Here is a 63893-nt window from a genome sequence, read left to right as displayed (position 1 = left end):
GCACGTTCTTTTACGTGGATTGGAAAACATACCGAGGACTGGACTGGACTTTTATGTTGTGTGTAGACTTATGGTAAAAAAATCGAGATGCAAATGAGAGAACATTGCACTTTGTTGGCTTAAAAGAATTATATGAATCATCCCGAGAATAGTTGAATTCGTCGATTTTAGGATTCCACCTCATTCCAAATCTAACGACTTTTCTTCACTGTTCATGCCGCAAATATGCTGCACTTCTTCAAGTTTGTCGCTGCAATACAGATATAGAATAGAAACAAGTAAGGGGTTCTAGTCGGGAGCTCCCGACTAGGCGATACCCTGAACCATCTTCTTCCAACATCAAATATAAATATATATATATATATATATTTTATTTATTTCTATTTTAGAAGCTATATGTCAAGTTTTGTGACTCTAGCTCTTATTATTTACCAAAATTGTCCAAAAAACAGGATATCGATATAGATTTTTGCCGATTGCTTGGAAACGGAGTAAGTGATCGATCGGAAACAAACTCGATCTGCGCGGGAACTAGGAGCATCTACATCTTAAATTTCAAGTCTCTAGCTCTTATAGGTTCTGAGATCCTTGCGTTCTTACATACGGACGGACGGACGGAAGGACGGATGGACGGACAGACAGACGGACCAGGCTAGATCGACTCGGCTATTGATGATCAAGAATATATATATATATTGTATATATATATATATATATATAGTTCACGAAGTATCCGTTGCAAAGTACTCGTTACACTGTAGTGGCGCTTGTCACTTGAATTTCCAGTATGTCTAAAAGAAGGTCATGATCTCGTTAACCTTTCATTTTAGTTTTGGTAGTAGATCGACGTTTTTAGTAGTAGAATTGACCACAACGAATAAAGAATAATCTTGTATTGTTTTATGTTTTATTAAACATGACAAAAAAATAAATAAAACAAACAAAGAAAAAGCCCTGATAAAGCGAACAAAATAGGTTATGTTCGTATTGATTTCAGTCTTATATGCTTGTATTTACTCTAGCAGTAGCCCTTTAGCGTTCAAGAATATATCAAAATGCATCAGTGGCCTCATATAATCGATCCAATAAGAAATGCAAGCCTAACTGCCACGCATTTCTAACACGCATAGCTAACCACACTCTTTTCTAAAGTTACCCTCGAGTCGAGCAGACGTACCAGCTAAGGAGAATACAAGTTATTTGGTCGCTAGAAGTGTTTCTAGTCTGTGCAAGAAAAATTATTATTTTTCTATCAACAACGTTACATACATAAATAAATTCCCGAGTCGCAATAAGACTCCTGTAAAATATTTAAATACAGTGCAAGTCCTTCCACGGGTAAATATTGTTTAATAAAGATCCACATGGGCCAAATATTTTTTGCTCAAAAATTCAATCCTAACATTATTATGGAATCTCTAATTTAGCCTCAGCAATACCGGTGGAACTTTTTCCGCCGATTGATACAAAACAAAATTGTAAGTGATATACATATCTCATGTTAACATACCTTTTTTCTTTTTGGTTACTGCTCAAATGGGTTCAATTTTTTATAAATACACATAACTAATCGTTTTTAAATAACTGCTCTGCAAGCTCCGTCAGCAACAGATAACACTCGATCGTTTCAGTGAGCAAGCGTTTTCTTCTTTCTTTTCTTTTTCTCTGTCGCCCTCTTCTTCGGTAATAAGTTTGTAGCATACAAATACTTATATTGTACAGATAAAAGTCGTCGGTCATAAAATAACCGCAAGTTTCATTGTTTACATTTTGACGGTACTGATCGATTAGCCTCACCTTACCTATATGTTGTAACAAAAAAAGAATAAAACTCCTGTCGAGGTCCAAATAATGCGTACACTAAATAGCTCCATATATAAATTATGTTTAAGTCCATTATATTAGATAATATAATAAGATTAAATCAGTTATAGAAAAAAAATATGTATCTATATAAAATGCATATAACTAATGTAGTATTATAATATTATTATATAGTAACTTCAAGTTGTGTATCTTTTGAATTCCCTTATTAAGTGCACGTTAGTGCACTGCTGGTAGCAGGCATAAACAAAGAAAGTCACTGTGACACTGAGTAAAGCCATACAAATCCCGTTTATAGAGGGTCAACTATACGCAAGTGCTGCCTCTGGCAGCCGAAGTGTTAAAAAAATCAACAATTATCTTAACAAAAAATTACCGCGCGCAGTGCCAGCGAACAAGTTCTTGCAAAACTAAAGCTGCGCTCAGCTGATCGCAGTCCAGGTGCGTGTATGTGTGCGCGAGTGCAGCAAAGCTTTTGCCAGAGAGCTTTCGTCAAAGTTCATTAGCAGCTGCACTGATAGTGCTGGCAAAACAGACGCTGCAGTGATAGTGCTGACACTAAAGTCACAGTTTGTGATTAATCACTTGCTTCAAAAATAATAAATATTTTTGTAATTAAGTATAAAAAACTTTTTTTGTTTTTTATTTTTTTTGTTTTTTTCCCTGCTGGAAAAGATAACAAGTAAGAGGTTCTAGTCGGGATTTTCCGACTAGAGGATACCCTGAACCCTCTTCTTCCAACAGCAAATATATTTTAGAAGCTATATGTCCAGTTTGGTGACTCTAGCTCTTATTATATACCAAAATTGCCCAAAAAACAGGATATCGTTATCGATTTTTATCGATTGCTTGGAAACGGAGTAAGTTATCGATTATCGGAAACAAACTCGATCTGCGCAGGCCCTAGGAGCACCAACATCTAAAATTTAAAGTCTCTAGCTCTTATAGGTTCTGAGATCCTTGCGTTCATAATTACGGACGGACGGACAGACAGACGGACATGGCTACATCGATTCGGCTATTTAAGCTGATCAAGAATATATATACTTTATGGAGTCGGAGAAGCTTCCTTCTGCTTGTTAAATACATTTGGATTTTGCACAAATACAATATACCCTTATACCCATTTTTAATGGGTTAAGGGTATAAAAAGAAATAAAAAACAATGGCTACAAACAACCGACCTCAAAGCGATCAAATTCATTCGCTACTCTACCCGCTGCCGAACAACTCAGCAACTTCCCCTACTAACATGGCCACTACTGTCGATCGGCTCGATGGCAGCAGGCCACTGGAAGATTTTTACCGGTACTACGAAGACATGCTCGCCAGGAGCGCAAACCGGAACGGCGCCTCCAACTCGCGTTCAGCCGGTACCTAGCTATGCTCGAATTGGCACCTGCAACAGCATGGCGCTGGAACCAAGCCCGTAACTCCTATTACCGCTTCGACGAATAAATGATATGCTCCCCTTGAGCCTCAGGAGGACGCCTCTGTCATCGATGACTACGAGATGGACACTGCCGACGAAGCACCCCCAATTCCAGACCAACAGCAAGCAGCGAAAAAGATTTTCAAAGCCAGGCCGATAACAGTCCCTGGATTCAGCGATATTGGCCCAATGGAGGAAACCATAGATCATAGTTCAAGGTCTCTCCCTCCGGCTATCTGAGTATATATGCCAAAGATGCCGACACCCACAGAGCAATTGTCCGCAAGCTCACTGAAGTGAGAGTGCAATTTACCCACTTCTGCCTAAAGGAAGACAGACCATACCGCGTCGTGGTTAAAAATCTAGCTGCTTCTACTCCCAGAAGCCAGATTGAAGCTACCTTCACATCGCACGGCCACACTGTGACGAACTTATACAACCCGGGCGCCAGACAGCCTACAAGTGATGCCACTGCAGACTTCACTAACGACTCGCCAAGTCGTAACTTCTGGTTTGTTGATCTCAAGCAGGCACACAACAAGCCAACACAGTGGCAGACCTGCGATGCTCCAACTGCTAAGGAAACCATGCTGCCTTCTATAAAGGATGCAAAAGATATCAGGTGAGACTTAATGCCAGGCAGCCGGCCATCGATGTCTCCCCTCCTACACGATATAGCTATCCTCGACATGATCGAGGAACCAGTTCGTACCTTATTGAATTATACAACGGGGCCTGTCGTAGGCTGATGCGCTGCGGCCAGGTCATCATGTGCAGGCCCGCCAACCCCCATCGCGCACTTTTCAGCCCACCGTCAAATCAATGCAGCTCCAACAATCACTGCAAAGACCTCAAGAGCAAGACGCGTCTCTGGGAAGCATCCATCAAGGCCTCCAGCAGTCCATTTCAGCGCTTAATGCCGCAGTTGCAACCATTCTGGTAATCATTAAAGAGCTAAAGGATGCGCAAGGTACACCGCAGCATAGTTTCCCAATCAGCCGCAAATAATGGCTACCCAGTTGCGCTTCGGATCATGTAACGCTTGCGGCATCCTCCAAAATGCTAACGACCTCTAGATGTTTCTGAGAAAACATGGACATTATGCTCATCTCAAAAACACATTTACACACAAACCCAACAGGACGTGCCAAAGGCGGTGCTGCAGTGCTGGCAAATCATAACTTAGCACACTACCATCTGCACACAGTGACCTCCAGTCGAACACGGTTGCTATCGTGGTGGAGACTCCCTTGGGCGAAATCCTCGTTACGGCAGCATACCTACCACCTAACATCACCTGGAACCGAGTTGAATTTAACTCTCTGTTTGACCAGCTTGGCCCCAATTTCATTGTTGGAGGTGACTCCAATGCAAGCAGAGACTGTGGGGAAACTACACAGCTGACAGCATAGGCACTGCGCTGCATGAGGTGCTCACTCCCCGGTAGTGGCCACTTTGTGTACAACCGGCAAAGTACGCCTTCTTGTATTAACATTTTTATATACAAGGGTATCCCCAACAGCGTACTTTCGATTCGCGAAGAGTACGATTTATCTTCCGACCATCTGCCTCTTCTTACAACATTCCGATCTAACGATCTAAATAGATTGATCAACCTAAACACACAGATTCTGTCAGCCGAGGATGTCGACGCGGCAGTCCAAACCCTGATGGACCATGTACATGCCGCAGGCGCCAACGCGGCGCCAGCACATATGCATCCAGTATCTACAAACCAGCGCTCAAGGGTGTTTTCCTCCATTCTGGAAGGTCGACTTCTCGCCCTAAAAAAGAGACTGAGGAGGGAGTATGTCCGTCCCAGGACCCCACGATTGACAGAATTTATCGTCGTTTAGCTAACAGGGTCCGGAAGGAGCTGCTTATCCTGAAATGAAATGCCACAGACACCATGGTGGAGGAAGCAACAGCTGATGTGAACTCGAATTTGGCGCTCTGGAAGCTCACCATGCAGTAAAAACGGCATGCTGCACGAAAGTCTCCCTTTCTTCATACCAACGGCACCTGGGCCAGATCGCCAAAGAATAGAGCAGAAGCTATCGCCAGCAATCTGGAGGAGCGTTTCACTCCGTTCGAGACCGCATCATAATACAGGCACAAAGAGTCGCGCAAACTCTGGAAGACCCCTTACAAATGTCCCTCCCCGTGGCACCAATCACAGTGCACGAAGTGAAGCAGGAGATCAAGAGGCTTAAAAACCCAGCGAAGACTGCTTTGATAACAAGTCAATTAAGTTATTACCTTACAAAGAGGTGATTTTTCTTGTCTCCATTTTCAATGCAGCTCTTTTTCTTCTAGGCCACTTTCCAGCGGCCTGGAAAAAGGCGCAAACCGTTATGCTGTACAACCTCCCAACCAGCTGGAATTATATCGCCCCATCAGCCTCCTGCCTGCCCTTGGGAAAATTCTGGAGAGATGCATCCTTAGAAGGATCCTTGAAAGTGCGGAGCTAAGACATGCAATCCGAAGTTCCAGTTCGGATTCCGACTCAGGCACGGTACACCTGAGCAACTCCATCGGGTAGTTAACTTCATACTAGACGGTTTCCACAGAAAAGAGTATGCTGTGGCAGCATATCTCGATATCCAGCAAGCTTTCGACCGGGTGTGGCACACAGGTCTTCTCTCCAAAATCAAGGACTAAATTCGCAGTTATTTAGCATCATTGCGAGCTTCTTAACTGAGAGAACATTTCAAGTGGTGCAGGATGGCGTAGCCTCTCAAACCAAACGCATAAAAGCGGTCGTTCCGCAAGGCAGCGTTTTGGGTCCCACTTTATACAGCCTGTTTACACAGACATGCCCACTGCAAATGCTAGCACACGGAATAATCGGCAAGACCTTTAGGTGGCCAGGTTTACTGACGACACGGCAATCCTTGCAAAGAACAAATGTGTGTACGTGGAAACTGACCTCCTGCAGGAGTACCTCAAGCGATTTGAAAACTGGGCTTGTAGATGTAACATCGCAGTGAACCCTGGAAAATGCGCCACGGTTACCCATTCTCTACGCAAGGACTCTTGCTCTGGACTCTTTCTCCATGGTAAACTTCTTGAGCAAAATCGTGAACTCAAGTACCTAGGAGTCACTCTCGACAGAAGACTTACATTTAGTAAGCACGTCTCTGTCGTATCAGACAACATCAAGTCCAAGATTAGGCAAATGAGCTAGCTCCTCAACGCCAACAACAAACTCTCGCTCTGTAACAAGCTCGTCATCTACAAAGCAATCCTTGGATCTGTGTGGCGCTATGGGCTCCAAGTCTATGTTATAGCTGCAAAAACACATCTGAACAAAATTCGCATCATTCTGGCAAAAACCTTGCGCAAAATGACTGGAGCCGAATGGTATATCCGCACACGCGACATCGCAAAGGACTTCAAGGTACCAATGGTGGGCGACGTAGTCAACAGGCAAGCAGCGAGCTACTCAACAAAGCTCCACAACGGCCTGGCAAGGAATCTGCTAAGGAGGTGAAGAAGAAGGCGTCTGAAGAGGACTACCAACAGACTTGGTCGATCGTTATATATAGGTCACAAGCTGTATTATATACCACTAAATACGTTTATGTGTATATATGTATTTATGTCTAATCTGTTAAACTAATTGTTAATCCACAATTTTTGCTAAGCTAAGTAATTATGTCACGCTGATAAAAGTTGCTAACATAGAGTAACAGGATACCAGATTTTGAAATAAAGAAAATATATATATTTAGAAAAATCAAAATAAATTATTATTATTTTCTTGGGTATAAATAATAATGTCCAGAAATAAAATGTTTATAATCAATTTTGAATAAGCTACCGTTTTAATCCGGAAATCATGTCACATCAAAGTACGCCGTCGCTAAAAGAATAACGCCACAATGTGTCAAAGGGTCACCATTAATCGTGGCCATGGCCACGGTATTGTAGTGCGTATATGCCCTTACAGAATACCCCGTACTTAAATATAAAGTATGCAGCACTTTGTTGCATACAATAACAATAATATAGTAAACGAGCCCAGAGCCACATTATGTATTGGCTCGGTCTCATATTACGCAGCGCGGTTCACTAGCCTCACTAGCTGAGCGTTTATGCTTATGCTGCATATCCCACGCTCCGTCTGAGCGCATTCCGTGAGCAATATATATGCTCACTAATACAGGCATATGCGAGCTACTCACTCTCCCTCTCTTTGTAGCTGTTAACGAATAACAGCATAAGTATATATGTATATCCATAGGCTAAGCGAACATTATAACAAGTGAATAAATTCATTCTGAATCAATATACAAAACAGCACTGACGTGCTGGCTTATTCAATTTATAATTCAAGTCCTCTTATTACAGTATCCCAACATGGGGTGGCCATAACACCACTACGGACGCTTGAGAAAATCTATCTTTCCAAATCTCAATCTTCTTCTCTCGTACCCTTCCCCTGCCCACATTCGGTTTCCAAAAATTCTTCCTTTAAATCAGTACGCGAGTAACTATTTTAAATAATTAAAAGATCATGCGATGTGGGATCCTTCTTCGCCGTCAACTGTGAAAAGGGCCCTCACCCTTTCTCAGAAAAGTAAGCTATTGAAGCAACTTCTTCAAGGGTGTCCACTAAGAGTCCGGCAACTGCGGTATCCGTCCTCTTACCAGCGAATTCATTGTAGTGACTGCCTCAGTCAGTTCGAGGCAATAATTAACTCGTCTCCGAACCTTGTAGTGTCGCTCTACACTTTAAAAGTCCGCTTAGAACAAGTCCGTGGCCTTTGGGGTAAGGACGAGCAGGAGTGCGAGCACTCTTCCAAAACTCGCAGCCAAGAAGAGTCGGACGTGCAATATATACAAGCTAAGCAAGCGAAATATTACCACTGCTATTTTGAATTTGCGCGCTGTGCCTCTACTCTTAACGAGCAAATAGAGAAAGCAACCGACCTGATCGTGGCATCTGCGCCCAGCGCACAGGCAAATGGCTGCAGCCCCTTTTTTCATTCTTTAGTCAGTTTTGCAGGAATCTGGAGCTGCTATTGACGACCTACAGAGCGCCATTCAAGTTTGCTTGACAGCTCTAAAACTTTCCCGCATAAGTACTGTGAACTGAGATTGCTTACTAGTTTACCTGTGCGCTTCTCAGTCACCCAAGCTTACAGTTTCGCAGTGGCAACAATCATTGCACAACAAGGTGGACATCCCAATGCGGAACGACCTGAATTCTTTTCTATTATAACGCACCGCACTCTTTAGGCGACAGAGGGCATGAAGCCCAGCACAAGTGCACTATTCCACACCAAACCCGCTCGAAAAGAGTCTCCTACAAAAAAGAGTAACTCCTTTGAAGGCAAGGTGAGTGTTAAGGATCAATCTTAAAAACTTTGCTCAAAGGAGAACCGTTTCTGCAAATGTCTGCTGGTGATAGGTCCAACTACATAGAAGAGGGGCGAGAGGGAATCAATTAAAAGATTGCTCGAGTAAACATAATTTTTCCCGTGCAACACACGCCTACATCGTGGCAGCCCTCCTTCAGCCCCCGCTGCAAAAGTTCCTACGTGACAACGTTCATCTCCGAACGACTGTTCAATCTGATCAAGCTTCCTTTCCATCCAGTTTGCACAGAAGTGACCGGCTTAAGTCAAGCCATCTCAGCCGATTCAATGAAGTTATGTTACTTTAAGATTAGCTCCCCACGGAGGATCCATTTCCAAACGACAGCCTTTATTTATCCAATTGGGTAGGCAATCTGCCCTCGCATTCAATTCCACACAGCATGCTGACGGACCTTCCAAATATCCAATTGTATATTCCTCATTCCACACGAGCACGCAGATTGATGTGCTATTAGGGCAGACATTATCATGTCAATCTTCCTTGGCGGCACTCAATTCAACTTATGCGGCTAGCTAATTGGCATGGAGAATATCTTCGGTTTAATCCTGACTGGTCCAGTAGTTAAGGCGAATGCCGCGGGAATTTCGGGGTGTACCACAAGGCTTCGATCAGCCTCGAACCACTTTAAATGATCTAGCTATGTTTTGGGTAAGTAAAGATCAACCAGCAACCTGGCAAAAGAGTCAGACTCTATATGGGAAAAAAACTTTACTCGCACCACCAAAAGGGATGAGACAGGCAGATATATAGTTACGTTACCCTTCAAGAATCATGATCACATCAGCTTGGGGCATTCGAGATCTATCATAGTCGCTAAGTTTCTGAAAACCGTTTGATAAGAAACGTTCCGCTAAAACAACAGAACGACTCCGTGATCAAGGATTACCTGGACTGGGATCATATGAAATAATCTCTCCTAGTAACGATTTCAGTAACTTTTTTCTCCCTTATCACGCTGTATTTAACCCAGACGGGACTACCACAAATTTATTTATTTATTTATTAATGGTCGACAAGACGAGTATCTTCCTAAATATTTAATACAATATACATACATTATAAGAATTTAAAGCTAAAAGCCTAGATAGAACACACAATTTTCTAATAACATCACCGACCGATGGAGGTATTTTATTTTCCCGTCCGGTCAGCTATAGCCCTTTTCACAGAGAAGGGCCAACAGCTAAGAAGAAGGGTGTTAGTAGGGAAAATAGTGTTCTTAAGTAAAATTAAAAATAATCCTAATATACTTTATTATTTAAAATAATACAATAAATAGGAGAAAAATAGTAAGAATTTGTTAATAAAGTAAATAAATGTGTGCTAGATATATAGAGTGTTAAAAAGATAGGATGGGAGATATTAATAGGAAATCACCGACCCGGTAGAGGAAAATTTAAGCCTGTCCGGCAAGCTATGCCCCTGCTCATAACTGGGAATGGTCAGTGAGTTCCCGAAGGTATCCTGAAGGCAACAATTTTATTAGGGGTAGAGAAAGTTTTGGTGGAAAAAAACGTGGTGCAAACTATTATAACTTTTACATAACACGCGAAAAAAACATTGTGCACAGCGTAGTCTGTTGTGCATGTTGTTAAGCAAAAGGGGAGATAATTCCAGGATGGTCGTAACAGAGAAGTAAAGACGCCCTAACAGATCAGGAGAATCTATATCGCCAACAGTCAACTTATGTAGAAGGACAACGCCGAGAATTGTCCTACGGTTGGTTATCGATGGAAGATTAAAAAGAAGCAGCCTGCTGAAGTAACCCAATTTAAGCCTCGAAAGGCAAAAAGTAGAAATTGCTTCTGAACAGATTCAATACGATCCTGGCTATTGTTACCAACGCCTAGATCCTTAACTATTAGTATACGTTGCAATGGAGAATTGTCAATTGTATAACTAACAAGATAGGGTGTAATACGATTATATGTCATAGACATACACTTTGAACAATTCAAATCATCATATAGACGAATGTTTTAGGGGATTAGTGTATGAACGAATCAATTTTATATCGTCTGCATACATATGATATAACGAAGGGAGATCATTTATAAAAAGAGTAGAGTAAAGGTCCAAGATGACTACCTTGAGGCACACCAGAAGTAACGTGAACCAGTTTTGTGGTAGTCAGCCTCAGCATGACTCTTTGGGTCCTATCTTTCAAATAAGAAGTAATCCAAAGCGAAAGAGGCGGAGGGAAACCTAATCAGTCAAGTTTAAGAAGTAAAATGTCATGGTGCACAGAGTCATACGCCTTACTAAAGTCAGTGTAAATGACATCAGTTTGCATTTTGAATAGGAAAGCATCATTTACCAAGGAAGTAAATTCAAGCAGGTTGGTCGTAGTTGACAGATTCTTTACGAATCCATGTTGAACAGGAGAGTCACATAATTTGCAGAAATGCTGCAAGACTATCTGAACGCCTCACGAACTTGGACTGTTACAACGAACAGGATATAAAAGTAGCACACAAACCTAGTCAAATATTCCTATAATCGACAAAAGCAACGTCATTTACCTAATACCATGTGGCGGGGAAAACAACAACAAGTTTAATAGTGTTCGCATGGGTACAACAAAATCGAAGCTCAAAACAAGGATCAGCTAACATAAATAGGACTTTAAATTAGGACATCGAAATAATAAACAGAAAACAGCTCTAATAACCCACTGTATGGTAAGCAACCACACACCAAATTTTGATTAAACAACAATCTTACAACAAGAGCAACAATACAATAAATGACACACATTGGAAATGCTACACATAATCAACACACCAACAAACGACTAAACTACAAGACAGACACAGAAAACTGCGCTCACTTGTAAACACACCTCTTCAACAGCCAAACAGACTCAGTTTCAATCTCCCGTCAAAAAGCGCAGATGTGTAAAATAATGTATGTAAAATGTTCAAATTAATTTATTAACTTAATGTATTCTAATTGTTAGTTGTTTTTTGTATCTTGGTGTTAGTGCCCTGAAGACGGTTTGCCGATGTGCAACCGAAATATATTGCAAGCAAAAAAAAAGAAATAAAATTATTTTCACAGTTTGTTTTACAATCCCGGACCTCGATCCAGCCAACAAATATTTTTAATATGGAAAAGTCGCCAAAATCATCAGTTAAATAGCTTTAGCAATGGGTAAACTCCCTACTCCCTGAGTAGACAAATAGGAATACAGTCAGGCCCAGAAGAATAAGAAGTTTTTAAAGATTTTATAGCTAAAAAAAAGATAGGAATGGGAAAAAATAGGAACAAATTAACGCTTCAAGTTTATAAATTTGTAAAACTATCTCGGATTTTGGCAAATTGCCCTTTGCAACAAGCTAGATAATTCTCATAGCATTTAGAATTCAGAAGAAAGAAGTTCGACTTGGCTATGGAATAGTTAGCTAATTCAGTATTCCAACCAGGATTATTAAACTTTTTCAATGTAGATTATATATTTTTTTACCTTGAAGAAGCAGTCGAAGGAATTGAATCGGGAATACACATATCTAACAAGGAGTTGACGGTGTTATAAAAAAAATTAATATCAGTATTCATATTAACCGAAAAATAACCAATCGATTGCATAATAACCAATCAGCTGCTTAAATGCGTTGCGAAAGCAACGGCGGGGCTTATAGGTGGCTGATAAATACGAAATGAAAGGATTGCAATTGAGCATTGCAACCTCTAAAGTAGGATGCTACACATCCTCAGAGATAAAGGAGGGGACCTAGACACATCAGCATTTAAGGTAATTGTTAACAAATGATTATAAATTGAATTGATTTGAAACAAAGAAAGGCCAAGCATGCAATCTATAAAGCCATGCTGTGCTGAGAGGACTAGATAGTTTTCAGCAGTAAATAATGACCAAAAGATGTTCGGTAAATTAAAATCACTTAACACTATACCTAATCCATTATCACGCACGTGTGAAGAAACTTATTTAATGCAAGTAAGTATTTCATATAAACTTGAATATCAGAAGAAGAAACATAGGAGCATGTAATATATAAAGACAGCAGAAGATTTGCTAGCAATATAGGCTGCCAATGACTCAGAAGTGGTGTCAGACGAAAGTCGAGATAAGAAAACTTGCCTACAAGGGGCAACAATAGTTAAAGTAAGAGCTGATGAGGCTGCAGTTAATACAGGAATTGGTGAGGCTAACGTGGCACCATGATTGCTTTTAACAATCTGGGCTAGATTTCGCGCAGGTCTACCTTTGCGACCAGAAGTTGACGGGGCTGCAGCAGTTGCGCTGACTTGGGCAGGTTAAAATACAGGGCCTACTGGGATTACTCCAGGCGATACAACAGGATATAAAGCAGAGCTAATATTTGGACAATCGCTCGGAGAAAGCGATAATGACAACATTGGAGATAAATTTAAGTTGCTAGGCACAGACGTCGGTGTTTGGACAGACGCAACTGCAAAAATTTAGGTTCTAACCGGTGATGATTGATGATGAACCGGGTAGAGATTCGAATATATTTTTACTAAGCAAATCATAACTCAAGTAAAAGTTACTCGAGAGCTGGTTAGTTACATTATTAAGTTCACAGAATTATACATTCTGGAGAGATCAGATAGCTAGTCGATGCATTCTGGGCACGACCAACGCAAGCCGCCTCAGCTCTTGGCAATGGCAGCGATCTTGTCGCAATAATACCCAATGAGACCTACACATTTAGCATGCATCATATGCTCACACAGCCAGCAATTATCAGATTGCTGCAGTGCAAAATCATGACCCTGCTTAAACGTGCAAGGTTTCTTACAGCACATATTTACTACCGGCATTAAAAGATCAGCACAAAAAAATTGTTTGGAGCGAAAGGCAACAGAAAAAATTTGTAAGAGCGCGCACAAGCACAAACAAGTGTATGCACAATGGAGCACCAAAGCAAAAGAATCAAGACAAACAATAACAACAACACGGAGCTGACGACGCGTTCAATAAATGAAATAATTAACTGACTTTTAGCCTCTGTCCACTGGTTTAAGAAATGTCACATTTTCGAATTTCACATTATGCTATTCCACCGGTTGCCGGTAGCATGTGAGTGGCAAATAAACAGCTAAACAGCTTACATAAGCTTTAAGTTTTTCTTCCAAAAATCAAAAATTGCGCTCTCAAAGTAAGGGTTCCATTTTAGGAACTATTTTCGAGATTTCGCCATGTTTAAATTCCAAAAACTGTCTGATTATTTTAATATTAAATTTCTTATTTAATGTTGCCGCTTGCCTTCGTTGCTATATCAGCTGTTTATGGTTATGATACTTTCACACTTTTCACAACATGGATAAGAATCTCGATTAATCATCGCAAAAGACACGAAATGTTCGGGGCGAATTTACACATTTTTAAAAAAAAGTGCCTTTTTTAAAAGATGTGTGAAATGTGTTTTCTTATGGGGAAAAATTGCAAAAATGTCACATCTTTAGAATTATGTAAGAAATGAAGTGGACAGAGGCTATTACGCTGCACAACTGATAACACTTTGCACAAGTAATTAAAGCTTTTCAAATAAGCACAAAAATTACAAAATGTTAAATTAAGAAGCAGGATTAAAGCGCAAAAATATATAAAAATCTGGAAGCACAAGTAAAAACACGTCAATCACTCTCAACTGAGAACCTTCTCAACGCCGATATTACCAAAATGTACCTACAGTTAGGACTAGCTATGTGATTATGCGATCAACACCGTCACCTTTGGGGTCAATTGCGCTCCACTCCTGGCGATTCGGGTCCTGCAGAAGCTGTCCACTGACGCTCGCTCACAATATCCCTTGGCGAGCGACGTCATTTCCAATTTCATGTACGTCGACAAAGTGCCAACCGGGGCACACACTAAAAATGGTGCCTTCCGAGCCATCGACGAGCTCTAGGCACTGCCGGGTTTCCATTGCGCAAATTGACCTCCAACAACAAGGCTGTGCTCATTAATTTGCCGAGAGAGCAACTACTCCGAGCAGATTTCTTGGAGATTGAAGAAGACAGCCTTGCGTAGACTCTCGGTATACGCTGAAAATCAGACATCGATGAGTTCCTGTTCGCCCCTCCGACATCAAAGTGAAGCAATCCCATTCAAAACGTGAGGTGCTTTCAAAAATCGCTAAACTGTTTGATCGAGCAGGATGATCTTCATGCAAGAGAACTAGCCTCAAGATCTGAGTAGGGACGAAACCAACCTCTCCAAGGAAGGCAAGAACGCACTGAATACCCCAAGCACAATCAGGGTTTGGTCGACAAGCTAGTTATACCAAGCAACCCATCATTTACCTCAATCAGTTCATTGATCACAAGGGAGTCATGAGAGCATGAGCGCGTGTGAGAACTTCTGAGTCTTTGTGAATTTCAGCCTGAAATTAAATAGGGCGGAGCGTCCATCCTGAACCACTGGCAACGTCTCAAGGCCCTCACCAGCACTATTTTTATTGAAAACAGAAATACCTCAATGAGTTGCACAATTGACAACATCCAACGAGCTTTCTCGCCAGGTCTGTCCACACACGAGGAGTGGATGCGCATTTTTAAATAACAACAGGATAGCGACACGGTGGGTTGCCACTGAGCCTCGGAACGATCTCGGGCGGCTCATGGAGGAACCCGTCGACATGTCATACCCTGCTAAGAGGTTTAACCCGTTCCCTTATTCGATAACTGCTTTTCTACAATCGACATAGCTTTTTGGTACTAACAATACTGATGCTGCATCGGGTGACATATTCCTTTGGATGATACCATGATTCTGAAGATCATCCAGCATTGTGTGTAACTTATCCCTCTGGGCAAATGAGACTTGAGCAAATGGGATTTTTGGGTTGACACCTTGATATGCATAATTTCCGTATCGCATCTGCCAATTTTTAAAAGATCTTCGGCAAAACAATCTGAATGCGAATTGAACAGATCGCTCACCTGAATTGCGCTGGGTGATATTAATATCAGGGCTAATATAAAATTCCTTTTCCTCCAACACTGCAACCCGTGACTTATCTACCTATCTATTTAGCTTGTCTTGGCACCAAATATCTTTGCCAAGCAAAAAATCGTACGGCATCGACATCTGCTGATTCGGCCCATTGACTATATACGAATTTATCTATGGCTCATCCACATTGGCTGACTATCTAATGCTAGCATTGCATAAAAGAACTGGATCGTTGACTCATAGTACTTGCTCTTCCGATGAATCGTTTGCCTGTGCATACCTGCCATATTAATCACACTAGGAAAACCTTTTAACAATGCGACTTTAAATTGGCGCCGTGTATAACACACTGTCTGTCTCACCAATATTTCACTATGCCTCTCATTTTTTGTTGAACAGAAAATTTAATAGTGTCGCCACTCCAATTGTACATTCGTTGTAATTGCTCTAATTTGTCGACAAACTGTTCTTGTGTTATATGGCCCTTTATTAGATCAAATTCTGGTAACATGGCAATAACATTTTTCATGTTTACACTCGCAATAATATCCAATAAACTTACTTAATTTTACAATCATTTTAATAAATTTGTTTAGGTCTACACAATGGTTTTCGCTGTCTATCTGAATAACCGATTTGCTTCACCCCGTCTGTATCCGTTTTTGTCTTCCCACTCTTGAGTTCGCGATCGTATTGCCTTGATCTTTTGATCGACCCGTTGTGTCGTTTTCCTTTTTGTGTCTTTTTCGTCTCTATTTGCATCTCACTTCTGATATTGTCACAAAATATATAGTTGTTTCATGAATTAAATGGGTGAATAATAAATATTTATTATTATAATTTATATTTGATATTTGAAATTTGACTTTCAACTTTATACTTTTTTCAACGAGTTCTTTGGCCCTCGATTTTTTCCATGTCCGTTCTACTCAACATCACAAATCAGATTTATTGCTATACTACTCTCCAATTGTCTTTTGACACATCGTACAACGGGAATAAATGTGATCAACCTTTTATTATACAATTTTACTCTTGTATATTTTTGAAAATATAAGACTATTAATAAAAACCAAATATTATAACAATACCAAACCCATTATTTATTTGTCATAATGCACAAAAAGCCAGTAAAAAGATTACACAGATTCATGAAATATATATTAAGCTGCCACCGATAGCTCTAAGCGTGGGCAGTTAGGAATGCCACACTCAAGATCTGGACAATTATCTTGATGCCAACAACTTTCAGTGCTACAAAACATACATCCGTTGGGGGTGAGCGGTACGTTCGTTGAAAGTTCAAGCTTATCCCAGACCTTTTTTAAGTCCGTAACTAAAGCATTCATCATTTCAAATGTATGAAAAGGTGTTGGAGCTAAACGAAGTTTTTCCTGGCCGCGTGCAACTGTTGGATAATTTATTGATTGTATATAGTGTCCAAACTTCTCCATAAGCATGTTTGAGATTTGGGTGCATATAAGAGGATCTCCAATTTTTATCGGAATAATGTGGCTTGGTGTATCTTCCACTGGAAAACCTGAAATGTATTATTTTATTTAAATTATAATATATCTAATAATTTATATTCATAGCTTTTATTTATATCTAAGTTGGTTAGATAACGCTCGTGTGCTAGAAGGGCACCGCTCTTTTTTATTTCGCAAACCCTACAAGTAACTTCTTTGGCTTGCTCTTACTGGTCCCAATTCTCTCTCAATAATATCTATAGCTCAATTAAATATGTATATGTGTGTGTATGTGTCCGCACATGCAACAATGCGCATAAAATAAATTGTTCTCAAATTTCGGTTTCATTTCTCCCCTTTTAAAGGGACGAGTAATATGAAGAAATCAAAGAGTTTGCAACGATGTTATTGTTGGTAGGGGTACCAAGCGTAAAACTTTTTGGGTCTGCCAACCACGCACACTCACATAAGTTTCTATACGGATACAAACATGTATGAGCTTGTGTGCCCTTTGGTTGCCTGCCTATCCAATGCAAGTTTGCCAAGATTTGAAGTTTTTGGGATTTCTGAATTTCCAGATACAATTGTTTGATGCCCTTTTAATTTTGTGAAGCTCGGACAAAGAGCATTAAATTTTCGATAGTTTGTGTACGTTGTGCAGTTGGAATTCGTATTGAGCTTAATTTTCTGTTTTGAAAAATTCAAACTGTAGTGCTATGAATGAAAATATTATATTGACTGAGGGGTAGAGCGGACTTTGTAGTCGACAATACGATTTAAGCGTTCCACTTTGTATTATTTTAGCCTTTTTCAGAAGTGGGAATGCACTTTGAGTCTTATAATTCACACTTTTAAATTTACAGCGTTAGTTTTAAAACAATAATTTGAAATTGCGAAAAATATCTGTTTTGTGCAGTATTTTTTGAGATTTTATTTTTAAATTTCGGGTAAGCTCGCAAAAAAAATTAATATATTTTTTATCAATCTTCTATTCTATTCCATTGCACTTCAAGCATGAACTGATCAAAAAAATATCTAATAAAAGTTTTCCCGTTTCATTTAATGGAAGAATTTAAGGAAAGCAGTGAAAGAAATTATTATTTGTATAATTTTTTGATATCAGATTTAAAAACACTTTTTGGTCAGAATCAAAAATGATCAAAAAGGTAAGAGGAACTTCCTTCTGCTTGCTACATGTATTTGCACAAAACATCATTATTCCAAGGAAAAATATGAAACCCGAAAGAGCAATGATACTTCGGCAAGCCGAAGACTTAATAGACATAGTAGTTGTAGACGTTTCCCTTGTATCCTTGTATTGTATTCTTAAATACCGTTATCTTTTGACATTTTATATATCGACAAAAAAAAACAAGTAAGAGGTTCTAGTCGGGAGCTCCCGACTAGGGGATACCCTAAACCCTCTTATTCCAACACCAAATAAATTAATACAAAAAAGTTCTCTTGGCAGGGCTCGAATTTGCAACTACTTACTACTTACACACTACTTACTGTCGACTCTACTCAACAGCCACACCAGCAAAAAAAAAATAATAATACTTTCCCCGGTAGGGCTCGAACTCGCGACAGACCGCACCACTTGCTATGCCTCTACTCAGCAGCCACACCAACAATTAAGTACTTATGATAAAAAAAGGAACTAAAATAACATTACAAAAAAAAGATGCAATTACCATGCTATTAGAATGCGAAGCAGACGCGCATGAATGTGTGTGTGTACATGTATACAGAAATTCTTAAAGCTGCTGCCCCATTCAATTGCGCAGTTGCATATAACTTTGGTTTTTCTTAACCGATCATTATGAAATTTTCTACAGTATATCTTATTGTACCATAGAATATTTGTGTATTCTGAAAAAATCAATTGCATTTAAATTGTGGTTTAAATTGGTTGGCAATAAAAGTTGGATTATTAACTTGATTTATAGCTCTGTGGTGGTAGCGGGGAGGTGGCGATAGGTATGAAATGAAAGATACTTGAAATATCTATAATATTCTAGAAGCAACATATCATGTTTGGTGGCTCTAGCTCTTATTATTTACCCAATTTGCTAAAAAAAAAACAGGATGCCAATTTGAATTTTTATTGATTGCTTGGAAACGGAGTAAGTTATCGATTATCGGAAACAAACTCGATCTGCGCGGGAGCTAGGAGCATCTACATCTAAAATTTCAAGTCTCTAGCTCTTATAGGTTCTGAGATCCTTTGACTCTCATACATACGGACGGACGGACAGACAGACGGACATGGCTAGATCGACTCGGCTATTGATGCTGATCAAGAATATATATACTTTATGGGGTCGGAGATGCTTTCTTCTGCCTGTTACATACATTTGGATTTTGCACAAATACAATATACCCTTATACCCATTTTTAATGGGTTCAAGGTATAAAAACTAATTTAAAAAAAACGATTAGCTCGCTCGGCAAATGGCAATTGTCTTTGGCTTTTATATTTGCCCAGTACGATCGATAAAAACAAACACGGCTAAATCAACTAACTCGTCAGTAATATAAAAAATGCAAATGCTTTATGGAGAAACCATTAAAATGAGAAAATGCGATAAAATATTTTTGAATGAGGCATGTTCGAGCCCTGTCTCACACATCATACGAATTTCATTTCCATAATATCAATACCTTACCTCTTCAACCCCAATACGAGACTATCAACAAGTGTCAATAGGCAAGGACTGTTCCTTGTGAAGCGCATAAAGGTTATGGCCGTAGAAGGGGAGAAGGCAGACTCTATGTAGTTGCCAGCAAAGCCACTATTGCAATTTATGGCAAGCGTAGCAAAGGCAGCGCAAAGTTTTCTTCTTTTTTTTTTATTCACCTTGGCACTAACTTGGCTAACGCCACTCTTTGGCCTGGCGATGATGCATTGAAGCGGGATTTAAAGTTTAAAAGGTTTCGCGGCTTGCCCCAGGCCCAGGTCTGACAGGCATTTGGCGTTTTGGCGCATAATAAATTCGAACTGTAGACACATGGTTTAATTTATCATCAAATGGCTGCAATCAGTTCGCAGCCTAGTGAAAGCCGTGGAATTTATTGGCCTGAGTTATGGCTCAAACTGTGTGGAACGGTGTGGATTTGTGGCTTGTAGTTTATTTGTTATTACGGCGCAGATTGACTTTTTAATTATTGTGCGATTGATGGAAATATTGACTAAAATGGATGTGTTGCAGCTTGAGAAGCTTGGCTTTGCACTTTAAAAATTCCATTATGTGTCTGTCTATTTGCTTTTAATTGGTTATTCATTGGCAATTACTCCTAGATTGCCAACACAAAATATATTCATTTTGTATTTACATATGCGTCGCCCGCTGCCCTCTGCTCAATGCCTGCCGCTTCTTTGGCAAATGGTATTTATAAGAATTGTAATTGAATTGGCGTGCGCGTAGCAGTTTCCATTTCTTAAGGCTGCCTTACAATTATTAATCAAATATGTTACCTACATATCTTCTTAAAAATCCGGTTACATAATAATGACAACGTTACAGTTAACATACAGTAACATTACAGTTATCAATTCTTAGAATATTTGCTAGATTCTCATACCCATGGTTATGTATTATGGGCCTGTGCAAATGTATGTAACAGGCAGAGGGAAGCATCTCCTACTGAATTATTAAATTATACTCATGGTCATGTTCATGGTCTTCTTTCTACCCGGCTGTCAGTATTGAACGCGTCGGCCTCAGCGAGCCAAGGCTCAAAAATTAAAATATCTTTGTAGATATATAAAGTCGATATGCGGTTTACTGATTTCCAATTGATTGTACTGCAAGAGCTATATAATACTGTAGTCGTTCATAATTATGCTTATAATTTCTCACTTTGATTAAAATATCTTAACATAAATGAATTTAAAAAAAAACCCCCCGCTAGGCTTCACAATTCACACATCTGCATAACGATATCAAATGGAACTGTTATATAATATGGCTCCTATAACAACATATTTAAAATCATTTATTAAGGAGATTCCTCATTCTATGGTTAGTGTAGGTGAAATAAAAATTAACTTAATAAACCCAAGATTGATTGCTTAAAGACAACCATGAAGACAGCCCAAATGAAAGGGAATTGGTTTTCCAGTTTTTCAACGTATAGTGATGCACGTGCTCGGAGATCTTGCAATACATTTATGGTTGTTTATATGGATGACGTATTGATAGTAGCTTCAACGAAAAATGAGGCCTTGGAAAGGTTAAAGATTACTCTTAACATTCTAACGAAAGCTGGATTATCATTCAAATGTAAAAAAGTCAACTGTTCAATATTTAGGATATGAAGTGTGTGCGGGTGTCCAAGTTCACTTTAAATTGACTATCATACCATCTCTTCAGTCGGTCACTGCTTTGAGACAATTTATTGGACTAGCGTAAAAGGAAACCGTTATACCTTTTAACATAAGAAATCAATGAATTCAGTTGGAAGCCAGAACATGACAAATACGAAATAAAGTTATTTTTAATCTGACACAGAAGCCAGTCTTAGTAATTTTTTATCTCAGTATCCAATCGAGTTGCATACCGATGCAAGTTCCCGTGGATATGGTGCCATCTTAATGCATAAAGTTAACAAGTGCCATTTTGTTGAATATTGCTTGATGTTGTTGAATATCACGATAAAATTCATATGAATTGAAGACTTGCTATTGTCATGGCAATACATTTTCCCCACTATTTTTTGAGCAGACATTTTGTTGTGTTTACTGATTTCAACTCACACTAAAAGTGTGCCAGGACACAAAGGTGGTTATTTACAGTCGTTTACATTTGATGTTCAATATAGATACAAGAACTCTTCCTTCGGCATGTTCAACTATTGTAACTTGTAAAATCACTACAAAGCAAATTGGTTTGTCAAAAATGGCTAGCAATTGGCTTATAGCTGAACAACGAAAAGATTCTGATGTTGTTAATATTGTGAATACATAAATAGCAAATTATCTTGCCGATGACATCGCAAAATCTGTGAGTTACAAGCAGGAATACAGTCGTTAAATACGGCATAATGGTAGAACTCGATCGTTATCAATTGTTCCTCGAGCTTTCAGATAGTCTATAATAAACCAAATTCATGAGTCAGTTATGCACTTAGGATGGTAGAAGATGTAAGATGAGGCCTATAATTATTACTGGCCTGATGTCATGATGTCATGTCTAAGAATATTCGAAAATTTATTGAAATCTGCATTGCTTGCAATATGCATTAGGTGAGATTTAGTTAACCTAAAATTGTACGATAAATCGAGTGACAAAGGCAAGCCAATCATAATTGTTCATTGGCAAGGTTTTTCGAAGGTTGGGATCACTTCCACCTTATGATACGGCACGCGAGATTGATTTGACAGATGTAAGAGCTACAAAATATTTCAGCCACGGCAACATAGAATAAGATAAAAACAAAGCTAAAGTTATTGGATACAAGTTAGGAGATTTTGAGCTATTAAAAAATAAAGAGAGGCATCAAACGAACTTAAGCTCAAAGTTTAGAGAGCCCTTTAAAATAGCTGAACTGTTATACGGCGATAGATTTATGCTCAGGTCATTACGAATAAGAGAAAATACAAGTATGCACACGATGATATAGGAAAACTGGCAGATAGGCATGTACCAGCTGAGTTGGAAAGTTGTGATAGTGATTTAAATGAAACGATTGAATTAGAAACTGTTTAAAAAACCAGTAAAGAGAACAACAGTGAGGGTGAAGCTGTTGAAAGACACAGCACAGCTGCCTGAAAGGCATTTCGCATCACCTTTTATGCTGCGTCTGTTTTGTGTCCATTTTTGTCACTTTGCTAAGATCCATTACGCTGTACCCAAGTGTGGTTCGGTGGTATATGAAGGGAAATAGTAGAATGTTGAAGATAGAAGCTTCTTAAGTCGCCTAGCACATGCATCCAAACTAGCTGCGCTCTATACATCTACGCAATGGAAGATAATACTCAGACTTCGTCATTTATATACATATTATAACATATATGTTGATTGTATTTTATTCAAGTTTTCTTTTATTCTCTCATTTAATTTAAATTGGTAAAATTTTTTGTGAAGATATGTATGGATGCAACCGGCATTGTGTGCGACCCAATAAAGTATAAATATTTTTCATTATTAAGAGCCGAGTCGATCTACCCATGCCCGTCTGTTATGTGAAATCACGTCGATCTGATATACTAGGGAGTCAAACTTATGAAACACGCAGATCAAGCTTATTTAATCGACCCAAAAAATAAATATTAAAGAAACGAGAAGTTAAGGATATCTTCGGCACACCGAAGATTAAATACATTCATAGAAATTTACCTTTTTCAGGTATGTGAGAATAGTATGACAGGTAAATGATATAGTGTATCAATGTTGCTAAGAGTTTACATAGACATATGTAGGGAGCATAGAGAAAATTTTAAATATAGTTTTGACATATGTACTGCATGCAACAGAGAGACTGACTTATGCAAAATTTCAAGACAATAGTTTATAATATATACATTAAAATATATAAAACTTATAATACCCTCTGCAAGGGTATAATAATTACACACTGCCGCTGCATACGCTCAGCATCTAGTGGCGTACGTCCTTCTGGACTCAATAAATCCCCCTCTCGGGCACTCCAGAGAGCTCTTACTTGCTAATAATTACCATTGATTAAAATCCTATAAGTTCAGTAATTTTAAAAACATGGAGAATCTAGATAATACGCTGAGAAAACTGGTATAACTCAGATTTTAAACGGCTATTCTGGTTGGATACATTTTTAAAGTACCAAAATTGGCAATATAATAAAACTCTTGACGGGGATTTAAAAAAAAAAAACCAACTTTCTGTTTCGAATTAAAGCCCAGTTTTTAGTCTTCTTAATAAAATTATAATTATACCATAAATTATATAAATATATAAATTAACTATACCTTCTCTCAATAGTAAATTTTTCAAATAAGAAACATTCCTTTGATGTAAACTTCGTAACTGTCGCCCTTCTTCTGAGGCTAGTATGTTTATTGCTTCTAGTGCACCACATACTACAGTTGGTGGCAATGATGTGGTAAATATAAAACCAGCCGCATAAGATCGCACCATATCAATAAGGGCAGAAGACCCAGCTATGTAGCCACCTATGTTGCCAAACGCCTTTCCTAAAGTTCCAGATATTATATCCATTTTAGATAACACACCGTCACGTTCTCCGACTCCAGCCCCATGATCACCATACAGTCCAACCGCATGAACTTCATCAATAAATGTAATAGCCCCGTATTCATGTGCAATATCGAGCAGTTCTTCTAGTGGGCATATAGCACCGGTCATTGAATGCACAGTCTCAAATGCGACAATTTTCGGTGTCACCTTGTCAACTTGCTGAAGAAGAACACGCAAATGATTGACGTCATTATGGCGAAAGATGTGTTTTCGAACGCCACTGTTTCGTATGCCTTGAATCATAGAAGCGTGGTTACCAGAGTCCGAAAATATATGACAGTTAGGCAACAGTTTAGCAAGTGTAAATAACGTTGAATCATTGGCTACAAAGCAAGAGGTAAACAAGAGTGCGGCCTCCTTTTGATGGAGATCTGCTAGCTTTCTTTCAAGACGCTCGTGATGCAACGAATTACCAGCTATGTTACGCGTTCCCCCGGCACCAGATCCATGAATATCCAACGCTTCCTTTACAGCATTTTTCACATTTGGATGAGCAGACATCCCTAAGTAATCATTTGCGCACCAAACGGTAATTGGACGCTCCGATTGAGAGGAATATTCGAGTGCATGTGGAAATAATCCATCACCAGCTAAGCGATTCACTCGTTTAAAAACACGATATGAGTGATCTTTTTTTTTTTTTAAAATCTGCTCGTTGAAGAATTTTTCGTAAGGAAAAGTTGAGTTTTCCTTAGCAGTGTCAATTGCATTGTCATTGTCACTCCTTACATCATAGTCTGCAAGACTAGTATCAACCGAATAGCTTTTTGTAGAGTATGACCTTGTGGACTTCACTGAAAAAGGTAATGACGACAATGGGGAAAGTTTTTTTTCATTAGTCGTATGAATGGTTTTGCTTATAACTGGGCAGAAAATTCCATAAGACTGGTACAGTATATCAGCGTAATTGCGTAGATAATTTGCACCGAAACGGTTTAGGAACGGACACTGCATGATTTAACAAATATTAAATTTAATAGTATTCAATGGACTTTGACGCGTTTCAATTATGCAAGATAAAGTTTTGAGAAAACTAGGGATGTCCTAATATTCGATGTATCGATTATGTAGGTACACCAAAATAGATATTTGTTTAGGTCCAAATAAGTTGAATTATTTGATAAATCCACGTAGTTTTGTACAAGGCACTGTTTCTGGCGGCGGATATAATTCTACTATTAAGAAATAAGGGACATTGAAGTACATATATTGCAGACATATGAATATTTTCAATTCAATTTTCAAGATAAGCGTTTAGTAGTACATTTATAATGTTGTGTTGTATCGAATATACATGTGTCTAGATAGCGTCGGCCAGAAAGCGTCTTTTGGCACCTGTTGCCAGAATAGGAATAACGCATTTATCAATGCATATAGATGTGTCTTTGAGCACATCAGAATATTATATATTGTTACAAGCGGTATAATGGGGCTAAAGACAAACATTTTAATAAATCAAAAAATTTAAACCAAAAAAAATTATCACCATTTAAATTGTAATGTCAAATTGTACAAAATGTAAATATCTAAGGTAAGCTTTTATTATGGACAAACCAAGGGTTAGAAACTTAGGTTTATACCATTATTTTAAAACACTAAATCAGGGCTTTCATGCCAGAAAACACAATGTTGATAACTTGATGTCGGTTTTCAGAATGAATTAATCATAGCTTACAATTCCAACTTATTAAGTTATTAAGGGCTAACATGCTCGATGCATGAGCAAATATGTTTACATTAAAGGCTATAAGGTATTTGTGCATATGTATGAAACAGACAGAATGAAGCTTCTCCAACCCAATAAAGTGTAGATATTCTTGATCAGCATCAATAGCCGATATAACCATGTCCGTCTGTCTATCCATGGTACGTATTAGTTTCCGACAATCGATAACTTTCCCCGTTTCCAAGAAATCTCTAAAATTCGATATTGACATCTTGTTTTTTGGGCAAATTTGATAAACATTATGAGCTTCAGTCACCAAATTTGACATGAAGCTTCTAGAATAGTATATATATCAAGTATCTTTCATAATGTACATAGCTAATGCCGATTCTTCGCTACGACCAACATAGCTATATATAAACTAAGCAAACCAATTTGTATTCCCCACCAATTAAGTCCACAGTTTGTATGTAGTTGACTTTTTGAGAATATACAAATCATTAAGATCAACACAGAAGTTAATAAAGTTATTATTATATGCCCATTCATATACATATTCATACCTTAATTCAGCCATTGGAGCGAAAAATATGAAATTTTCTTTCACAGGAGAATAGGACATCGTTCCGGTACTACTATTTAACACTCGAGTGAGAAGTGTGCGTCTAGAAATTCTTGCATTGTACCCAGAAAAAAAATTCACCAAATATTGGGATCGTTTATGAGCCATACTGCAGTCACGGTGAATAACCATTGTTGTATATTTTGATGAAATAAAAATCAATTATAAGCCTAACATCGAACCAACAAGTCGAAAAAAGCGTTTCTGCACCATAGTAAATTGTAATTATAGTAAATCATCAGGTTGATATTCGTATTATATTTTGCAGATATTAGCGAGTACGTCGAAAATGATGTCATTATTTTCGACCCTGAAATTTTTGTCAGCAGCGTCGGAAATGTGGAGCCTCCTCCTGCAAACCGCTGACCACCAATCCAAGCCGGTCAGCATTGCCCGTGAACGTCTTGAAATTGCACGTGAAATGGAAAAATGCCAACAGGAGTACTAGCAAGCGCGAAGGAACACGCTGCAGGAAATAACGATAAGGGCTGCAAATTTTCAGGTACAGTGATTGCATTTCTTCGAAATGCAAATAATTAATATTATAAATGTTTATATTTAAATAAAAAAAGCCATTGTGGCTTTAAATATGAAATAGTCCTAAAAATGGCAATTTTTCATTTGACAATTTCACATCTTCAATAAATTTCATTCGTTCCCCGAAAATGTACTCAGTGTGCATTGGTTTATTGTAGTAAAAACACAGTATTTATGTCTTTCTTTTAAAATTGGTAACGAGAGTAACTAGTTACTTTTACATACTTTGCTTGTAACGGTATAGCAAGGTTTTCTCTTCCCTTGACATTGCCATCTCTTTGAGAAGGATTATATGTACCTTGAATTATTCGTTTTAAGAATTAAAAATGATAAAAGCTATACTAGTATTTAACAATCATGGGAAGCCTCGGTTATCAAAATTTTATCAATATTTTGTACGTAAAACTGGTGGAAATATTGCTTTAAATTAAAGAATGCATATTTATGAATTGAAGAAGACAAAAGCCTACATATGAGTCTGTAAAATTATTTCTGTCGGACAACTCCAAGCACAAAAAATATGATGCTGGTTTTTTCAGTTTGTTTTCATTACAAAAACAAAATTTTCAAATAATTTATATATAAATGAGATGTATTCTTTGACCCAGAATCAAATGTACTGAAGCTTAGTAAATTTCCGAATGAGACTCATATGTACAATAACTATGACAAAACTATATGCAATATATATATACATATATATACAATCAATTTACTAATTTAAATTTTTTAATAGGATGAAAACCTTCAACAACAAATCATTAAAGAGACGTTCCAATTAGTATCAAAGCGGGACGATAACGTTTGCAATTTCCTGGAAGGCGGCAGGTAATCTTATGCATATATGAATCCGAGGTTAACACCCACAAACTTAATATGCAGAGGTCATAGGTTGATTTTTTCTGTAAATTTGTGTTTGAAATGAAATGAACAAACTATAACCGGCGTGTGTTTGGTAGATAATATGTAATTGATATGTTTTTAATAGTAACAAGACAGAGGGATTTTGGATCAAAAATAACATTTATAAAGTTTAAGCCTTGTCCGTTGGTTTATGCACAGACCTGTGTAACATACGAAAGGGCCAAAACTTTCATAAACCTTTGAATTGTATGTGAATTTTAAAAAGATAGACTTAGTAAAGTATATATTGCCACATATTCATGCATATAAATATTACATTTTCGTGCCTTAGCTTGATAGGCGGCTCAGATTACAAGCTAATATACCGCCATTATGCAACACTGTACTTTGTATTTTGTGTTGACTCCTCGGAGAGTGAGCTTGGTATACTTGATTTGATACAAGTATTCGTCGAAACCTTGGATAAGTGTTTCGAAAACGTGTGTGAGCTGGATTTAATATTTCATGCTGATGCCGTTCATCATATTCTGTCAGAGCTGGTTATGGGCGGAATGGTACTACAAACTAATATGAACGATATAATAACCAGGATTGAAGACCAAAATAGGTTGATTAAACAAGAATCAGGAATATCTGCAGCACCAGCTCGTGCTGTAAGCGTTGTAAAAAGCATGAACATTCCACAACAAATTAAGGACATGAAACTGCCAGATTTACCACAGGCTATAAAGGACCTAAAATTTTGATATGATAAATGTAAGTTACTTAGATTTTCTGTGATTTAAGTAAAAATTCTCGTTTTAACAGAAACACATGGTCCGATCTCCGCTGCAACTGTTATTATTAAATAGGTAATTTTAAGTACTAAAGATAGTATCTGAATTTAATATTGTACATGTAAAATTGAGTAAAACACTCTTTATTTTATATTTAAGTATTGTTATTCATTTTCAATTAATGTTAATGAATGGCCTTGAAGAATGTTAATATATCCAGGTTTGGATATATTAGGCCCGTATTAAGTTGGGGTGCGAGTGTGAATTAATGCTACCAGCTACCAGACCAGTCCAATCGACTTTTTGACGTCGATTCTATAGTTTAAAAAATGGAACGCAATTTTCCTTTTCTTAGTCTTCGGTAAAGTTTGCAAATGAAAATGCAAATACTAATTCAGACATAACCGCTCTGTTTGAAGGCTTTGTTTTTAAGGCTTAGCTTTGAGGTGCACTTGGAAATGGGTCATTAGCAAGTATGCAAGCAAAGACAATATTAACACTAAGATGATACAAAATATAAAATAAGATGATACAAATCCAAAGTCATCAGGCTTTTCGCCCACCAATGCTAGACGATGGCGACACAGACGTTACGTTTTTAAAGTACTTTAAACGAAAAAGTTTTGAGTCGAACGAAGCTTAGTAATTTTTTTTGATCCGTGGTATTCAAGTTCTATATGAATGATATTTACCTTACATACTATAGCTTGATTGTAAAGACAATTTTGCAAATATTTAATTTTTATCACGTAATAATAATGAACAATAATTATCTTCATACCATAGTCCACGTAAATTGCCTACTTTTATTTTTGCACAGCTTACGCTGGAGAGAAGTTATTGTCGCAGTCAATGGCGAACAAGAACCTATGTATTGAAGTGAAAATTTTGCATGCATGAGTACCAAAAAAGAAAAAAAAATATATATATATATTATTCACTGAAGTGGCTTTTGCAGCCGTAAAATTAATTTTGTTAGTTTTCTGTATTCTGCATTCACAAATGTAAGTTGTGTATTGAGGTTGGCTGCAGGAGTCTCGTTTGGAGCAAATTTACACATTTTTGAAAAATGTGTAAAATGTGTTTTGTCATGGGAAAACTTACAGGTCGCATTTTACACATTTTGCAACAATGTGACATATTCAAAAATGTATAATAAATGTGGGCAGTGGACGAGGCTATTACATTCACCGAGACACGCGTATAATTAAACACATTTTTAAATTTTTAACTTATATGTTATACATATATAAACTTGTGCCGAACAATAAAAATCTTAAGTGGTCTAACGAAAATTGAAAAATACTAAGATAAAAACAACAAGAAAGACGTTTTAGTCGGGAGCTCCCGTCTAGGGAATACCCTGAACCCTCTTATTCCAACACCAAATGCAGTTCATGCAACGCGCTCGTTTGAAGTAATAAAGATAAATTAAAAAAAAAAGGTGCCTTGGCAGGGTTCGAAGTCGCAACTGACCGCATTACTTGCTGACGACTCTAGTCAACAGCTACATCAGCCAAAAAATAGCTTCCCCGGTAGGGCTGCAACTTGCGACAGACCGCACCACTTGCTATGCCTCTACTCAACAGCCACACCACTTTTTGACTATTATTGAAAAAAACGAATTAAAATAGCAGCACAGAAAACAATACAATCGCAATTGCTATGCTGGTAATAGAATTTGAAGCAGTCGCGCTAGCTTCCCCATCCAATTGCGCAGTAAAACACACAACTTTTTGGTTATTCTTAACCGATCTTAAATTGAAATTGAAATTTTATACAATATATCTTATTGCACCATAGAATATTGGAAAACGGAGTAAATTATCGATTATCGGAAACAAACCCGATCTGCGCAGGCACTAGGAGGACCTGCATCTAAAATTTCTCTAGCTCTTATAGGTTTTAAGATCTGACGGACGGACAGACAGACGGACATGGCTAGATCGACTCGGCTATTGACGCTGATCTAGAATATATATATTCATTAAGGGGTCGGAGATGCTTCCTTCTGCCTGTTACATATATTTGCATTTTGCACAAATACAATATACCATTTTTTCTCATTTTTAATGGGTTCAGAGAATTAAAATGAACGGGGTTTCATTTTCTCCGGCGCAGAACCAGGGGGACTGACTCAAGAAGCAGGATTGGTCGACACGACAGCGACGTTAAACCACCACAGACTAATGGCAGAGGCCGGAGAGTCGAAATAGAAAGCCTTACATTATTATTCGTTTTCTTTTTCTGCAGAATATGATGCAATTAGATTAGGTTTCCTTTTTTACAATTAGAAAAAAAAGTCAATTACTTAAAGCAGGCATGAAGTGACCGAAAAGTTGTTGCCACTACCAAGAATATATAAAATTTAAACTTTAAATACATGCACGAATGATACACGCTTACATATGAACATATTTCCATAAAAGATAATCCATATCCCCCTTATCGCCCACCAGAGAGCATGTTACAAAAATATAAAAATATGTATTTTTATGTCGATGCAAATATTTATATAATTTCTTTAAATTAAATTAATATTATTTTTGTTCCCCCATTAAGACCATTTGTACTTTTTAATAAAAAAAAAAAATTTTAATTAAAAAAAAAAAAACAATTGAAAAATGTATCTTTAAAAAGCACAAATTTGCACTTTTATTTCTGAATATAATTTGTACTACTTAAAAATAATAATAATTAAATTTAAAGAACTTAGATATTTTCTACGGAGCCAACTTCAGTACAAAACATGCATTCATATAAGGTAATTCCAAGGTTTATTAAACGATGAAAAAAATATAATTTTTATGGAAGCAAGTCTTCCTTTATTTTATGTTAATTTGCAACTACATAAACTTAAATCAATTCTAGCCCTAATAACCTGTGGCTTAGCGGCAGCGGTGTCGCTGCTGATGTGTTTGGCCCGTTGGGCAAATCTTCTTGGAATTTTCGGCGGTTGCCAATCGGCGCGTAGAGGAAATGGCACAGACACCAAGTCAGCATTTTGCTGCACTTCTTATGAGGTGTTGCAATGCTTCTTATTGGGACTGTATGAATTTATTTCTCTTCCCTTTTGATTTCACCTTGTCCTCAAGCGATCATCAGAAGAAGGGTATGTTGTTGAACCTGAGGTTGTTGGCATCTGAATTTTGTGTTTGGATATGCGTTGGTTCATTTTTGGGTCTCTCTTGTTCTTTGTTCAGTTGCAGTATTATATTTTACTTTTTCTCTTCAATACGTGTAATACACAGGTAAGAAGAATGGCAACTGTGAACAGAATTATGAAACCGACTCTATTTACTATAGAGTGCGTTTGAAGTTTTTGCATGTTTTTTATGTTGTTGATGTGCAATTCTTCCAATGCTTTTAGAGAAAGAATCTTATTTCTTTCGTTTTCGTGGGATTTCCTGGGCCCATGACTGTGACTTCTGAGTTGCGGAACTCTTGTTTGTTGATGAATAAGGTTTCGTTCCAGAAGTTAATCTCACGCGTTTCCCCTCTTCTTGCCATCTAATAGTGCCGTTGAAGTCGTTAACTAGTATAACTCCATCGTCGATTTCTTCGATCTGCATCTGCATTGCTAAAGCCGCAGAGCGCTTGCTCCCCACTAACTAACCCAGGTATACAATTAAATTGTGACTTGAACTGTCTGCACTGTGCTGGGTGGAAGCTACTGATCCAATATTATTGATCACAGGGATTCGTTATAGCGCGTCGGCTACAAGATTATCCCTACCTGGCTCATAGAGGAGTTAGTAGTCGAACTCTTCTAGGTAAGCTTTCCACCTTTTTATTCTTGCGTTGCCGTTCCAACTGCTAAGAGAGTGGGTTAAGGGTTGATGGTCGGTGTATATTTTTACACTCGCTTTACCGTAGAGGTAATACTTGAGGGCTTTTGGGGCCCAAATTATTGCCACCATTTTCCTTTCAATGGTGGCGTAGTCCTCTGTTTTTGAGAGAATTCGAGAGAGAAAACAAATGGGTCGCTTGTTCTGGGATAGAACAGCCCCAATAGCAAAGTTGGATGCATCTGTTGTCAGATGAAATTCTTTGCTGAAGTCCGGGTAATGGAGTATTACCTCATTCGTTTTTATTTTATTAAATGATTCGATTGCTTCTTCGTTGGGATTAATGAGCTTTTTAGCTGATTGATTTTTGGACACATGTCCATCTTCCCCTCTTAAAAGAGAGGTAAGGGGCTTTAGCAACTTAGCGAAGTCTTTTATAAACCACCTGTAATAGCAGGAAAGGCTAATAAACGATCTTAAATCTTTGAGTGTTTTTGGAAGTGGGTACTTTCCTATTGTCTTAATTTTGTTTGGATTGGTTTCTATGCCCTTGTCTTAGATGATAAATCCCAGAAATTCTACTCTGCTTTTAAAGAACTCGCATTTGTCCAACTGACATTTCATGTTGACTTTCTGTAGAGTTCTGAATATGGTGCCAAGGTGCTGCGCATGCGATTCAACATCTTTGCTAAAGATAATGATATCGTCAATATAAATGAAGCATATTTTTACAATATGCTCACGAAGGATATCGTCAAGAGCTCTCTGGAAAATTGAGGGTGCATTCTTGAGACCGAATGGGAGTCGTGTAAACTCGTATTTTCCGTTGTTAACGGAGACGGCAGTTTTTTCTATGTCTGACTCTATAAGGGGTATTTGATGAAATCCACTTTTCAAATCTAAGACAGAGAATACTCTATTATAATCTAGCTGTGCTAATACCTCGTTAATTTCGGGTATGGGGTATTTGTCTGCGGTAGTTTTTTATTTAGTTTCCTGTAGTCTATGACCATGCGATATTCCTTTTGCCCGGAGGCATTTAATTTTTTCGGAACAATCCACACAGGTGAATTGTATGGGGATCGGGAAGGTCGGATGGTTCCGTCCTCTAAAAGTTCTTTAATTTGGTTGTGTACTACGTCTTTTAAAGACATTGGAAATTGGTAAAATTTTGAATATATGAGGGAGTCAGTTTTTGTTCGAATTTCTGCTCTGACGTTGGTTGTGCATGCCAGTTTTTCGTCCGGATTGGCGAATAGACTTGGGTGCATTTTAACTAGTTGATTTAGACTATTTATTTGTTCGTTTGTCATGTGTTCTGTTCGTGGTATTACCGTGTTGACGGCCTCGATTTTTTTCTGCTTAATGGGTATGCAAATATTGTTCTTGATTATAAGTAGATTCTTGCTGCTTTGGATCACAGCAGCTAATTCCTTCAGTCTATCGTTAAATAATATAGCATAGAATGATTTTAAGGTGAGTAATAGAAAGAATTTTATTTTTATATCGTTTCTATTGAAAAGATTAGCGAACTTGTGGTGTGTAATTTTAATGCTTCCGCCGACTGACGGCTTTGAAGGTCTCTTCATTTGGGATAGGTTCGGACACGAATTTGGGTTGGACGTAATTTCGATTTGATCCTGTATCTATTAATATTTTGAGTAACTTTCCGCTGCCCATCTTTCATTCTATGTAAGGAAGAGAGGAGCTCTTTATCCTAAAAAATTGATGTCTGAATGTTCGTGTTGGGTATTTTGTCCGTTATCTGTTCCTTCAATTTGTTGTGTGTATTCATTTGGCTGCTCATATTCAGTCGACTGTTCGTAATTAAGCATTGATTATACGTATTCTTCCATGGTCACACAGTTGTCAGTGTTTTCTGTCTTGGTCTGTTCTTCTCCTGTTTGTATGTTGAAATTTCTTTGTTTTTTGTCCGTGGCGTTTGTTGGTGGTGGAGGTCTTTTCCCTACTTGAAAATTGGGTCTGTTTATGTAATTTATCATTCTTGTGCGGATGCCGTGGACCACGTCCATTGGCTCAGGACGTGGTTGGGGTTTTGGTGCAGAAGATCTATTAGGTACGTATACCTGTTGTGGTTGTGTCTGGTAGGTTCGTTGGTTGGCGTATTGTGGAATCGGTCATTTATTGTTATAAGTCGGTGGTCCATAGTTTGTATTGGTAGGCCAATGTGTATGAATCGGGAGTTGGTGCCTGAAGCTAATAGGTGGTGGCCTTAAAGTTTGGGCGAAAGAAGGCTGAGCTTTTCGGGGTGGCAGTATAGGTGGTGGTACATTTCTATTTGGCTTTCTGGCATGTGTCTGTTGATTCCTATTCAAAGCCATGTTAGTGCTACAGCTTTGATTCTCTAGTTTTAAACAATAGTGAAGGGCTGAAGGTAGATCTGCTGGCTCCTTTATTCCAAGAATTCGTGGTAAATCTCCCTTCAAACCTCTAATGAAGGTTTCTAATGCTTTATCTCGGTATATTTTTGTCATAAGGGTTTCGAATTCCCTATTTAATACCATGCACTACTTTACTTAAGCTACTTTATCAGCGACAAGTGGTTGTAAACGACCTGGTAGAATTCTTCTACTGTTTGATTGTTAGCACTAACATTATCATCTGATATTCTGATGTTCCCAGATCTCTTTTGTCTGCATAGTGCAGCGTCGTTTACGTCACTAAACTCGGTAGAGGGGTTAACTAACTGCTTTACTAATGTCGGCAATCGTTATGCCAAAATCTGGCTAACCGTGGCTGAGATATTATTAATATTGTATATTTTAGTATATTTTTGAAGTATCTTTAAATCTAGTATTAGTTTTCTTATTCTATATTTTGATTGAATGTTTTGATCGTTTTTGTTTTCTTTTTAAATCCAGTAGTTGGTTTCTTCCTTCTACTTTGGAGGGTCTCTTGGGAGTCGCAAAGTTGGAATTAAGTTAAACTACGTTCGTAGTCTTTATGTTCGTTTATCGTTTTACACTTCTTTATCTTGCTTATTGCTCTACAATATTTTGTATTTCTTATTCTTATAATTCTATTTCACTTTTGCGTTAGTTGTTTGTTCGTTTGTTTGTTTTTCACCTAATTTCTAACTTACAGTACTATTCCTGATGTGGCAACCTTCCCTGCCGGTCCGGATTTCATCCTTTTTGAAGCCTTTGGATATCTACTGGGGATCCTGCGACCATTCTTCGTTGAGAGTATCCTGCGGGCGGGCCTTACAAGATATGTTATCCACCGATGGGCAACTGAACAATTAGGTGCCAATTGCCTTTCGCGAATTTCACCAATCGTTGAATTAAATTAAACGACGAGAGTTTCATTGGTTTTGTTTCGTCGTATAACCGACTAACGTGCACGTAGAAGCGTTTTGTTCTGATGTAACACGAGCCGGTCCCTGCTCGGGCGCCAGTTAATTCCAAGGTTTATAAAACGATGAAAAAAATATAATTTTTATGGAAGCACGTCTTCCTTTATTTGATGTTAATTTGCAACTAAATAAACATAAATCAATTCTAGCCCTAGTATCCTGTGGCTAAGCGGCAGCGGCGTTGGCAGCGGCGTCGCTGCTGATGTTGTTGGCCCGTTGGGCAATTCTTTTTGAAAATTTTCTGCGGTTGCCAATCGGGGCGTGGAGGAAATGGCGCAGACACCAAGTCAGCATATTACTGCACTTCTTATGAGTTGTTGCAATGCTTCTTATTGGGACTGTATGAATTTATTTGTTTTTAACTTATATACATAAGTACTTATGCATGCATTATTCACGCATACAACCAAAGATGCTTGCACGCCATTGGCTGGGTCAAGAACTTTTCTCGACTTTTCTGTTCAAAAAGAAAAGTGAAATCAATCTTTGTGTGCTATTTTCTTAATAAAGTTATTGCACAAGAAGCGCCTTGTGTAAAAATGATTTAATTCTTAAATTTTCCTGTAAAATTAATCGTTAGTATCTAGGCCAATATACCATTTAAATAAAGCATGCATTTCATGGATAAAGCAGAACCACTTTCCATCGATCGTAAGCTCAAAACTTTTTCGCTCAATGTACTTCGAAAACGAAGCGACGCAAAGTACCGTCGACCAGCTTTGCTGAAGGCAGGCTAGCGACTAACTTCGTTGCTCGTTTAAGCATCAGCAAGCCGCGACTGCGGCATTTGAACAGCCATCGGCTGGCAAGTCGTTCGATATCTTAACTGACTTTTGTCAGTTTAGGAACCAGGCTGGAAAATTTGCGCCGCATGTAAATGTATGGGCGTTACTTTGTGTTTATATTGTCTTTGTCAAGAGAGAGTTCTCAGTTGAGAGTGATTGACGTGTTTTACTTGTGCTCCAAGATTTTTATATATTTTTGCGTTTTTATCCTACTTTTTATTTAAAAATTTTGCATTTTTCGGTGCTTTATTTAAAAAGCTTTAATAAACTGTGCAAAGTGTTATCTGTTGTGCAGCGTAAGTCTGTTAATTATTACATTTTATAAAACGCGGCATCAGTTCTGTGTTGTTGTTATTGCCTGTTTTGATTTTTTTGCTTTGGTGCTCCCCTGTGCATACACTTGTTTGTGCGTGTGTTCGCTGCATACTTTCTGCTTGTGCATCGCGCTCTCGCAAACTTTTTCTATTGCTTTTCGCTCCAAACAATTTGTTTGTGTATTTACTTGCTCTATCTTGTGCACCGTTTTCGTTTTGCTCTGTGCTCTCGCAATTTGTATACGCATTAAATAATTATGTTATGCTGTAAGAAACCGTGCACGTTCAAGCAGGCTGATGATTCTGCACTGCCGCAATCTGTTAATTGCTGGCTGTGTGAGAATATGATGCATGCTAAATGTGTGTGGTCTCACTGGGCGTGATTGCGACAAGATCGCTGCTATTGCCAAGAAGGGCTGTGGTGGCTTGCGTTGGTCGTGCCCAGAATGCATCGACAAGCAAATTGATTTCTCTAGAATGTATAATTCTGTGAGAAGTCAATTCTTAAAATTAAATAATGTGGCTAAGCAGCTCTCGAGTAATTTTGACTCGAGTTTCGAGTTGCTTGGAAAATATAAATTTGAGTCCCCAACCAATCGCCGGTTGGAGCCTCAACTTTTGCAATTGCCCTCTACGTCAGTTCAGACACCTACTACTTTCTTGTCCCTTCCTTGCAACTTGGAGGTATCTCCAATGTTGTCTTTATCGCCTTCTCCAAGCGACTGTCCAATTACCCCTGTTTCAACCCCTGTACTAGTCCCAGTAGAGCCCGTACCTGATCCCGTCCCAATTAATCAAACTGCCTCAGCCCCATCAGCTCCTGGCCGCAAAGGTAGACCTGCGCGCAATCTTGCCCAGATTGTTAAAAACAATCATTGTGCCTCGTTAGCTCCCCCAACTCCTGTATTACCTACAGCCCCATCAGCGCCTACTTTAACGGTAGTTGCCCCTCGTAGGCAAGTCTTTGTGTCTCGACTTTCGTCGGACACCACTTCTGAGTCATTGGCAGCCTATATTGCTAGCAAATCTTCTGCTAGCGTGTCAATAACCAAATTTAATTTCTCCACCCCTCGTGAAATATCATCATTCAAAATAAATGTTTCACATGATATGTTCCCAATCATTTGTGATCCCAAATTTTGGCCTCCACACATGATTGTTCACGAGTTCAAGCCTAAAAAGCGTAACCAGCCTGTCACCCTTCCAGTACCTTCAATACAGGGTACCATTTCTGCCCCAAAAAACTAGCTTCATCTTCTGACCAAATCTTTATTCATTATCAGAATGTTAGAGGTCTCATTTCAAAGCTTAAAAATCTTTTCATGGCCAGCACTTCCTTCGATTCGGATATAATAGCATTTTCAGAAACATGGTTGAACTCAACCATATCTGATTTTGAGATTTTATCAAATAACTTTATTTTGTATAGAAATGATCGGCCGACTCGAGGTGGTGGGGTGTTAATTGCCGTTAAAGCCACTCTCCAGTCAGAACTTTTCTGTTTTAGTACGCCTACTGACGCTGAGATTGTCTCAGTTAAGGTGTCTTTTCCTAGACGGAATGTCTATGTAACATGCTCTTATGTCCCACCTTCTTCTGATATTCAAGTTTATATGAAACATATTACTTGTATTAAAGAAGTTTCTTCACACGTGCGTGATAATGACCTATTTATGGTGTTGGGTGATTTTACTTTGCCCAACATCTCTTGGTCATTATTTACTGCCAAAAATTATCTAGTGCCCTCAGCACAGCACGATTTTATAGACTGCATGCTTGATCTTTCGTTGTTTCAAATCAATTCAATTTCTAATCATTTGATTAGAACACTTGACCTTGTATTTGTTAACGACTACCTTATTTCTAATGTGTCTAGGTCCCCTCCTTTATCTCTTCCTGAGGATGTCTATCATCCAACTTTAGAGATTGCAATGCTAAATTGCAATCCTTTCATTTCGTGCTCATCAGCCAATAAGCCCCGCTATTGCTTTCGCAAAGGAAATTATTCTTTGCTGAATCAGCTTATTTATTCAACCGATTGGTCTTTCTTATATGACTTAGTTGATATGAATACAGCCATTAATTTTGTTTACATCACCCTAATCTCCCTCTTAGATGTGTGTATTCCTAAGTCAATTCCTTCGACTACTTTTTCAAAACCACCCTGGTTTACTACCAGATTATCACATCAAAAAAATGTAAAATCCAAATATTTTAAAAAGTTTAAAAAGTCTGGTTCGTGTACAGACTTGGCTAAATATTCCATAGCCAAGTCGAACTTCTTTCTTCTTAATTCTCAATGCTATGAGAATTATCTAACACGTTGTAAAAGACAATTTGCCCGAAATCCGAGACAGTTTTATAATTTTGTAAACTTGAAGCGTAAATCTTCAAGTTTGCCATCTTCTTTTTTTCTTGGCTTGGATAAAGCTAGCAATGACACTGATTCTGCTAACCTCTTTGCTAATTTTTTCCAATCAACTTACTCTTCAGTCTGTCCTAATACTAATGCTTACCCTTATACTATTTCTTCCGCAAGTTATATACCTCCTCTAATTATTTCACACTCCTCTCTCCTATTAGCTATAAACTCTTTAAAGTCTTCTTACTCTCCTGGGCCTGACAATATTCCTAGTTGATTTTTCTCAAGGAGTGTAGTTCTTCCCTTCTTTATCCATTGCTAAAGCTTTTTAATCTATCCCTTGAAACTTCTGTCTTTCCATCTCTTTGGAAAGAATCTTATATCATTCCTCTTCACAAGAAAGGTGGGAAGTCTGATATACGAAATTACAGGGGCATTGCAAAACTGTCCGCTATTCCTAAATTATTTGAAAAAATAATCACTTCGAATTTGCAGCATTTCTGCAAATCAGTTGTTTCCCCTGTTCAACACGGATTCGCAAAGAATCGGTCAACTACGACCAATCTGCTTGAGTTTACTTCCTTGGTAAACGATGCTTTCCTTTCGAAAATGCAAACTGATGTCATTTACACTGACTTCAGTAAGGCGTTTGACTCTGTGCACCATGACATTTTACTTTTTAAACTTGACCGAATAGGTTTCCCCCTGTCTCTTCTGCTTTGGATTAATTCTTATTTAAAAGGTAGGACCCAAAGCGTAATGCTGAGGCTGACTACCTCTAAACGGGTTCACGTTACTTCTGGTGTTCCTCAAGGTAGTCATCTTGAACCTTTACTCTTTACTCTTTTTATAAATGATCTCCCCCCTGTTATATCACATGCCCGTGTACTCATGTATGCGGACGATGTCAAACTTTTTCTATCATACACTAATCCCCTACATCATTCTCGTCTACAAGACGATTTGAACGCTATGCAACTATGGTGTTCGGCCAATCAATTGCATCTAAATTGTTCAAAGTGTATGTTTATGACCTTCAATCGTACTACGCCTTATCTTGTCAGTTATACAATCGACAATATCACTTTGCAACGTATACTAACAGTTAAGGATCTAGGCGTAATTTTTGATTCTAAAATCTGTTTCAATCTTCACATAGATACCATCGTTAATGAGGCAAAAGGTGTACTTGGATTCATTAAACGATGGTCTAAAGAGTTTAACGATCCTTTTATAACAAAACTTCTGTACATCTCTCTTGTTCGCCCTATCTTTGAATACTGCTCTTGCATCTGGTCTCCACAGTATAACAACAGCCAGGATCGTATTGAATCTGTTCAGAAGTAATTTCTGCTTTTTGCCTTACGAGGTTTAAATTGGGACCCTAATCTTCGGTTGCCGTCCTACTCCAGCAGACTGCTTCTTCTCAACCTTCCGTCGTTAACCAACCGTAGGACAATTCTCGGTGTTGTCCTTCTACATAAGTTGATTATTGGCGACATAGATTCTCCTTTTCTGCTAGGGCGTCTTCAATTCTCTGTTCCGGCTAGACCAACCAGAAATTATCGCCCCTTTTTACTATCTACGTGCACAACAGACTACGCTATGCACAATCCTTTTCGCGTGCTATGTACAAATTATAATAGTGAAATTAGCTGTGAAAAGGGGCACAGCTGGCCGGACTGGCAAATAAAACACCTCCATCGGTCGGTGATGCTATTTAGAAAATTGTATCCTTTAACTAGGCTTTTAGCATAAAATTCTATTGTATAATCTATTGAATAATGAGGATGACAGTCGTTTTGTCGACCATTAATAAATTAATAAAAAAATAAACTATACTATGCCTAAGGCGTATGCGATGTTTGAGTTTGCTAGGCGCAATTCTACACAGTTTAAAGACCCTTTCACAAGATTATCTTTATATTCGGCCTCTGCGCGGTCAATATTAGAGTATGCCTCTTATATTTGGAGCCCATCCGCAATTGTGCACTTAAATAGGATTGAAAGGCTGCAAAAACAGTTTTTAAAATTTAATATCCATTGCCATAACTTTGCTGACCCCTTACCGCCATACAGAGCTAGGTGTCGATTACTACATTTGTCATCTCTGGTAGATAGAAGAGTGATATCAGTGTTGCTTTTTCTAAACAATTGAATTGTAGGAGTAATTGACTGCCCTTCCCTTCTAGCACGCGTTGACTTTAATGTTCCGAGCAGGTCTTTGCGATACCATTTGCCGTTTTCTGTGGGGTCTCATAGAACTGCTCATGCAAATAACGAGCCTATCAACAGATCATTTAAGCTTTATAACAGTCTTCCAACTGAAATGCACTTCGATTTTTCTGCCAATAGTGCTTATATTAAACATAAGCTTAAATAATTCTTTCTTTAAAACTAATTAGTTTTAGATTTGTTTTAAGTTTATATTTTCTGTTTAGTTAGTTAGATATTTAATGTAATATTTTTAAGTTAAGATATTCTAAAAGCTTCCAGCATTAGGTAATAAATAAATAAATAAAGCGATGATACCACCCCACTGCGCCTAGGAAGCTTTGCAGCTTCTTGACTTTTCTTCGGATTTGGTTTGCTCCGGACCTCCTTCACTAACCCGCCGCCTGTAATGAAGCCTAAGTAATTTAAGTTGCGAAACTAGAACTTCGATTTTGCAATGCCTATTGTGAGAATTGCTCTCTTGAAGCATTCGGTCACCAATCTCAGGTATTTCATGTGCTTCTGAAAATCTGCCAAAATGATCAACAAATCATAAAAGTGCACCTTAAGGTAGCCGGGCTCACCTTATCCATGAGCCTGCATTATTTATGAGCAGCGTTGTTACTGTAAACGCCTTATATGGCCTGCTCTTTTCCTACATATTGATCAGCCAAAATACATACTTCAGGTGGACGCTAAATATGAATTGCATCTCGTCGATGCGCACCAATATGATCTCGATGCACAGCAGCGGTGAAGTGCCCTTCACCATCACGCTATTCAGAGTCCGGCCGTCTTAATAAAATTTGTTTTCCCAGACGTCATCTCCACCTTAATCCGCCTGTTCCAGGGACTGTCACTCTCCTTAATTTGGTTATTTGCAGCATCTTGTCTACATCGTCCAACACGATCTCTTGCTTTGCCGGTGACAACGGATAATTCCTGTTTTTCACGAGTTCGGCTCATGTTGCAACAGGTGAGTCTTCTCTAGGCCATTATTTGCGACTTCCATATCTGCAAATACACGTGGGTCTATGATCTCCTCACGTCTCACAGCTACAATGGCCTGGCTCTTCGTTATCATACGTCTGCCAGCGTCACTCAATCTAGCTCTTGCCCACCAAAATTCCTATTTCGGGCCGACATGTATGCTCGAACACGTTCTGCATACGGTAAGCCTCTTAAGGTTTTTCCTTTAATTATGTCCTTATTCATATCCTTATTGTTATTGTCATTTAACATTCTTCTTCTATTTGCTTTGACAGGTACTCCTGTGCTGGGTCTCCGCGGTCACCATACCAAACGCACCTGTCCCCAGATTATCCTCCGCTCTCTGGACAGGCAGTCTCTGAAATCGTGATCGCACTGTCTAGAGTTCCAGAAGACTTGCCGTGATTGGGTTCTGCTTCTCACAAATACTTCGTATAGGTTTTCTGTCCACCTCGTCAACCATCGGCTTCGCTCCTTGCGGTTAGCGCGACTGTTGCGCATATCCCGATCGGCCTCCACGACCAATGTTTCGCTCCACCTCTCAGCTCACCTCACTTCAGCTCATCTACGGTAAGTACATCCACACCATACACAAACTTCGCGGCTTGACTTTCCTGCGATTAAGTTTCAAGTACGCCCTTTAGCGTACGTTGGTATACGCAACCTCCGGTTGGAAGTCATCCCCTTTCCTGCCACCAAGACTGGGCTACGAGACGAAAACTCTACTCCACGCGCACCTTGCCTCTGCGAGTTCGGCAGAGGGACGGCGCCTGTTCCCGGATCCGACACCCATCGCCTCCGTGGCGTCGGCGCAGTGTTAGACCCTCCAGCATGGCCCCTGGCGGCCTGACCACACCCATTATCCCCTTCATCAACTCTCTTTCAGCGTTTTTGAAAACTCTAGGTTCCACAGCCTATCTTATTGTGCGAATTCTTTCTCCAGTTCCACCGGAAGCCCCTCCGATCAGATCCCGATCTACCACTTCGGGAATAAATATCCGCAACACATTATAGACAATAAATCTTACAAATATTTACAAATTAATGAATAAATAGATATCACCGACAACTATCGACAACAAAATAACTAACGAAAAACTCCATTTTTGTATTTTTACCAAAACTTCATAAAAAGGGGGAAGAAAAAAATCCTTACACAGGCCAACTACAATTACCTACGCACAAACTGGGCATCATCTGTCAAATGCTCAGTTCGTCAGTGTGACTGATGAACCAACTCCTGCCACATACGACATCAGATGAGTGAAAAATTTGATGTAACCGCATGCTTTTTTTTTTTATTTAATTCAGGACCGACTTCAAGGCAGTCGTGCTTCTTGTCATTGGGCGCTACGGACGTCACAAAAGATTTTGTTTGTTTGTAATTTTTGAAGGAAGCCTATATAATTTACGACACGCCTCCCTTTCTATTCTCTCACAGGCGGAATCGGCCAACGTGTTCTCCCATTTTGCTGCCCAGCTCAGCCCTCTAACTACTTGGGATCTCCTATGTGCTTGACCCGATACCCCCGATAACATGGCCACATAACAAAAAAATATCGACGCTGCCGATAGTACAAAATGCCCTACTACACAAACAATCGAGTTGAAGACTATGTTATATATACATCAAATCATATATACATCCCGGTGGTAAAACGCCAATTTAATTTTAAATTGAGTCTACATACAAAATTATGCACATTGTTGTATATTTTTATTCCCTGAGCCCATGAAAATGGGTTGAAGGGGTAAAATGTATGTAACAGACATTCCCTCTGCTTCTCTGCATCTCCGTCCCCATAAGATATACATATTCTTTACGCCCGAGTCGATGTGGCTATGTCCGTTCATCCGTCCGCTTGTTCGTATGTATTTCTTACGTATGAAGCTCAGAACCTACAAGAGCAAGTGACTTGAAATTTGGAATGTAGATCCTCTTAGTAGCCGAGCAGTACGATATTGTTTCCGATAATCGTTAACCCCGTTTCTAAGTAATCGATAAAAATCTACATCAAAATCGAAACAATTCCCCTACAATTTGTACACGGCAGACATTCCCACTCCGGATGACCTACATGGTTTCGCCACTCCAGGCAAACACTTAATGGCCACATTTGCTGATGACGTGGCAATATTTTACTCCGCCCACTGTGAGTACGAAGCCACTAATGGGGCCCAGGAATACATCCACTTGCTTGAGAGCTGGGCTCGCAGGTGGAACATCAAGCTCAATGCCTCGAAGTACCAGGCGGTCAACTAGACACTGAGGAGTGGCAAGGCTCCAGCAGTCAGGATAGATGGCAGCCCCCTTCACCCTGGCATAAGCGCCAAGTATCTTAGAATTGTACTGGATAAGAGGCTTACCTTTCGGGCGCACATCGATGGGCTTCTCAAGCAGTGCCGCTTTCAGATGGCCAAGGCCAACTGGCTACTAAACCCCAACAGACCATTGTCACTTCGTTGCAAACGGGCAGTTTACAACGTTGTGGTGACGCCAACTTGGAGATACGGTATCCAGGTTTGGGGAACTGCATATCGTACAAATCGACGATGGATTCAGATACTCCAAAACTTTGTCTTGCGCCGAATGACCGGGGCTGACTGGTACGTCAGAAATTCTACCTTGCACAGAGACCTCAAAAAGGAGACTATAGACAGCCAAGTCGAAGCATTCACCAACCGATACAACGAACGCTTGCAGAGGCACTGAAACCGAGTAGCAAGAGACTTGGCTGTGAGGTGTGTAGTCAGGAGGCTCAAGAGAAGATCCTTCAGGGACCTCCTCAAACTAGCCCCAGAGCCCCCGACTACCTACGTGACGATGCAGCCTTACTCATAGAAGACACCTTTGACGTTTGTCCACGATAAAGCCTGAGGACTCGGGTCCTGGTTGGCCAGGCTTGGCGAAATACCACCTAAGTTAACTGTGAATGAATGCTATTTTTGATTCAATACAATAAACATACATAAAATAAAAAAAATCGAAACAAGAGTCACCACAGACGGCATGTAGCTTCTTGAATAGTATATATATCCCCACTACAACCACAAAGCTATAAATCAGTTTAATAAACCAATTTAAGCCACAATTGAAATGCAATTAATTTTTTGAGAATAAACCTTCTATAGTTCAATAAAATCTATTTTTGAACATTTCATCAAGATCGGTTACACAGAAGTTATTACAGAATATGTGTTTAGCTGCCCACGTGGTTGGGGCAGCTAAGACAAATACAAGAATTTCTGTATACATGTAGTAACACACATTACCCACATCTTAATTGACTTCTGTCAACAGCATTGCAATTTCAATTGTTTTTGTGATATTGGTTTTAATACCCTGAAACTATTGAAAATGGGTAAAAAGGGTATAATCTTTTTGTGCAAACGTATGTAACAGGCATATGGAAGCATCTAGATCAGCATCAATAGCCGAGTCGATCTAGCCATGTCCGTCTGTCTGTCCGTTCGTCTACCCGTATGTATGAAAGCAAGGATGTCACAACCTATAAAAGATAGAGAAATTTTAGCTGTAGGTCCTCTAAGTGCCCGCGCAGATCGAGCTTGTTTCCGATATCCGATAACTTACTCCGCTTCCAGCAATCGATAAAAATCGATATCGAAATCCTGTTTTTTGAGCAAATTGTGTAATTAATAAAAGCTAGAGTCACCAAACTTGATATGTCTATTCTGGAATAGTATATATATATCAAGTATCTTTTATTTTATACCGATCGCCACCTCTCCGCTACTACATCATAGCTATAAATCAAGTTATTAACCCAACTTCTATTGCCCACCGATTTAAGATACAATTTTAGTGCAATCTATTTTTTGAGAACACACAAATACTGTAGAATATTTCATTAAGATCGGTTAAGTAAAAACCAAAGTTATGTTTTACTGCGCAATTGGATAGGGTGCAAAATCCAAGAACTTCTCCATACATCTACACACACACATTCATGCCCGCCTGCTTCGAATTACATATACCAACAGCATTGCCCTTGCGGTTCTTTTGTGTGCTGCTATTTTAATTCGTTTTTTTCTCAATAATACTTAATTATTGGTGTGGCTGTTGAGTAGAGGCATAGCAAGTGTTGCGGTCTGTCGCGTGTTCGAGCCCTACTGGGGAAACAGTAATAATGCAGTCAGTTGCGAGTTCGAACCCTGCCAAGGGAACTTTTATTTTTAATTTTTCTTTATTATTTCAAACGAGCGCATTGCGCGAACTGCATTTGGTGTTGGAATAAGAGGGTTCAGAGTATTCCCTAGTCGGGAGCTCCCGACTAGAACCTCTTACTTGTTTTTTTTATGTAGAGTGAGCTGCATTTGGTGTTGTTAGAGCCTCTTTCTTCATTACTAATATATACTACTTCCGCACTGCAAAGTATTATAACTTAATTCGATATATAAATATTTCTGAAAACGATTTTTAGAAAAATCTTAATGTTTTTCATTGAAACAAGAATTTCTTAGCACAAATATATACTTATTAGCAGCTATATAAAAAATGCACTTAATTACTGAGGCAGTAAAGGACATTATACAGTAGTTTGATTTATTTAGTTGCGCCCGCTCAATTCTGTATAATATTGTTCAGCACTGAATTGAAAGACTGGTTCAGTTCCGATGGCACTAGTATTTCGATAGATTTTTCCAAGGAATAACACAAAGTTATGTGTGTCAAGCTAGCATCAGTCAAATATTGTCGATTTTTGGAACCTGGTTCCGGAGCTGGCATCTCTCTTTAATGCATTTCGTTCACTAACCGTACAATCACTAACTATACAATGTAAACACATACCAAATGGCACAATTAGCAATAGTCACTCAAATTTAAATGCTCAATCATGAATTTCTTCGCCCAGTCAGGCATAATGAGAATACACTGATCTTTATTTATCAAAAAAAAAAAATTAATTGACCAATATAAAATATTTATATTTATTTTTTATTTACTGTGGTCCCTACAGTTTGCTTGCATACAAAAATACCTAAGTCGGAATTCTGCAAGGGTTTTTCATCGTCGGCTTCTCAATAAGTTCTAAGAAAAGACCAAAAATTTAAGATTTTTGCGGCTGTGAACATGTACACTCTTTCGAGAGAGCAGTTGTGTGATATTATTAAAAGATTTGACCTGTTCATGGGCAAAATTTCTATTGTCCATGCTTGTAAGGGTAAGGGTGCTTAAACGTTGGGATATGTACATGATAACTTTTTGGGCCGGCCAAGCACGCACACGTACACACTTTTCTATACGGATGGAATTTGAAGTTTTCGGCATTTCTTAATTTTGAGCTCTACACACACACACACACACTCATAAATGTGTGCGAATGAGCTGATCAAGGGTTTGTCGTAAGACAGAGATATTTTCATCAATGGGTGCGTAAATTTAGACAATGACCACGGTCTTTGTTTTTTTTGGCATGCCTCAAAAGACCGCAAAAGGCACAAATGTGTAAACAGGGCATCGGCAATTAATTTACTACCATTAGTTAAATTTTCGTTTCAGCTTTTTAGTTGTTTAGTTTTGTAGTTTGTTTCTACTGTCGTGCTGTGTAAGCTCGCTCGCTACAGATCTTTATTGTAGCCGATTTGTTCTTTATTGTGCAGACCGATCAAAGAGAACGTTTGTATCAAATTCATTGCTACCTTTTTTAGTAATTTCAATTTTATCAAAGATTATGTTATATTGTAAAGTGGAAATTATTTTAAAGTCTTCATTTATTTAATTTATACAAATAATTCGAATTGTTTTGTTCCTTAATGCTTAATGCTGTATCAAATTTTAGCTAGTAGTTTGATGCACCTGTGAATTAACACGTGCATATTTAATCACTTTTCGTAAAACCTATCAAATTGATTAATTGTTTTAGATTAAATGCCTTAGGATTATGATAAAATATATTGATGTACCGAGTAATAAAGCGAATTAATTGCTATCCTTTAAATAAAGATTAAGAATTTATGTATGCCGGGTGACTTCACGATGACGACGACTACGAGCCCAAAGATTGTATTTGCATGGCATTTGACTTGCAGTCACAATTAGAAACAACTTATGACAGAATGCTGGGTGTGAGTCATGCCAACAATTAGGCTGTCCCTTCAGCATGAGCGTCGTAATCCGATCAATACTCAGAAGCAGCATTGTTCGTCTTTTAATTGAACCGCAAACGATGATACACATTGACCCTCAACTTAAATTGTCGGAGTTCAGTGGAGTCTGCACAGAGTAGTCCGATTTTTCGATTCTGTTCGTCACGATCATTGATAAGGCTCCGTACTTGCCCAATATTGATAATCTCTAGAATCTACTGTCATGCCTCAAAAAAGCAGCACAAAATATAATTCGCTTATTACAAATGCCAAAGGCTAATTATGATACAGCCTTAGAGCTGCTTAATAATAACCAGCAATATATTTTCATACCCGGTTTTGGGTATGCAACGGCAAATCCTTACCCTTTTGACCGCGTTGCTATTCAAATGAACACACCACTGAAGGTATTAATCTGGAATGTCAACGGCATTTCAGGTAAAGTACTAGAGCTGGGGGCCCTAATACAAAAACACGCCATCGTAATAATTCTGCTGTCGGAAACTAGAACCAACGGTCTTCTTTCCCCAGGCCTACCCTGTACACTGGACTCAAAATCGCTTAGCTAGTGGCGGCTGCGCTGTCTTCGTCCAGAGAAACCTGGTTCACTTCCCGCACTTGAGCATTGTAAATCGTCTTTACCAATATTCGACGGTGAAACGTCGACTGATGACTTCAACGTCATACTCAACTCGGCTAGAAGCAGATATCTAGTGGGAGGCACATCATGCACATCACTGTGGGGCGCAAATAGCAGCAATGCGCGCGGCCTTCAACTTGCTAACAGCCTAGCACATCGTCAAGCGAAGGTACTGGCCACAGATTCTCCCACAAGATACCCGTACAGCAGCAGGGGCACTCCGTCTTGCATAGACTTTCCGAGGTTGATCAAATCACGCACGGATCTCGGTGTCTTCCAGAGACAGATGAGTGAAAGTATACGCCTCAATACTGAAATTGGCACTGGATTGGATGTAGAGGACGCAAAGATTCTTGCAGCAGCAGCCGAAGCCACTCACCCCCCAGTTGCCAGGCGCCTGGATAGTGCTGGCAACGGACTGCCCGCAGATATAGCCAACCTGATCAGAATCATGAGGCGGTGCAGACGCAGGTTCCAGACGACTCAGCATCCGGGGACAAGGCGGAGTGGCAAAGAGCGGATCGGCAACGCATGGAGGCTCTTTGCAGACACTAATACGCTTTTCCAGAAGGTTGGAGAGCATGGACTTTACCCATGACTCAGGATACTCGCTCTGGCGAGAAACTAAAAACCTGAAGCACCATCCCTGGAGAACCGTTTCTCTTCTTCGCCACAATGGAACATACTGCCTTACAGACGAAAAGCAAGCTGATACCTTCGCCAGCCACCTGGAGAACGGCTCACACCTTTCGATTTGGCCTCCCCAGAAGAGCTCGATGAGACTACCCGAACGTTGGAGACTCCGCTTCAGATATCACCACCTATCGGCCCCATCCGCGTGGAGGAGGTGATCAACATCGTCCAAGCCCTTCCCACCACTCCGGTGACCCTGCCAATGCGCGCGCTCATTTTTATAACGTTGATCTTCAACGCCATATAAAGGACGCAATACTTCCATGCCCAGTGGAAGTTAGCGAGGATCCATATGATCCATATGTCAGGCAAGCCGGAATATGACTCTGAGTCATACCGGCCGATCAGTCTCCTGCCTGCCGTGTCGAAGGTTTGGGAAAGACTGATTGCTGCCCGACTTGCAAGGCTTATAGATCAAATGGCCATTCTTCCCGATCAACAATTTGGGCTTAGGCGCTGTTGAATAGGTTCACAGACGACAAAAACTATTGCTATGAAAGTTAAGCAGGCCTTCGACGAAGTCTGGATAGATGGATTGCTCCAGAAAATCAAGATGAGTCTTCCCTCCCCTTCTCTCTACTTTTGCACTCTTATCTAATGAAGCGTATGCTTGAAGTCAAATTCAGGACAGCAATCTCTCCGGTTTGCTATATGAAGGCGGGTGTCTCTCAAGGCAGCGTACTGGGCCCCTTCCTCTACAATTTGTACACGGCAGACATTCCCACTCCGGATGACCTACATGAGTTCGCCACTCCAGGCAAACACTTAATGGCCACATTTGCTGATGACGAGGCAATATTTTACTCCGCCCACTGTGAGTACGAAGCCACTAATGGGGCCCAGGAATACATCCACTTGCTTGAGGCGGTCAACTAGACACTGAGGCGTGGCAAGGCTCCAGCAGTCAGGATAGATTGCAGCCCCCTTCACCCTGGCATAAGCGATAAGTATCTTGGAATTGTACTGGATAAGAGGCTTACCTTTCGGGCGATGGGCTTCTCAAGCAGTGCCGCTTTAAGATGGCCAAGGCCAACTGGTTACTAAACCCCAACAGCCCATTGTCGCTTCGCTGCAAACGAGAAGTTTACAATGTCGTGGTGGCGCCAGCTTGGAAATACAGTATCCAGGTTTGGGAAATCGCATCTTGTACAAATCAAAGACAGACTAAGACACTCCAAAACTTTGCCTTGCGCCGAATGACCGGGGCTGACTGGTACCTCAGAAATTCTACCTTGCACAGAGACTTTAAAATCGAGACTAAAGACAGCCAAGTCGAAGCATTCACCAACCGATACAACAAACGCTTGCAGAAACACTGCAACCGAGTAGCAAGAGACTTAGCTGGGACCTCCTCCAAACTAGACACAGGAGACGCCCCAGAGCCACCCGACTACCTACGTGACGATGCAGCCTTACTCAAAGAAGACGCCTTTGACGTTTGTCCACGATAAAGGACCCAACCAGGCTTGGCGAAATACCACCTATATATATTGATTCAATACAATAAGCAAAAACAAATATATATATATATATTAAAGTATACAGCGTTGCCAGAAACTGTAAAATTCGTATCGCGCTTTAGCAACGTACACTCCTAAATCCCTGCTGGGACAGAAAAACGTCCTAAGAAAAAGATTTATTGTCACTAAGAGTCGATCGAATACATATGCATTTATTGACGTCAAAGGTCATTCTATTCACAAATGTAATTTTTGCAAATGTAGGCTTGCTCTGTGCCTAATTTGCTTGCAAAAGAAAAAAAAATTGTTTGAAAACCATCAGTGGATAGTCTGCGGCTCCTGTGCTTGCAGAGAGCGTGTATTAAGAAGCCTATTAGTCGGTTGCATATAGCTCACACGATATAAGGCATCGTTTTTTTGTCTGCCACCACAGCAACCTTCTTCCTCATTCCAAAATATCTTGGCATCAACCTTATTTTCGCAAGCGACCACCGCTCCGCATCTAAAGCACGAAGTTATCATGCTTGCCACTGCTATCATCAAACTTAAAAATGTTACTGGCTCCTTGGTGCGCTGCCGTGCTCGACTCTGGGTCGCAGCTGCAAATAAATGTACAGTATTGAGCTAAGGGTCATGCTTGATGGCTCGCTACTATCTCTGGACACTCGGCATGAGTCTCAACATCAGGAGATACAGAAATTCAAGCTAGACACCGTCATCTACGGTGAAAAACCATCATCGTTTCTCTCACTGCGTGTTATGAACCAACTGGCTATGGATAAGAAAACAGACATTCCCAAACGATAAATCGATGTAGCTGATGTCATCTTGGGAGTACTCGCCAAGGGTAACTGTAATCTGCGAAAATGGTGCTCCAGCGACTCAACTGTATTGCTGAATGTACCGAAAGAAGACAATCGTTGCTTAAATCTGTCGCTGGAAGCAACATATCGAAAACTTTAGACCTCGTTTAGGACCCTGGCTCAGACTGTTTTATTTTTTCCAAAAGGCTGACAAAACGATCAATACTGTTCCCAATTGCTCGTTTTTACGACCCCCTTGGTTTTGTAGGTCCTATAATATCAAAATCAAACATATTTATGCAGGATCTCTGAAGGCAAAATCTGAACTGGGATGACAGTTTGCCCACACACTTAGCCACAGCCTGTGTTAACTAGACATTCACAGATTTTGTGATGCCAGCCTGAGCGCGTATGTAGTATGCATCTATGCAGTCTCAACGTAATATGTCAAGAACAGTGTACTTCTCTTATGCTCCAACCCGCGTTTAGTATCCATGAAAAAATTATCACAGTGTCAAAGCTGGAACTCTGCGGAGCTGTACTGTATACTATCAACAAATCTGCGAAATATGCCAAATAAAATTGTTCATCTATCGTTTTTACAGTTGGTCAGACGCTGCGGTGGTGCTAGATTGCATTCGTAATGATCCTTCAAAATTCAAATTCAATATCCAGAAGAGTGGCCTACCTCCTAGGTGCCCGTCGAACCCTTGCAACAATTTCGACGCAAGATCTTACTCGGAAGTTCACAGCAAATTGATCTCTCGAGTGGCTGCAAATTTATCAACTAGTTCTTCAAACTGCAACAAGTCTTCGCTTATATTTACAAATTTGTAAATGGATGCCGAGAAGCAAAACTGACTGTAGACGTTGTGCATCATGTTGAAAGGCTATTAGTGGCGATAACTTCAAGGCACAGAAGGATAAGCCTCACTCATTTCTTAATGACTTCAGCCTTCTTCGCATCTGTGGATGACTGAAACTCTCATCGTTGGACTTCTCTGCACGACATCCGATTATATGACCCCATCAGCATCCTGTGACGCGAGAAATGATATTTATTTATTTCTTATTGGTCAACAAAACGAGTGTCTTCCTAATTATTTAATACTTCAAATTATAAATATGAAATGATAAAAGCCTAATGAGAATACACAATTCTCTCATAGCATCACCGACACGATGGAGGTGTTTTACAGCTAGTTTTGTCAGTGACGTTATTACATGCTGGACCTCGCACCTATGTTATAAATTCGGCTCCACTACACTATTTTCCCACAAAACCGATATATAATGGTTTATCTGACTCTCTGTCGACCTTCAAGAATCGGTCTGAAAATGCAACAAACTTTGTAGGTCACGAATGAGATAGCAAATATGAAGCGATTGTTCCTAAATGACGCGCATGTCAAGGCTGTTCACTATTTTTCATTAACCGACTCAATTGAAGGGTCGTCCCCGCCTCCTCGCTCCACGCTCTTTGGTGGACCATTGGAGGACCTCGTGAAGATTGCAAAACACCACTTCTATTCTTCTGTTGATCCTTCCATTTCGTATTAAGATGAGCTGCGCACGCTCGTCTACCACAACACGGCAATTATTAATTCTCGAATCTTACTTCCACTTTTAAAGCATCCAGGGGATCTTCACTATTGATGCACAATTAATGGGTATTGGCCAGCTCAACTTTAATCGGCTCACCTATTTTCAGCGCGTCACATACCTCCAAAAGATATTCCGAGCGCTCCGAACGGTGCACTCCTCGGACCATACTCGGCATCAAGTATGTAGTTCTTGTAAAAAGAACAAAGTAGTCTGAAGTGCTGAAGTAGTCATTAGCAAGAGTACTAGATCCAATCTCACGATCTGATGGGGTATTAAAAGTCCCTGGGCTTCAGACCACAACTGGAATCATACACAAAGCCATACGAAAGCTATGACTACTGCCAAATCAGCATGCTGTGGAAAGCCCTTGCATTCCAACGAGGGAAGACTGTTTGGTCAAGTAACCAATGCAGACAACGGCGACATCTCTGCTGATTGCAGTGCGCCTCAGCCAACAGCAGAATTTCACAAAAATTATATGCAGCCTACAATTACGGTCATTCGTATTAAATATCTTTTGCGTGATCTTTTTAAATAAATTGTTAACCGATCATTATAACAGTGAATGCATTTCTTATAGAATACCGTTTCTAAGCAAAACCTTTTCGAGTTGGAACTGGATTATATGATCTTGCAAAATCTTCCGTACCCTGAACCAATTGTAGATTGGTAAATAGGATATATTGTATTTGTGCAAATGTATGTAAGAGGCAGAATGAAGCATCTTCGACCCCATAAAGTATATTCTTGATCAGCATCAACAGCCGAGTCGATCTAGCCATGTCCGTTCGTCTGTCCGTTTGTATGAACGCAAGGATCTTAGAAACTTCAGAAACCAGAGACTTGAAATCAGCAGTAGGTCCTCCTAGTCCATGCGCAGATAGATATTGTTTCCGATAATCGATAACATGCTCCGTTTCCAAGCAATCGATAAAAATCGATATCGATATCCTGTTTTTTGAGCAAATTGGGTTAATAATAAGAGCTAGAGTCACCAAACATGATATGTTGCTTCTAGAATCTATGGTACAATAAGATATAGATGGTACAATAAGATATAGATCGGTTAAGAAATACGTTTTTGCGGCACCATCGCAAATTAGAAGAATATCTGTATACATGTGCACACATACATTGTTTTGTTTTCTGTTCTACTATTTTAATTCCGTTTTTCTAACTTAGACTCAATTATTGGTGTGGCAATTGGATAGAGGCGGTGGGAAGTGGTGTTGTCTGTCGCGAGCTCGAGACCTACCGGGGAAACTCTTTTTTTTTTATTATGGCTGGTGTATCTGTTGAGTAGAGACGGCGGCAAGTAGTGCGGTTAGTTGCAAGTTCGAACCCTGCCAAGGGAACTTAGTTTTTTCTTTTAAACTTATCCTTGTTACTACTAAAGTAAAAGAGAGCGTAGCACGGGCTGAATTCGGTGTTGGAATAAGAGGGTTCAGGGTATCCCCCAGTCGGGAGCCCCTGACTAGAACCTCTTACTTGATTTTACTGAAGTCAATTGCAAAATATGCAAGTTGATTTCACCTAATCGTGCTCAAAATTTAAACGGGATGTTAAAAAATAACCAAGCACGCGATCATTTTTAAGTTTAATAATGATACAAACAAATCACAGTTCATCTTAGATGGTATTTGGTTACCCGACAAGCTGTGATGGCAGAGTATTCAGCCGATGATGACATAAGCGGAAACGGTATTATGGAAAAACTTGACTTCATTTCTTTTGCCAATATTCATCGAATAATTTCTCACAGAGATATTTGAAAATGAGTTTTATATTGATAAAAAAACAAAAAAGTTGTACCTTTCTTATAATATATTCAGCAAAGTATTGGAATTTACGACAACACATATCAGATGAAACACATATCAGCGGAAATTTCACAAATATCTTTGAACGATTTTTGAAAGCCAAATTTTATTACAATTTCTTTTCGCCAATTTTTTGTGAAGATCTTTCAAAATAAGTTTGAACGCGAAGCCTTATCCACTACTTGGATCACCAATCAATCAGTCAGTCAGGATAAACATTTTTATATATAGAGATATGACAGTAATAGTAAACTTGCACAAAGTTACCTTAATGAAGCACAACAAACACATTCCCAGACTTGATGTTGCGACATGATAAAACTCCATATGTATGATGTTGGTAAAATTATTAAAAAGAAGGGAGCATGTTGTCACACAGTCTATTGATAGTAACATTGGGATTGGGTACAGTTGTATATTGATGCATTCAACGATGTATATGAAGTTACGTTAAAATTGCAATAAAAGCAACTTGTATATAGTGACTTTTTATATAATGGATGGAGCTATCCTACATAACAAATAAAATGTTAGCGCAATTTGTAAATCGCGAAAGTAAGTGCCTTGAAAACGAAGATTTGTTTAATGGGACCAACTCACTCATTTAACCCTAAAGTACCAACAACAAATGTTGGCAAAACCATTTTTAAACAAGTAAGAGGTTCTAGTCGGAAGCTCCTGACTAGGGGATACCCTGAACCCACTTCTTCCAACATCAAGTATATATATATATATAGCAGGCCGTCATAGAATCAGAATTCAGTCATAGACCCATGTGATCGGGTCTAAGTGCATTCTCATGTGCAACTGGGTACAGCATTACTTTTCTGCAAGCCATTTTGATTTTCGGGAACTTAATGATAAAGTGAAGGGCATTAACAGATTGTAATACTTTCACGGACGCAACGGACATAAGGTCAAAGGTCATAAGGTCTTATGAAATATCCTATATTAAGTGTTATGTGTTAACTTTTATACATATATATTCTATTTTAGAAGCTATATGTCAAGTTTGGTGACTCTAGCTCTTATTATTTACCAAAATTGCCCAAAAAACAGGATATCGATATAGATTTTTATCGATTGCTTGGAAATGGAGGAAGTTATCGATTATCGGAAACAAACCCGATCTGCGCGGGAACTAGGAGCACCTACATCATTTCAAGTCTCTAGCTCTTATAGCTTCTGAGATCCTTGCGTTCATACATACGGACGGACGGACGGACGGACAGACAGACGGACATGACTAGATCGACTCGGCTATTGATGCTGATCAAGGATATATATACTTTATGGGGTCGGAGATGCTTCCTTCTGCTTGTTACATACATTAGGATTTTGCACAAATACAATATACCCTTATACGAATTTTTAATGTGTTCAGGGTATAAAAACATGTAAAAGGCTCTAGTCGGGAGAATACCCTAAATCCTCTTATTCAAACACAAAATGCAGTTCGCGCAACGCGTTCGTTTAAAGTAATTAAGATAAATTTACAAAAAAGTTCCCTTGGCAGGGTTCGAACTCGCAACTGACCGCATTACTTGCTGCGACTCTACTCAACAGCCACACCAGCCAACAAAAGAAGTAAAAACTGTTTCCCCGGTAGGGCTCTAACTCGCGACAGACCCCACCACTTGCTATGCCTCTACTCAGCAGCTAAACCAATAATTGAGTATTATTGAGAAAAAAAAAACGAATTCAAATAGCAGCAGAGAAAACAATCGCAATTGCAATGGTGTTGTTAAAATTCGAAACAGACGCACATGAAAGTGTGTGTTTACATGTATTCAGAAATGCTTGGAATTTGCGCTAGCGCTCCCATCCATTTGCGCAGTATAACACATAACTTTTGGGTTATTGTTTCCGATCTTGATTAAATTTTCTACAGTATATCATATTGTACCATAAAATATTTGTGTATTCTCAAAAAGTCATTTGCATTTAAATTGTGGCTTATAGAAAACTTGATTTATAGCTATGTGGTGTTAGCGGGGAGGTGGCGATAGGTATAAAATGAAAGATACTTGATATATATATATTATTCTAGAAGCAAGTTTGGTGAATCTAGCTCCTAATGTTTACTCAACTTGCTCAAAAAACAGGATTTCGATTTCGATTTTTATCGATTGCTTGGAAACGGAGTAAGTTATCGGTTATCGGAAACAAACTCGTTCTGCGCAGGCACTTGGAGGACCTACAGCTAAAATTTCAGTCCCTAGTTTTTATTGGTTTTGATATCCTTGCGTTCATACATACGCACAGACGGACGGACAGACAGAAAGGGAAACGCTTGACGCGCTTGCTCACTTTCATTTGAATGATTGTATGGTCATAAAATATATTATACAATATAATAAAATATTCAAAATATTGAATGATTTAGAAAAATTACTTATACAAAAACGAAAAGATTACAAATATTGAATGCTTTAATAAAGTTTAGTTTTCATATGAGAATTAAATAATAAATAAAGGGTAAGAAAACTCTGCGCGGCCATTCTGCAATCAAAATCCGATATCGTAACAAGCAGTTTCTTGTAGTGAGAGCCAGAAATATCAGCGAAAAATCATTTCCCGCTCTCTAAGCTCTTCACTCTTCAAGCAAGTAAACGAGTTACAGAAATTAAGTCTCTATGAGAGGGGCTATTTAATTTTTTAAGCTGAAATGGTTCGTGCTCGAACATTGTGGCTTAACCACAGCTTTTAGTAAACAATGCTCTCCATCTTGTTCTAATTTTTCTGAATTTGTATGGTTCTGATTTTATTTACGTACCACTTTAAAAAAGAAAAGCCGGTTTACTTTAATTAAAATTTCCATAAAAATATTTTTTTTTAGTTTAGAGATTCTAACTGAACCATAAGATAATATTGCAGTTATTGGGTCTCGTCTAATTTTTTTTTTTTTTTGAATACAAGTTACTCAGTCTTTCGTAAACCGATACTTTCGTCCGTTTTTCACAATTTTCTCCATAAAATAAAATGTAAATTCCTTCTTAATTTAATATTAATAATTTATTTATGTCCCTGACTAATAATGAGTGTTGTCAGCAAACAACAGTTACATTTTTGCAATGGATGAATATTAGAGTGATGCACAACCAGTGTAGATGGGCTATACATATATCAAACTTGTGCGTTTTGTAACAATTAATCGATAAGCTTAATCGCATCCAATAAACTTGTCGGTAGGAAATTGTTAAAATAAATTACGAAAGTTAATATATTTAGTTTTTTTTGTATGTACGTACAGTCCTTTATATGTGTCATTTATGAAAACTAAAATAACGATAATGCATTTGCCTTGTTCTGGTGATGACCAATTTTTGTAACAAGAATGGCCGACGCCCACGCCCAAAAAATAATTTAATGTTCAATAATTGTACCTCTGGTAAACTTGATCGCATATAATTGTATCACTATATTTTACATATATTTATAATTACTTGCAGATGTTTTAAAAACGCAAAATTCCAATTTTGGCGAAATATCGAAATCGCAATGTCACAAATAATTCCAATTACACCCACACCACAAATGCTGACGACATCAACAATAACACCAGTTGAAACTGCAAAACCACAACTCTCTTATCCATCTGTAGTTGACGGTGCTCACACAAATGAACTGGCTTCAGCACCAGATGTTATATTAAGGGCGTCAACTATATTTGGCGAGTTTAAGCATAACTCTTCATTGGATCTCGAAAATGTACATAACACGATGGAGACTGAGAACAATTTAATATCAGACACTCTAGAACTTGGCGGTGACTCTAAAATTCGAATAATGCCAACTATAAAGCTGTTGGCTACTCCTCATGCAGCAGATCCCAAACGAAAATTCGTATGTCCGTACGATAACTGCACAAAAAGCTATGGAAAAAGTTCCCACCTTCGCTCCCATCTCACGTGGCATACAGGCATTAAACCCTTTGTCTGCACTGAGCCAAAATGCGGGAAGGGATTCACCCGTTCTGACGAACTTAATCGTCATCTGCGCACCCATACGGGAGAAAAACCGTTTGAATGCAGCCAGTGCAGTAAAAAGTTTTCTCGAAGCGATCATCTAACCAAGCATTTGGCAACCCACGATAGGCAGTTAAAGAGTAATAACCTAAAACGTTCGATGCCTAATACAAGACTAAAAGCAACGAAAAAAAATGCATCAGACGCAGACTCGGGCTATCATTTTATGGCTGTACTTGGAGGGGGTGAAACAAGTACAAATCAAAATCAACAATCACAGCCCGCAACAATATCTGCATTTGAGCACACTCCACTAAGAATTAAATTAGAGAGGTCAGAACATAGTGACAAATATCAGATATCCCCCTTACCTGAAAACCAATTGTCAGCAGGTCTTAGCGACAAGTCCGAGGTTAAATATGAGCCTGCAGAGGAAATTGTACGCACACTTTCGCAATTACCGTCACAGGATGGTCCCACTACCTACGGTATGCCCCATTTTGTGCAAGATAGACCCTTTCGTTGTCGTCAATGTGAGAAAAGATTTAAACGCCAAGATGATCTAAACCGTCATAATCGCACGCATACGGGTGAGAAGCCTTACGCATGTACTCAATGTTGTCGACGATTTGTTCGCAGTGATCACCTGAAAAAACATCAACAGACTCATCTAAAATCGCGATAGCTTCTTAGATAACAATTTATTTTAAAGGCAGTAGCATCCGAAGAACATTTAGTTGAATCAGGCCAGTGTTTGGGAGCAAAAATTATAATAAAATGAATTCACAAACTAACTATAATCTACGATTTTTATTTCTATCCCTTGACATCACGAAATTCGGAAGATTTCTAGCGATGCGTACAAAGTGCGGCTTAAAAGAATTCAGCATACCTCGTTTCTGAATATACAAATAATTTCCAGAATAACATGTTTTTTATAACCGGCGTGGTTTTTAAAGAAGAATGCATATTGGAATACTGGAGCTCAGGCGCTCCATTAAGCTGTTTTTAACTCCATTAAAAATTTAATTTTAAAATTTAATTTATCAACTTTCAGTAGAAACCAAATTTGTTTTTATGTACTGTATCAATTTTTTTCACAAGCTGAATTATATTTATATATGCAAGGACTGCAAACCCGGCTTAAACCAAACTGCTTTAACTGAAACTGAAAAAATTTTATAAGTTGTAAATTGGGGTTCAAAAAAAAATATTTTTTCATACAAACACGCATTTAAATTCCCACGCTAAGATAAAGGCCGTCTTCAGTTTTCCTCACAATGTCGATAACAATCCGTAAGGTAGATTGGTGTCAAGGGTCTCTTTGGGTTGCATAGCCTGAAACCCCACCTGGTATTTTTTAAATTTAATCCCTATATTGAACGGATGCCATTTACGTGCTGCCCGTAAGGGCAGTGAGAACATGATAGCCAATGCCCTATCGCGCAGTGTCGAAACTGTAGGCACAACGTTTGGGAGTCTGACAGGATTCGTGACCACCGAGTTCAAATCAGCTGTATATCAGGCGTTGCTAGAACATGTACGACAGAATCGAGACTAGCTACCAAATTTAAAGGTTGAGGGAGATGTGCACTTCAAACGCATAGGATTCATTCACCTGGAAGACAAATTAGAAGGTACCGGGTGCCAAGCTCTTTGACAGCCGTCCTGATAGCGAAAGCTCATTTAGATGAAACGGCTGGCCATAGCCATATTTACTGGCCCAACATGACTAGACGTATACGGCATTGGGTACGAACTTTCGCATGCAATGCATGTGTTTGGGAAAATCGGTAGTGATCAAGCGATCGTTCGAAAATATCGATAATTTCATAAAGTTTACATTTTTAAAAGCGATGCGGGATGTAACAGCCTCTGACGTAGTAAACTTCTTAGTCAACGAAGTCTTTTAGAAGTTTGGAGTACCCGAGGTTATTCACTCTAATAATGGTTGCCAATTCGTAGAGAGAGTTCTCATTTGAGTGTGACACGTAAAAAATCTTAAAACCGAACTTTCCACCGAGGATGCTTTAATTTTGCGAGAAAAAATATGTGAAACACCTATCAGATGCAATTTGACAAAGACCTTTGAAAATGTTTTTGAAGTCGATCGGATGGGCGATGTTATGTTATGTCAGCAGTCATAATCTCCCTGTTCTTACGATGCCAAAATTTTATTGTGAGAAAGCTCTTTACGAGCTCGTTCCGGAATGGGACGAGCGTGGGGAAGTCGCAGTGAACTGCGTTTACAACATTTGTGTTTATCGCCGATTAAATTTCGTCGATAAGGGATTTGGTATCGGTAAAATTGATATTGGGGCAAGTCTTTTCGCCAAACAAATTCATTTTTTTTTTCAATGGGAAGTTTATTCCCCTAGAATAATCTTACTCCCAAAGCAATTTACAGGCTTCTCTACCGTCGCAATGGTGTACGACTTGGATATTTCGCTGTGTATTGTAGCCACATCGAATTCAGGCTCATTGTTCCCAAGCGCATTGATATTTTGGCGCGATCAAGTATTAGCGACGTCCGTGAATATGTTAATGTCTCTCACCCAAGGTTCCAAGGTCCAAACAATAGCTAGTAATCACGCTTGATAGTTGCGTAGTTCAACTGCCCCAATGCCATAATTTGATGCATCAGTAGTCAATTCAAAAGGATTTTTATAGTCGGGATACGTTAACAGGACATCTTCCGATCCTAAAACGTTGCTGAGTCTTTAGAACGCGTTACATTGAACCATACTCCGTTGGTTGGAATTTTTTTCGAAGTATGTTTACTTATGGATTCACTTTTCTCTTTTAAGATGTCTGAGAGTGGCTTTAATATAGCCGAAAAGTCATTCATGAAACATCTGTAGTAGCCAGCCCCAGAAGTGGTCTGATGAAGTGTTTACGGGCGATTCAAAAAATTTTAGAACAGGTTTGCATAGTGCTGCAGCGCCTTACCTGAGAACACAAGCAGGAACACCATCAGGGTCCGGTGAGTAAGCCGGCTTGATTGTGTTAAGGTCGCTGAGAAGCGAACTTTCCATATTAATGGGATTTAAGGAATAAGGTTGATTTTTAGATTTTTTTTAGAGGAGGAGTAGGTTGTTTAAAAAGAGTTTGCGAAGAGATCGGCTATGCCTGGATCAGTATTCGCGCTCTCATTTGCAAACTTAACTGAAGAAGGTAAAATACGTTTAGGATTGAAATAGTTAAAAAAAATGCTTAGGATTATGTGAAAATTGAAGGCGACAATGACGAAGGTAATACTTATAGTAAATGGAACTTGGAGTAGAAAAATTTAATCGGGCAACGGCATAACGGAAGAAATCAGAGTGATTTCCCGATTTCTTAAACTTTTTATAACACTTCGACCTCACTTGAGGCCTGTCAGGTCTCGCTGGGTGATCAAAAGGAACGCAGATATCAAAAAGCGAGTACAGTGTATCATAAATAGTTTGATGGCAACATCAAGGTCTGCACAATTGTACAGTTGGCGAGGATGAAATGAAATCGGTCGATAGCTTCGTGTTTCGACTGGTAAAAATAGTTTTTGTTTAGACGACCGGAACTAAAGAGCAGGACTGTGAATGCCGCTTACTTACTACTGTGAATGGTGTTCTTCCCACAGAGGGTGGGTACGGCTAAGTGCGGAACCGGAATCAAGCTTAGGCAATAATAAGTGGATCAGTAATAGTTTTATTAGTTTTAAAACTCTTATGATTGCTTTTATTTATCTTAGTTTTCGGCTGTTCACCCCTTGTTCATTTTTTTAGGGTTTTTTCTCTAAAGTGTTGCATAATCTATCGCTAAAACAGTTTTGTATAGCAGAGTTGTAAGTTAATTGGACTCACCCGGCCAGGGCCAGACTAATTAAAAGTGACTAATTAGGATTTTTAGTGCGTGGCAGCTAAAAGTGATAATGCTGGCCACCCAACGCATGCTGAACAAGGCGACGCAAGATAACAGGCGACAAGTCATCGAAGCTTTGTAACGGGAGGAGCCTATAGATCAACGTGCGTTCGCGGAGAAGTACCAGGTCGTAAAAGGGACACTATAGGACACTGGAACCTCTTTTGATTCCAAGGTCGAGGATGCCGGGAGTAAGTAGGAGAACTGGGATGAGCAGCGCGGTCATACGCTTCGATGTAAGGACAGCAGATAACAGTCGTCTAATTTTTGGTCGCATCGTTTTGCCGGAAAAATTACGGTAGTAGAAAGAG

The 63893-nt window shown here is 39.0% G+C and overlaps 3 protein-coding genes across 5 annotated transcripts; 2 read left to right on the top strand and 1 right to left on the bottom strand.

Moving 5' to 3' along the window:
• Nucleotides 1-16666: 16666 nt before the first annotated feature.
• Nucleotides 16667-25445, bottom strand: LOC115760431 (5-aminolevulinate synthase, erythroid-specific, mitochondrial). 2 transcript variants are annotated; one of them, XM_030701742.1, is made up of 2 exons: nucleotides 24003-25445; nucleotides 16667-17124 (listed from the first exon to the last, which is right to left on the bottom strand). In XM_030701742.1, exons 1-2 carry the CDS (start codon nucleotides 25243-25245, stop codon nucleotides 16748-16750), a joined length of 1620 nt encoding a protein of 539 aa, XP_030557602.1. In that variant the 5' UTR covers nucleotides 25246-25445; the 3' UTR covers nucleotides 16667-16747. The 2 variants fall into 2 exon arrangements, with proteins under 2 accessions (XP_030557602.1, XP_030557604.1); XM_030701744.1 differs by having other exon boundaries at nucleotides 24705-25442.
• Nucleotides 25446-27376: 1931 nt separating this feature from the next.
• Nucleotides 27377-36872, top strand: LOC115760439 (AP-3 complex subunit sigma-2). 2 transcript variants are annotated; one of them, XM_030701755.1, is made up of 4 exons: nucleotides 27387-27511; nucleotides 27853-27944; nucleotides 28312-28736; nucleotides 28788-30075. In XM_030701755.1, exons 1-3 carry the CDS (start codon nucleotides 27443-27445, stop codon nucleotides 28724-28726), a joined length of 576 nt encoding a protein of 191 aa, XP_030557615.1. In that variant the 5' UTR covers nucleotides 27387-27442; the 3' UTR covers nucleotides 28727-28736; nucleotides 28788-30075. The 2 variants fall into 2 exon arrangements, with proteins under 2 accessions (XP_030557616.1, XP_030557615.1); XM_030701756.1 differs by lacking the exons at nucleotides 28312-28736; nucleotides 28788-30075 and adding an exon at nucleotides 35650-36872 and having other exon boundaries at nucleotides 27377-27511.
• Nucleotides 36873-58898: 22026 nt separating this feature from the next.
• LOC115760433 (zinc finger protein Xfin) lies at nucleotides 58899-60476 on the top strand. The gene is made up of 2 exons (XM_030701747.1): nucleotides 58899-59105; nucleotides 59167-60476. Exon 2 carries the CDS (start codon nucleotides 59216-59218, stop codon nucleotides 60365-60367), a length of 1152 nt encoding a protein of 383 aa, XP_030557607.1. The 5' UTR covers nucleotides 58899-59105; nucleotides 59167-59215; the 3' UTR covers nucleotides 60368-60476.
• The last annotated feature ends 3417 nt before the right edge of the window (nucleotides 60477-63893 follow it).

Source organism: Drosophila novamexicana, unplaced genomic scaffold, assembly GCF_003285875.2.
Source record: "Drosophila novamexicana strain 15010-1031.04,08,12 unplaced genomic scaffold, DnovRS2.1 tig00000458-arrow-arrow-pilon, whole genome shotgun sequence".
Classification (NCBI taxonomy): Eukaryota; Metazoa; Arthropoda; class Insecta; order Diptera; family Drosophilidae; genus Drosophila; species Drosophila novamexicana.
Note: the sequence above shows the minus strand (reverse complement) of the source record. Positions and strands in the feature narration are given on the sequence as shown.

What these genes read in the sequence shown, in the direction of transcription:
- LOC115760431 (XM_030701742.1), bottom strand. Translation starts at nt 25,245, where the DNA reads ATGCAGTGTCCGTTCCTAAACCGTTTCGGTGCAAATTATCTACGCAAT. An exon ending in AAATTTACTATTGAGAGAAG is followed by an intron (nt 17,125 to 24,002) that starts GTATAGTTAATT and finishes AATACATTTCAG; the next exon opens with GTTTTCCAGTGGAAGATACA.
- LOC115760439 (XM_030701755.1), top strand. Translation starts at nt 27,443, where the DNA reads ATGATAAAAGCTATACTAGTATTTAACAATCATGGGAAGCCTCGGTTA. An exon ending in CAAAATTTTATCAATATTTT is followed by an intron (nt 27,512 to 27,852) that starts GTACGTAAAACT and finishes ATTTTTTAATAG; the next exon opens with GATGAAAACCTTCAACAACA. An exon ending in AATTTCCTGGAAGGCGGCAG is followed by an intron (nt 27,945 to 28,311) that starts GTAATCTTATGC and finishes TTCGTGCCTTAG; the next exon opens with CTTGATAGGCGGCTCAGATT.
- LOC115760433 (XM_030701747.1), top strand. Translation starts at nt 59,216, where the DNA reads ATGTCACAAATAATTCCAATTACACCCACACCACAAATGCTGACGACA.